The sequence below is a fragment of the Filicampus tigris genome, chromosome 4, assembly GCF_054856515.1.
Source record: "Filicampus tigris isolate MCC_2025a chromosome 4, RoL_Ftig_1.0, whole genome shotgun sequence".
Lineage (NCBI taxonomy): Eukaryota > Metazoa > Chordata > Actinopteri > Syngnathiformes > Syngnathidae > Filicampus > Filicampus tigris.
In genome coordinates, this window is record NC_141220.1 from 12,436,559 (window position 1) to 12,508,647 (window position 72,089).

Below are 72,089 nucleotides of genomic sequence, written 5' to 3' on the forward strand. Positions count from 1 at the left end.
TCTGTACAAATGTGTATAGGTTCAACTCAAAGCGTTCATCTTAAAATGAAATGGGCGGTGTAGGACCAATTAACCTTTGCAGTGTTGCAGTGTTCTCCCAATGATAATGAATCCCTGCCATGCTCTCGCGCTCATGCACTTTAAAAAACATCCCTGCTGTAGGCCTGAATCTGACAGAAGCAATACATTGGTAGAATTCATAGCATATCAGAAGCAAGGTGTTTTGCATTGCAATGATTTCCTAAAAAACAAGAAAGCAAATTAGCTACAGCAGAGGGAGGTAAAGGGAAGTAACATAAGAAATCCCAGTGCATCTTTTACTCTCCCGAGAAGCTCTGACACCGTGAGAAAGACAAGACCTCTGCTGTCATTGTCAGAAATTCTACAGCTCATTAGTCGACTAATTAGACTGAGCTGAAGGAGCTTAAAAGTGTCTCAGTCGTGAACCATCAGCATGGTGAAATATTGATCTTCTGTCAAGTTCAAATGAATGAATTGTCAATTAGCAACTTGCATACAAATGTAGATGATGTTCCTCCATGTTCATATAACGTGCTTGCATTATTAAGGAGAGTTAAGAGCATGTACGATGGAACAAGGTAAGGGCGCCAGATAACGCAGTGGGGTAGATTTTGATGCCTTTGCAGCTTTCTGCCTGGTGATTGTCTGCCTACTCTCACTGCTGAATAATGTAACAAATGGTGAGTGGTGTGGGTGGGGAAGAGGACTGGCCTCTACTTAAAATAGACTCTAGTGCAATGAAAAAAAAGTGTACTTCGGAATACCATAGGAATACCAGTACTGCAGAAAAGCTGCAGTGCAAGGATGGTTAAAGTAATGGCATGGATTTATTTCACTTTGCAATAACAGCTGCAAAACCATTTTGAATGTACATTGGGTTTTAACAGACATGTCTATAACCACTTTACCACTAGATTAGTGATCTATAATAATGGCGTACCAGCCTGGACACCTCTCATAAGGTATTTGCACTCGCATTATTGCCAAAATTATTTTGTACATGTATTTGCGGTGTGTGCACAAGCTACATCGCATGAAAAACAAGACAGACACGTTTCTATCTTCGATAAAATCTAAAATATAAATGTATGCATTGCTTTTAGCTGCTGACAAAGTCTTTGTTCATATGTTCACCTCGATGACCTACAGGTTATGCAATTTGTAACCAAAATGTAGCTACTTGCTTGTAAATGTTGGTCCAATAACCAATATCTCACCTCCGTCAGCAAGTTCCTAAAAATGATGGAACAAAAATCTGCTTAAACCCCGTCAATGTTTAGTTACCACTATGGCTTAAAATCAAATAATTTCACTTTCAAAACGTAGTGGGAGTCTACACTATCCATGCATCCATCCATCTGTTTTCAATACTGCTTGTCCTCATTAGGGTGGCAGGTAACTGAAGTCTATCTTAGCAGACTTCGGGCAGTATACCCAGGACTAGTCACCAGTATATTGCATGGCAGATACAGTATACTCAAATGACCATTCACACGCACACCTATGACAAAATTGCTGTCAACAAAAAGTGTTTAATTAACATGCATGTTTTTGGGATGTGGGAACATCAGTAGAAAACCCATGCAAGCAGGTAAGGACATGCAAACTATTTAAAAAGATGTTCCAATGGCGATTTCAACCTGACCCGCTCAAGAGCCTAAACCAAATATCCATCCATCCATTATACTGCTTATCCTCACAAGGGTCGCGGGTCGTGCTGGAGCCTTTCCCAGCTGTCTTCAGGCAGTGGGCAGGGGATAACTTGAATTGGTTGCCAGCAGGGCACACAGAGACAAACATCCACACTCACAATCACACCTAGGGGCAATTTAGAGTGATCAATTAACCTGCCATGCATGTTTTTGGAATGTGGGAGGAAACCGGAGTACCCCGAGAAAACCCACGCAGGCACGGGGAGAACATGCAAACTCCACACAGGGAGGCCGGAGCCAGGATCGAACCCACGACCTGTGAACTGTGAGGCGGATGTGCTAACCAGTCGACCGCCCTAAACCAACTATCAATAATTATTTTTTGATATATTTAAATTAAGATTTGAAAATGAAGCTGAGAGAAAATGAGTTCCATCCATCCATTTTCTGTACCATTTGTCTTAATTAGGGTGAGCCAGAGTCTTTCCCAGATGACTTTGGGTGAGAGGCAGAGTAGAGGTTCACACCACAAAGACATTAACAAACAACGCACACAATGAGGAGAGAAGACACTCAAAACAATATTGTCATTTTACTCGCTCATGGGTGACCTAAAGTATATCCCAGTATAAAGTATATATTTGTGTTTGAGCTCCTCATCATGTCAAGCACACTTTAAACAAATAGAAAAACAATATGGGAAATAGAGATGTACAGTACATGTTTTTTTTGGGGTGAATGTTGATTAAATAGTGAATTAGCATTACTATATGGAGATATGTCATTTTGTAATGGATGATTAGAATTGTTTTGAACAGTTTGTATTTTTTGTTTTCTAATTACAACAAACTATAGGCCTACCCGAGCCACACAAGTGGCAGCTTATGACAGTTTTTCTCAGTCAACTCTTATCAGATTTGAAATTTGCAGAACAGTAATTGTATTTCTCAAAACAATTCATATACCGGTATAGCAAAGCATCATGATTCTCCTATAAAAATAATATAAATTATATATAAAATTTTCTGTCTCAAAATCTTTACTACATCACTCTAAAGTAAGTATTTGTGTCATTGAAAATGTCAGTGCTATCAGAACAAGTCTTTGTGTCATTGTGCGGCTAAGAGAGTCTAATTACTTAGACGTGTTGTCAATACAACTGTGTACTCTGGAGGGATGTTCTGGGGTAAACTGTAGTTGAAGTTTTGATGCCAATTATTTTAAACTGAAAGTGACACCTTTGTTTATGTGGAAGCTTGATTACAAGAGACTGGGCAAGATTCACATTTCACTTTTAATATTTGCATCATTTGTTGACAAAGCATCACATTGTGATATACAAGACAGCACTGCATAGCACAAAGGAAAATATCTAATTTAAAAAAAAGTAGAAATGTGAACATGGGACAATCTCCTGAGGGAAGATTGGAGATTCCTACTGTAGACCTTACGTCCCTGAATTTTGGGCCACAAATTCACATGATGAGGGATTTCAGAAAACTGGTTGAGCTAATGCTTCAATACATGTCCATTCAATAGAAAAAGTCAAAATTCTCCTGGGTAAAAGTATAATGGAAATGTATAGAAATATGCTTGACATACAAATGATGAATTATTGGGCATGTAAAGACTTATACAATGAACTAAAGACAAAATGTTGTGGGGTGTGAGACAATTCAACGAGACCCATTACAATACATTCTGATCAACATGACATAGGCAACTGATGTTTTTTGTGTTAAGCTATTTCCTTGGCGGCTTTAATGATGTGCCATCTTATGACGTCACTTTGTTTTTTCAAACAAAATTTCAGATTGAAAATTACAAACTATCAATTGACTGAAACCCAAATACTAACCTCAACCATATAGGGAGTGTGCCCTCTGCTAGGGACATCCCACTCATTTCAAAGTAGAGGCTGTCTTTTGACCACAACTTTTGAACCCATGGCCTAGACCAGCTCCAAAGTCCAAAGTCCGACCCGAGGGCCAAATGCGGCCCTTGTTCAAATTCCCACTGGCCCGCAGCCACTGGCATAAAATTAATAATGCATGGCCCATCAGTTTTGTTGACCATAGTAAAAAAAAAATACACAGGTAAATAAAAAAAGCTATTTTATATTTCACCAGAAGATGGCAGCAGACCTGTGGCCGCACTCTCGTCTAGGGTGCTTTTGGAAATACGCTCCAAGAGCGCTCTGCATAAGCTTTGTGTGGACCTTTCCAGCCCATTTCTAAAATAGAGACAGTAGAGGGCATTTTCTTCCAGGACAAATGAAAATTGGCAGATTTCATATATATGGCACTGAAATACACAACACCTGTCTGCCTTGTTTGCTAAGAGACTGTGGCTGTTTTCAAGGCATTCAATATCAAGAGTCACTACCAGACGAAACATGCAATCTACGACAAGGTGACTGGTAATGAACGCCATGAAAAATTAATGAAACTGGAAGCTAAATGGTCGGCCCACAAACATTTTCTCCTCACCAAATCTGGTCCGCTTAGCAAAAAGTTTGAACACCCCTGGCCTAGACACTCAGAACATCAACTCCCCCATTTTCAGGGCCCCTGAACATGCTTGACACGTTTTCGTGGCTCTACAACACTGTTCACCCAGAATGGACGTCAAATGGCCATTTCGACCACTTCTGAGCAAACAGTTCACAGCTCTCAACTGACTGAGGGTTGAGCGATTGCAATTTTCGAAGTTCAATAAAGTGTTCAAAAGTAAAAAGCTGACATCGTTAAAACCTGACATCATAAGATGGCGCATCGTTAAATCCAAGGAAATAGTTTTAACAAAATGACAAGAAGGCGATAGAATCCATGTGGGCGCAGTCAAACGTTTAGGCCAATCCCACATTGAGCCACGCCTCGAACCTGCTACTGCCAGGGCTACTTGGGAGTCGAGTTTGCGTGAGAGCCAGCAAAGCCAAGCCAGCCACCATAACGGTTTCTCATACTATACAACGCCCTGCGATGCCAACTTCAAAATAAAAGCTTAAACAGGAAGTCAACCCAAACATTACAGACATCACAACTGCTCACAACGACCAATCACGGCTCAGATTCAGAAAACAGGTCAGCCGTGATTGGTCGTTGTGAGCAGTTGTGATGTCATTTTCAGTCGACAGAAGACAAAATGGCCGCTCCCCAGAGATGGCTAAAAACGAGTGGATTAACACTTATTCCACAAATGCAATATTTATCACAATGCCCTGTTTCAACTAGTGGGCTTTCATAGCAAATATTCTTGAAAAAAAATGTTTGTGTTGACTTCCGCATTAAACATTAATATTAATAGTTATTTTGTAAAATAAAGAAAAACTGACAAATACTTAGATATTATTCATTTCTGTCCGGTGTGGTGTGGGGGGCGTGGGGGCACCACACAGCATTTAAACTTAGTGGCTAGCGCCGGCCCTGGGCGCAGATGTAAAATGTAGCCCTAACCCTAAAAAATAAATAAATACATGAATAACAAATCCAGTACAATACTTCCAACCACTGCTGATACATGGGTTGTATTAGAATGACTCATTTGACAGACAGACAGACAGACAGACAGACAGACAGACAGACAGATAGATAGATAGATAGATAGATAGATAGATAGATAGATAGATAGATAGATAGATAGATAGATAGATAGATAGATAGATAGATAGATAGATAGATAGATAGACAGACAGACAGACAGACAGACAGAGAGATAGATAGATAGAGCCGTGCACTGCTAACTCACTTTAAACTGCTGCAGACAGGCGTGCGTAAATGCTTGTGTCAAGTGATAGATTAAAAAAAAAAAAAAAACAACATCGGGGTGCATTAAGACTTTCTGACAAGGTGCACACTGTGTATAGATGTTAGGCGACGCATAACATAAGGTGCCAACATCAGCCCGTATACCATCATTAGTAGTCGTAGTAACAGCCAGAGGAAGCGGCGACTTGGCGTGACAACTTGAAGTAAACTTGAGCAGTCAGACACTGACGAGATGTTGTCTCGACTATAATGCAGAGGGGGACCTGAACGGTGGCACGCGTATGAAAGCGTGCACTCGTCAGATTTCCCTGCATGTAGTCGGCGGCGGTGCGGGTGCGTGCGCTGTGTGAGGTAACCGCACTGTTACTATTTTTAGAAGCAACGTTGCAGTAGTGGAATCAATCAAAGTGGGTTGGCATTCACTGTCATTTGCTGCTGCTTTTAGTGCCCACAGCGCGTTTTCCGTGCACTTGGTCATCATGGGACAGGGTATCGCTTGACGTATTTTCATCTCAGCTCTTGCTTTCTCGCGTTTCTCCGTGACAAAGAACACCGGTGGATCGCAAACTTTTGCGCCATGGAATCTGCAATACTTCGTGGCAACAACACGTTGCTCGCCTTTGGTAGCTCGTGTACTTTTTTGCAGTTTCACCACATGTCAAGAGAACATTGCATTTCGGAATGAAAATGACGAGTATTCAATGACAAATCCCCAAGGCGTCCGGAACGCGGGAGGTGCACGCCGCTTTCTCACCTGTCAAGCGTAAAAACACATTTTTCTTATGGGAATTAAGCACTCGTCCCGTTGCATGCTCCTCAGGAGAAAAATGGCGGATTCTGAGAGCACTGAGGTAAGTCAGTTAGTGGCTTTTTTTCTTGTGTAAAACCTGTCCGCTACACTTAGTTGTTCGGACTCTGACGCCCACATGTGTCCTGAGGTCCTAGCTGTCCCCGGTGTGAAAGTTGCATCTCGGGCAATCAACGCATTCTCCTTGCAAGGATGTTTAATTCTGCATAAACTGGCATTCTATGCCGCTGCGATTAGTGTTTTTCAAAACATCCAACAGACAAGTGCTGTCCATCCTGCATATATTGCATCGTCTAGTCTACGCTTGTCTCCTTTTTAACATTACAGCCTTCAGGATTTGTTGGGGTCTTCGTGTATTTCAGCATGATACATCTTACACGAAGTCATCAGTGTCTGGTCTCATTTTTTGTTGTTTTTTTTACACTGAGCCGTTGGCCATAAAAAAGACACCACATAGGATCTTTATGCTATATGCTAACCCTACCAACACATATATGTACTAATGCAATCCACCAGACATTCTGCCCTTACCAAGATAATCATATAAATCACTTGGTATTGACACTATCAGAGAGGTGTTACTTTATTATTACACCAGATAGTATAGTTTGCACTGGGGATTCATACTGAGAGATGTCTCTTATATTCTTCATTATATAGCTAGATGAGAGGGGTGAGATATTATAAACTCCCATTGCGTCAAATTACATTTGATCAGTGCTTGATGATGCTTGATGTACCTCTATTCAATAGACCATATATAACGCTGTCCATGGTACTGCTGTACCTTGCAGATGGGTCACTGGATAATTTGAAACAACTTGCTTAGAACACCCTGTATCAGGAGATGAAGCAGTTGCAGCAAGACAAAAGGTCACTAAATGCAGCGCAGGTTATTGTAAACCACTACATTTTACAAAGGATTTGTATATGGCTATTTTGTGTGAAAAGGAAAGAATGGTGTTATTTTTTGATAGAAGCATGCTTGTATGATGGCTTCGGTCATAGAATATTTGATATAGTAATTGACCCGAGTCAATGTGTCCTAGCTTTTCTGTTGACCAGTGTAATTTACAGAAAAAAAAGATGGTTTGAACAAATCACTATTATAGTTCAAACAGTTAACAAATGCTTGAATTGACAAGCTCAATTCGACAAAACTGGTCGGAGCAAAACAACAAGGTGCATGCAGTTATGCTGCAAAAACATTCACAGTACCAGTCTAAAGTTTGGAAACACCTTCAAATTCAAATGGCCTCAAAGACATCCATTCGTGCCTGAGCCTATCCCAGCTGTCTTCGGGCAGTAGGCGGGGGACACCCTGAATTGGTTGCCAGCCAATCACAGGGCACACAGACAAACATTCACACTTAGAATGATACCTAGGGGCAATTTAGAATGTTCAGTCAACCTACCACGCATGTTTTTGGAATGTGGGAGGAAACCCGAGTTCCCAGAGAAAACCCACACAGGCACGTGGAGAACATGCAAACTCCACACAGGAAGGCCGGGGCCGGATTCGACCTTCGACCTCTGCACTGTGAGGCGAACATGCTAACAGGTCGACCATTGTGTCGCCGCCTCAAAGACATTAAAAGATAAAAAAAATAAAAAATTAAAAAAAACATTGAGGGCGGGACAGCATAACCGCGTTTCTACCACTAGAGCCGTGAGCACTGTTGCGTCTTTCTACCTTTAAAGCCGGGAGAGCAGATACGCCTGTCTTTTTTATAATCAATTTCTCCATCTCTTTGCCAATTTAATGCATCAGAATATACACGTGACGGTGTCGCGAGACCACGGAGGATGTCGCGGAATTTTTTCGAGCCGTAGGCTAATGGCGGATGCCATCGATTGCCGGCAACTCTGAAATAAGTGACGGCAGTCATATATAGATGACACGCTTGTGGACTTGGAACCAGTGGAACCAGTCGAACGTGATATGATATGGTTTGTTGACAATGACGAAATCGACGTCTTTGTAATACACTAGAGGATGGTAATTACCACACGATTGTTTTTTGCATAAAAATAGTGCTTCTCTTGCACTGACACTTTATTTTTACACCTTCAATTGAAACAGTAAAGATGAATAAACTTGGGCCTGTGTGCAAGCCACATGTCTAAGGTCTCAAATTCTTTTGGAATTATGTTTCTGTCTGCCAGAGGGCCTGAGATATTATTTTGTAAGTGTTGAATTTCAGGGAAAACTTCAAGTTTTCAAGGGTAATTCCAAAGGCGACCTTAGGTTTTAGGAACTGTTGAGCCAGGCGCTTTAGGCCTTAATGGGTTCATCTTGATAATGCACAGCTGTGAACTGAATCCGCATCCACATCATAAAACTGACTGAGAAAATATAAAAATGTGCAAATCTGTTATGTGGATAAAAGGTGCCTAGTTTGAAAAATCTAAATTATAAGGTATATTATGTTTTGATGAATATTTTTTGTATTCCGCCAGTCCATTGTCCCCACTGACCCCCACCGCTCACCCCCAAAAAGTCAGTGCATGCCATGGAAGAGAGATGCTAAAGGTAGAGGTTACATGATTCATAAACATTATTTAAACCTTTTCACATCCATTAACTGGCTGGCAGTATCGTGAGTGGATTGAATTGTTGATAACTGTTGAACCAATATAGCATTTAGCTGCCAACACATCTGCGTTGGTCACTAGATTGACCCCGCCAAGGGACATCATGAGAATATTTAAGATTACTTTATGAAGCAATACTATTGCATTTTATTGCCAAACAAAGTCCATTTTTTATTGCGTTAATGCGCAATACAATGGCTATTGCGAAATAACGCAAGGTTAATTTAGGAGGAAATGAAAGACTTCCATGTCCTGGTTGCACGGCGGTGCTGACAAATTTTAACGCTAAAGAGATGTCCCAGTCCCAGATAAGGACATACTTGGCATGCAAATGTATAAGGTATGTAAATGTTAAACCTTTTTCCTACGCCCAATACATAACATATCCCTGATTACACACAACAGACAGGGTGTGTTTCTGTCAGTTAAAGGTCCTGTGGCTTAATCCATGGTATTACATGTGTTGAACCACTACTAGAGGGTAGACTATGCCTGTGCAATGTTACTGCAGGGTACGCACATGGAATGTGTTGTGCAGGCAGTTAATAAATGTGTCTCCGTGGTATCGCAGAAAGAACAGTGGTCTCGCTTTTTAAAAGAACTCAACACAACACATCAGTCAGTACTGGAGCCGGTTAGGGACGATTAGAGGGACGGACGAAGACCCACTTCCGTCCTTGCTTAGTCTGTCCTTTTTAAAAGACTTCACCTCCGCCGTCTGCCCGCAAAATTGGACGTTCCATCCCTGGGACAGACTGCCAATCTCTGCTGTTTCTATCAAACTGTATGACCTTTGCCAAGCAGATGTCTCTGTCCTTCTGATATATTTCTGCACTTAGCTATAACTACATTTTTAATGGTTGATTTGTTTTGACATTGCAGGAGGAGTGCAATCATGCTACACTGCACAGGATAGGAGAAACAGATAATGGGTAGTGCAGGTTTTAAGAGGCCAGCACTCGCATATGTAGCGGCAGTACGATCAATGAATTGGCAAACATGTAATAAGCAGCTACTATTAAGGTCTTGAGTGCACATAATTCATCAGGTCAACTTTTTCAATCATTGTTGTCTGTGTGCCCATCTGTACTGTACTCTTAAAACTTGGAGTTCCTTGAAACTTAATTAACTTGATACATTTCAAATTGGCAAGCTTGATATGACTGAACATTGAAGTTGGGACAATGTGTAAAATGTAAAGAAAAAACAGAATACAATAATTTGCTAATCATATAAAACCGCTATTTAATTGTATACACCGCAAAGAAGATATTTAGTGTTTAAACTGATAAATGTTTTTGTCTTTAGCAAATAATTATTAACTTTGAATTTTATGGCAGCAACCTGTTCTGAAAAAGCTGGGACAGGGTCAAGTGTTTGGCTATTTTCTCACGCAATTGTTCACCAGGACACCAGCTTTGTTTGTGAATGACTGAGCAATTCAGGGAAGCTCATTTTATACCCAATCATTGCTCATCAAGTGTTTGATGAGCATTCCTCAACGTTCTCAGTCATTTTTTACACCTGTCTCGGCTTTTATGGAGCGTGTCGCAGCCATGAATTCTGAGTGCTGAATTATTTGCTAAAAAAAACAATAACGTTTATCAGTTTGAACATATTTCTTTGTAGAATATTCAATTAAATAGGTTGAACATGATTTGAAAATCATTGTATTCTGCTTTTTATATACATTTCACACAACATCTCAACTTCAATAGAATTGGGGGTGTATGTGAACAAACCGCATACTGTATATAGAGAGAAACCCATCCATCCGTTTTTCTTTACCACATGTCCTCAGTGGGGTCACTGTGGTGGTTTTGCTCATCAACTGCAAGGTACATAAAGGCAAACAACCATTCATACTTACATTCACATTTTTAGTAGTCTTCATTTAACCTAAGAACACTGTTTATTGTGAGATATGAGAGGGACAAATACAGTAAACATGCAAACACCACATAGATATTTTACAAAAGAGATTCAAACCGAGATTTTTTATTTTTAGCTAAATATGCAAACGTCAACTAAACAATGTTAGCAGTGAGCAATTCATTAACACTTCTTTAGCGTCTCTGGACATGTTGACCCTTTTGTGCTGAAAAAATCCACTGCTTTTGCCAATGGTAACAAATAAGGTCAGAAGATGTCAAGTTTAGAATAACTTACTTTTCCAGTATATCCATTTCATCATCACAGGTTCTCTGTTTCACTCACTCACAAATGCACAGCCTGACAGCCTTCCCAGCAGGCATTAGAAAAGCTAATCAGGGAATTATGAGCATACCTTCTGTGCAGAACAACAATTTATTGCCTTGTGCTGATAGACAGGCTAACTTCAAGCCGAAGATCAGAGTATGCTCCAGAACTGGTGGACTGTTTGGACTCGCTAAACAGCCACATGGAGCAACAAACTGGCAGCTGAGGTTGTTAAAAAAATAAATAAATCCAAGACACTGACAGTCAATCCTCACCTTAAATTGCACACTTCATTTTAATGTTAAATGTGGACATGTTTAAGGCGCATTCATAAGGTCACAAAGTATCATCTTTTTTTTAAATCAATTTAATCTACTGTTTCTCTAGCAGCCGCAGCCACAGCCGGTCCGCATCGTTGCATCACAGTTGGCCCAGCCAACCTCTTTGCCAAAGCCTGTGCCTTCCATCCAGCCCATCCCAAGACCTCTTCTCCCACCACATACACCACATGCTGCCAGCCTTCCCAGCTGCCCTGGCCGGGGCAAGATGGGAAAGCTGTGTAATCCTGAGGAGATGACCTCAAAAGACTACTACTTTGACTCTTACGCCCACTTTGGTATCCATGAGGTATGTTGGTATATCCCGCTCTACCACATTTATTGGAAGGATAATCACTGGCTTGTTAGTCATCCCCCTGCTGTAGTGTTAGCACCAGCAAAGCAATAGAGTAAAGACTTACACATTACACACTTTTGCAGGTGAAACAACATTAGTACATTGTCCACCTGGAACTTTTTATAGCAGCTAATTTTTCATTCACTGTTCTTTTGATGTGAATTTACTATACTTTTGTACAGTGAATCCCCACCATTTGCAGAGGATAGAGACTTGGCCCTGTCCACTGCCAGAGGGTGGGATGCAGGGGCACTGGTTTGTTTTGCGAACCCCCTGAGATAGCCTTGCCCGCCCATATCCCCCCAAGGATAAAAGTCGAGATCTGCCACTGGCCCTGTCACAGATTGCAATAATACAAGCATAACTGAACCGAAACCCCCTCTGCAACCGTTTATAATTGTCTACAAATGCCACAAGTTGGCAGCAAAGCACTACTTTTGTCTGAACGAATCTCCCCAACTTTTTTCAACATAGCTTGACATCAAGATGTCGTCAAATGGATACTTTTTGTTTCTTTGGCCTGAGCAGAATGACTGCGAATAGGTGACTTTTTTTAGGGTATAGCCTACGATAGGTTCCACTCACAAAATTGCACAAATGTGTATTTGCAAATGCCGAACTATCATTATTCTTTGCTTCAGTTGTTCAGTCCTCAACAGCATCTTTTTGACCTGGCTTTGTTTTCCATTTAAACCAGGAGATGTTGAAGGATGAAGTGAGGACGCTCACCTACCGCAATTCCATGTACCACAACAAGCACGTGTTCAAGGATAAAATAATTCTGGATGTTGGAAGCGGAACCGGGATCTTATCCATGTTTGCAGCCAAAGCAGGCGCAAAGCATGTGTATGGGGTACGTACACATGATTCTATATTCATTGGAGGATCATTGGCCAAGCAACAGGCTCTAAATCCATACCGCGGCCCATCTTGGTAGTGTATATGGAATGTGGCTTGTTCCATGTGTATCTGGACGTATATTTGAAGTGCTGCACCATGACAGGAATCTCCTGTCTCAGGCATGTGATAAAAGTGTTATGGCCTCTCAGGCCAGTACACATGTCATGCAGTCATGATTTAAGAGCCCTCTCTGTCGCGTGTACTGGGGGCACAAGTAATCGCTAGTCAGGTCATGTCTGAGGATACACACCACTAGCTTAGGATAACCACATGGATCCTATTTTGGGACCGCATCAGAGAGTATATACAGTGTATTGGCTTCAGGGAAGGAATGATTAACTTAGAATTGTCAGGAGAATTAAATGTAAGTTACTGGTTGACATTATGCCCTTGCGTGTGTACGGTATTTGCCTTTCTCCTTCTGCCCTGTCTCTCGCGCTCGCTCACTCTCTCCCTCTGCTGAGCATTTACATTTATGCTTCGGCTCATTTTTATGTTACTGACGCCCATCTGGCTGTGCTCAAACACACCAACAAATGGAACTATGACATGAGGGATTGAATCCACTTTTGAGCAAGAAAATCTGCCCATACCGCTCTACTCAAAAGTTAATAAGGCACCATATGAAAGATGAGCCAGCCACTGAGGTGAAAAGGCTGGGCTACAGGCCAACTCAACGCTAAACTATCATGAGTACATTTTGAAAGAAGAAGAAATTGATATTCTGGAGTACCAATGAATCACTTGCTAGAACCCATATGTCCAAGAGGCGTACACTATAACTCTAAACCCTTAAGGTCACATGTGCTTTACATTTGAATTCTGCCATCAAATGATAAATTAACAATTTACTTTTAAGATTTAGCAAATGATTAGTCCGGCTAAAGCAGAAACAAAACTTGTTTCGGGATAGCAGTAAATCCGTCAATGACAACAGCTATTAAGTGCACTGCAGAACAAATGTGTAATTTTAGTAACAGGCCAGTTTTGTGTCATTGAGAATGATTTAAGAAATTAGAAATAGAAGGACAAAGACTCTATAATTTGCTGTCTTGTCTCGTGTGCCACCGTTGGTTTAATTGAAATCTGTTATGTATTTGTGTGTGTGTAATACTCCTATACCAAACCAAACAACAACAAAAAAGTGTTGTTGTTTTTTTTACATTAGTGTCACAGTCGGAGAGGTATTAATTAAAAAAAAAATGTATTGCAGGATGTTTGCAGTATTGTACTGCGGCACTGATAAGTGTATAGATTTATATATTTTAATATTTGATATTGTCACAATTTGAGAAAGTCAAACAATTCAAACACAATATAATATAGTAATAAATAATAATGAATTCCTCTTGGACACACTTCTTAATGCAGTGTGGTTGTTCACAACTTCAAATTAGAACTAGGTAACTACTGTATAAACATAAAATATAAATGAATTTGTATACAAAACGTCTTCAAATCTTCCATACAAAGGGTGAATCAGAACATCCTCTTCAGCTGAGAGTTAATACATATATTATTAATAATACATCCGACAGTGCCAATCCCCCCCAAAAAAGCCGTTTAAAAAATTAAAACCACTGATTCACTACGCTGCTAAGAAGTTGGTATTATGGCTATGGTATTAAGACTTCAAAGTGATAAGATAAGATAAGATAAGAAGGCCTTTATTGATCCCACAGTGGAGGTTTGATCTTTTTTCTAAATAAAATACCCAAGAGAATCTCCCTATTGCGGTCTGCTTCACAGTTGAGGTTTACTTACGTAGGCTTATCAGTTTCTTTCCCTAAAACAAAAGACCTCATTCTTTCATGTATTCATACCAAAAGGCTTTTGTTGAGTCCTAGCTTGATTTCTTTTAGTACAACACATCAAGACTTCATACGTCGCTTTCCTCTTCTGATGTCTTCATGTTGACCAGATGGCTCTCCTGTCATATGACAGCTGCACTTCCCAAATTACCCCAGAAAGATGGAATACAATCTGCAGTTGATTTTTTTCCCCCAATGAACAGTTAGGAATGTATGTTGCAAGAACTCTGAATTGAAATTATGTCTCTTCTGAATGACAGACAGGCCTCTTTGATTTTTTTTTTGTCTTTTCCTATGTCCCACAGATTGAATGTTCCAGTATTGCAGAATACTCGGAAAGGATTATAAAGTCCAACCACCTTGACAGCGGTAAGAGCTTCTCCACTTTCTGATGACAATGCAGAAAGAGTTGCATGGTCATAAGGCTGCGGAGCATAGACCAGTAATTCCAACTAGGGTGCTGTAGCACCCGAGTCCCGTGAGAGTATTTGCGTTAGTATTAATTGATTGATGAATTAACTGATGTATTGCTTGATTAATCTGTCTTCGGGGAGTAGGCGGGGTACATCCTAAACTGGTTACCAGCCAATCGCAGGGCACACAGAGACAAACAAACATTCACACTTACAATCCCACCTAGGGGCAATTTAGTATGTCCAATTAGCCTACCGTGCATGTTTTTGGAATGTGGGAGGAAACCGGAGCACCCGGAGAAAACCCATGTAGGCACGGGGAGAACATGCAAACGCCACACAGGAAGGCCGGGGCAGGATTTGAACCCACAACCTCTGCACTGTGAGGCGGACATACTAACCAGTCGACCACCGTGCCGCCCAATATCTTTATTGACTTGTGGTATTAATTTTGTGTTTTCACTGTCTTTGTTGTATGATGGATTTTCACTGCATGTACAGCACTTAGCAGCAATGGTTCTTTTAAAGTGCTATATAAAAAAAAATTGAGTTGAGTCTTTTATCATGGGGGACATTGAGGTATCTAAGTTAAAATAAATACATTTCAATAATGTTATGAAAGTTTTGCAATTAAAAAAGCAATTGGAGCGAACAATATCGAACCGTGACCGTATCGTATTGAACTGAACTGTGAATGTATGTTATATATCAGTGTGTTGGAAAATCAACACATAGTGATGGCCAAGGGTAGTCATAGTTTCTCACTGCTCAGCATTTTGTCTAAATTCAATTCTATATCATATTTCCATAGGATGGAAATACGCAGTCTGTGTCTCTGTAAAGCGAACAAGCCTCCCCTTACCATTTTGAAAAAGAATTGCTTGCCAAGCTACTATTTCCAATACAGTAACTCCATCAAACAGCCTGGAAGCATTAACGCTATACTGTACTATAGCGCTATATTTAAATCAGACATATGCACATGAGATAAAAATATAATCAGATTTCCGGTATTACAAAAAAATAGAAGATGTTAGACAAAAATAGTAATCATGTTGAGAGGCCTCGGGGTTCAGATATCATTAAGACAGACCTTTGTATCAAGCCTCAAAACGTTCAACCAGAACAACCAAAGGCCATAGTCAGCTCCAATGGCAGAGCTTCACAAGATCTTTGGTGAAACTCCAGCTGGGACACACATTTCCAAAAGACCACCACACTGGTAAACATTTTATATAAGCACTCGATCTTTGTGGTTTCATTTCTCATATGTTTCCACATAAAGTCCACATAAAATCCTCTATCTCCAGTCATTACAGATGCATGCATTTCTTTCAGAATATCATTGATACAATTTTACTATGATTATAATGATGGATTCAAGATTTTTGGATGACTAGAGAAAATCTGCATTTATGAGTTTTAAAATGTATGTTTTAGTGATCACCATCATCAATGGAAAAGTGGAAGAGGTGGAGCTCCCTGTAGAGGAGGTTGACATCATTATATCCGAGTGGATGGGCTATTGTCTCTTCTATGAATCCATGCTGAACACGGTCATCTTTGCCAGGGACAAGTGGCTGGTACGCACTCTTCATTACACAAATTGAACTAAAGTCTTTTATTCCTGTGAATGTTAATTCACATACTGTATTTATATTTATAGTTGAAGAAAAAGTAATTGGACTAAGGGAAGGGAACTGTCAATCTGTTATACAACAAGAGTACTTGGAATATCTACTGGTAAGAAAGGTGAGAATGGAAATTGGTGGTGGAATCAGAAAGTGCGGGAAAGCATACAAAGAAAGAGGTTAGCTAAGAACAAGTGGAATATTGAGAGGACTCAGGAAAGGAGACGAATACACTGAGATGTGACGTAGAACAACTGTGGAGGTGGCAACAGACATAGAACAGGCATGGACAGGATTGAGTATTTGTGAACAACAGTATGGTTTCATTCCCAGGAAGAGTACTACATATGCATTATTTACCTTGAGGGTGTTGGTGAAGAAGTACTGAGAAGGTCAGAAGGAGCTGCAATTGTGTCTTTGTCGATCTAGACTCTGCGAAGTTATTGTTCTCTGTTCATCGTTTCCATAACAGTAGCTTTTTTAGAAAAGCCTTCAGGTGTTCTTCCATGATATTGACTCCACCACCCTGCATCAGCTGATTGAGATGATTGAGGGCTGCGAATATATCAGCCATGTACACTAAAATGAGAATGAACTCAAGATTTTTGAAGCAATCCGCATGGCAGTGTTGCTGCTCTTGCAGAAACAGGGTTAGTTCCACACACATGGCAAAAACACGATTCAGCACCTGTCCCCGGGATAACCACCGAATATTAGAATGGAGCAGAAGTACTTCGAATTCAGAGCCCATTTCTTTACACAGCTCACTTAAGATGTGGTGCCTCAGAGCACTTTTTCGCACGTAGTTCACACATTCCACCACAGTTTTTAATACTTCTGCCATTTTTGGAGGCAAGGTTTTTGTTGCCAACGCATGCCTTTTGCAGAATACAATGCATCATAATGATGTGTGGTGCATCGGACTTTACTAGCGCACCAAAACCAGACTTTCTTCTCAGCATGACTGGAGCTCCGTCCGTACAAACTGCAGAAACAATATCCCATGAAAGATTGTTGTCTCTGAAAAAGTCACCCACAAGCTTCTTCACATCGGCTGCCTTCGTTGTTGTTGTGAGAGGTTTACAAAATAGAAACTCTTCTTTTATCATGTCGTCTTTCACATAGCGCACAAAAACAGCAAGCTGGTTTAGATCAGAAACGTCTGTGGTTTCGTCAAGCTGAGGCTGAATTTTGCCGGGCTTGAAATCAGAACCGTGACTACTTGAGCCAAGATGTCTTTACTCATGTCTTCTATTCTGTCACTGACGGTGTCATTTGAAAGGGTAATTTGGGATAATTTACCTTCGGCCGCTGTTCTGAGTAACCGATTCGCCATCTTTAACGCAGCTGGTTTCATGAGTGTTTCACCAATGGTGTATGTCTTGCCCTGCTTTGCGATCAGGTAAGCAACTTCGTACGATGTTGTGAGGATCGGTTTGTTAACAGTTACGAATCCAAGAGCAGGCAGAGTGGCCCTTTCATCGAATCTGGCTCTCTCTTCACCTTGAATTCACCAAGTGTTGTTTTCTTGTATTCCCCGTCTCCATGCAGCCTCAAGAAGTGTTCCTTTAGTTTTGCCGCTGCGAGACTAGAGTTGCTCAACTTGGCGTTGCAAATCATGCAGATAGGACGCTCACTCCCATCACGTTCCGTGATACATGAGAATCCATGTTGTACATATTCGTCCGACCACTTTCTTATTTTGCCCGACTTAGTTAGCATGAATAAAATATTAAAGAAATCACATGACGTACTACAACGACAGTCACACGTTGACTAAATTCCGCAGACTAAAAATTCCCCAGCATGGTCATCTGCAGCCAGTGATGGTGTCATCACAAATTTACACGATAATTCAAATGTGTCCGGACCTTCGCGGCGGAGGCTCTGCCGAACCCTCGAGATCGACTCATCGAACTCCTAGGGTTCGGTCGAACCCAGGTTAAGAACCACTGATCTAGAGAAAACCTATGGCAGGGTATCCAGAGTGGAACTGTGGTAGTGCATGAGAAAGTCTGGAGTGGCAGAGAAGTAAATTAAGACAGGACACTATAGGTCTATAGGATATGTACGGATGAGGGTAGCAGATCAATGATGGGGTGTGCTGTCGGTGTGACAGGAGTTTAAGGTGGAGGTGGGACTGCATTAGGGATCAGCTCTAAGCCCCTTCCTCTTTGCAATAGCGATGGATAGGCTGCTGAAAGATGAGGTTGGACTGGAATCCCCATGATGTTTGCAGATGATATTGGGATATGCAGTTAAAGCAGCGAGCAGGTGGAGGAACATATAGAAAGGTAGTGTGTGCTGGAAAGGAGAGGAATAAAGATAAAGATAAGAAATAATATGTATTGGTGCGTGAATGAGAGTGCTGGAGGAGGAAGAGTGAGGTTAGGGGAATTTTAATACTTAAGGTCAACAGTCCAGAGCAACAGTGAGATTGGTAAGGAGGTGAAGAAACTGATCCAATCAGGTTGGACCAGCGAAGGAAAGTATCAGGGTGTTATGTGATAGAAGAGTCACGGTTGAGGTTTGCTTTGCGAGTCACCTGGATGGATATTATTAGAAATGAGCTCATCGGAGGGACAACCAAGGGGAAAAGCAGCTAGTTAGCGAGAGCAGATGGTTTCGACGTGTCCACAGGCAAGATTGTGATTATATTGGTGTAGGTGATGAGTATGAAGCTGCTGGGAAAGAGAGCAAGAGGATGACCGAAGAGAAGGTTGATGGATGTAGTGACGGAATGCATGAGGGCGGCTGGTGTTCAAAAGGAGGATGCAGAAGACTCCGATGGAAAAGGATGAAACACTGAAGATGACAATAATTTAGATTTTATATATATATATATATATATATATATATATATATATATATATATATATATATATATATATATATATATATATATATATATATATATTTATTTATTTATTTATTTATATTTATATACAAGGTTGTTCTTGCGGCTTCTGCGTCTCTCGAGTGGACAGGTGTTGCAAGGAAGTTAGTTATATATATATATATATATATATATATATATAAAATCAGTCAAACTTGAAAGAAACTGTTAACTGTCTTTAATGGCATTAATTACATGAGAAAGTGTCAGAACTTGAAAAAAAAAATAAAGGAAATTATGTCTTGTTTTCTTTCACCATATTAAGATCTCAAGTATGGTTACTAGAATACTGTACTAAATTTGAACTTTGTCCAAATAAAACTGTGGCCTGTGTTGTGTGCAGGAAAAATCCCTGAACCAAATGATGAATGACTGTGAATCATGTGACAAGTATTAAAAGTGCAGTTATAATTTACAATTTCTGTGCTTATTCTCCTATGTCTAAAAGAAACCAGGTGGATTAATGTTTCCTGATCGTGCCTCTTTGTATGTGTTGGCCATCGAGGACAGGCAGTATAAAGACTTCAAAATTCATTGTAAGTTCAATGCAAGTATGTATGTGTGTATTACAATTAGGTACAAAAGTATGTTTTACGATGTTGTCTTAAACAATCAACATGTAATTGAAGTGTAGAATGGAATTAGTGATCATATGGCAGACATTTTATGATACAGCATGCCCATTATAATGAGCTCAAAAAGTATTTGGACTAGTGACATCTTGTAAATATGGCCTTCATTTTTAATGCTTGCATGAAAAATATTTGCAGTCAATGAGTACTTAATTTCAGACCATTGACATAATCAAATTAGGAGTTTCCTCCCTGGAGATGCGTTGCCTTCACTTTTGCTTTCAGTAAGTGAAACAAATGCTGTGTTTGAGTTCAGACCAAGTCACTGACTTGGCAATTGAATAGTCCATTTATTTTCCTTTACATGAAAAAAGAACCTCCAATTCTATTTTGCAGTAATTCACATTATGACAACTAAAGTGTAGAATAGCAGAATGCTTTCCTTGGAAAAAAAAATTAACATACCGTATGTCAGGAATATTCTGTCTAAGGTTGAGGTTTTCTGAAAAATGTTGCGGTATCACTGTCAAACTTTAATCAGGAGATGCCTTCATAAATGCACATACTGTGCAGAGGGTTCACAAATAGGTGAAACTACTTTGCATTGCAAAAACAACAGGGAAACGCAAGATTCTAAATTGGACAGATGAAACTTGAAACTTTTGAAACTTCAAAATGATGGGAAGAGAAATGTGGAAAAGGAAAGGAGCAGCTCATTATCCAAAGCATACCACATCACGAACACCCAACTTTATTGGTTGTTTTTGCAGGAAACAACCCCAAAATGGGTAGTTTTGTTCAAAACAACCCCCATTGTTTTTGTACAAAACAATGCAAGCAAGTGGGTCAAATTGACCCAATGTGTGTATCGGTCGATTTTTGACCCAAAATTGGGTTATTTTTAACCCAACTGTTTTTAGAGTGAGCTTCAAAGTGCAGATTAATAATGACCCCAAAGATATTGTGAAAGCAATTGGCAATGTAGAATTTTTTTTTCAAGAACTGAATACAAAACCTTACCGTGGTGGAGGGGTTTGCGTGCCTCAATGATCCTAGGAGCGAAGTTGTCTGGGGCTTCATGCCCCTGGCAGGCTCACCCATGGCAAACAGGTCCTAGGTGAGGGACAAGACCAAGCACCGCTCACAGACCCTTTATGATGAATGACAATATTGGACCTCGTTTTCCCTTACCCAGACGCAGGTCAGGCCTGGAGGTGGGGCTCGTTGGCGAGCGCCTGGTGGCTGGGCCTGCACCCATGGGGCCCGGCAGGGCACAGCCCGAAAAGGCAACGTGGGTCCCCCTTCCCATGGGCTCACCACTTGTGGGAGGGGCCAAAGGGCTCGGATGCCCTGTGAGCTGGGCAGCGGTAAAAAGCAGGGGCCTTGGCGGTCCGATTCCCGGCCACAGAAACTAGCTCTTGGGACATGGAATCTCACCTCTCTGGCAGGGAAGGAGCCCGAGCTGGTGTGTGAGGCTGAGAGGTTCCGACTAGATATAGTCGGGCTCACCTCCACACACAGCTTGGGCTCAGATACCAGTCCTCTCGAGATGGGTTGGATACTCTTCCACTCTGGAGTTTCTCAGGGAGAGAGGTACTGAGCAAGTGTGGCCATACTTATTGCCCCCCGGTTGGCGCCTGTACATTGGGGTTCACCCCAGTGGACGAGAGGGTAGCCTCCCTCTGCCTTAGGGTGGGGGGACGGGTCCTGACTATGGTCTGTGCCTATGCACCAAATGGCAGTGCAGAGTACCCACCCTTTTTGGAGTCCTTGGAGGGTGTGCTTTAGAGCGCCCCCCCCCCTGGGGACTCCATCGTTCTGCTGGGGGACTTCAATGCTCATGTGGGAAATGACAGTGAGACCTGGAAGGCTGATTGGGAGGAACAGCCCCCCCCGATCTGAACCCGAGTGGTCTTCTGTTATTGGACTTCTGTGCTCGCCACGGATTGTCCATAATGAACACCATGTTCAAGCATAAGGGTGTCCATATGTGCACTTGTCACCAGGACACCCTAGGCCACAGTTCGATGATCGACTTTGTAGTCGTATCATCGGATTTGCGGTCGCATGTTTTGGACACTCAGGTAAAGAGAGGGGCGGAGCTGTCAACTGAGCACCACTGTGTGTTGGCTACGATGGTGGGGGAAGATGCCGGTCCGATCCGATATTGTGAGGGTTTGCTGGGAACGTCTGTCAGAATCCCCTGTCAGAAGGAGTTTCAACTCCCACCTCCGGCAGAACTTTGCCCACGTCCCGGGGAGGCGGGGGACATTGAATCTGAGTGGACCATGTTTCGTGCCTCCATTGCTGAGGTGGCCGATCGGAGCTGTGGCAGCAAGGTGGTCGATGCTTGTCGTGGCGGCAATCCACGAACCCACTGGTGGACACCAGCGGTAGGGGATGCTGTCCAGCTGAAGAAGGAGTCCTATCGGGCCTTTTTGGCCTGCGTTACTCCGGAGGTAGCTGACAGGTACCGGCTAACCAAGCGGAATACAGCTTTGGCGGTTGCTGAGGCAAAAACTCGGGTGTGGGAGGAGTTTGGTGAGGCCATGGAAAATGACTTCCGGACGGCTTCGAGGAAATTCTGGTCTACCATCCGGCATCTGAGGAGAGGAAAACAGTGCACCATTAACACTGTGTATAGTGGAGATGGGGTGCTGCTGACCTCGACTCGGGACATCATGGGGCGGTGGGGAGAATACTTTGAAGACCTCCTCAATTCCACCGACACGCCTTCCATTGAGGAAGCAGAGCCTGGAGACTCTGAGGTGGGCTCTCCTATCTCTGGGGTTGAAGTAACCGAGGTAGTTAAAAAGCTCCTCGGTGGCAAAGAACGGAGGTGGATGAGATCCGCCCAGAGTTCCTAAAGGCTCTGGATGTTGTAGGGCTGTCATGGTTGACACGCCTCTACAACATCGCGTGGACATTGGGGACAGTGCCTCTGGATTGGCAGACCGGGGTGGTGGTCCCCCTTTATAAGAAAGGGGACCGGAGGGTGTGTTCCAATTACAGAGGAATCACACTCCTCAGCCTCCCTGGTAAGGTCTACTCAGGGGTGCTGGAGAGGAGGGTCCGTCGGGAGGTCGAATCTCGGATTCAGGAGGAGCAATGTGGTTTTCGTCCCGGCCTAGGAACAGTTGACCAGCTCTACACCTTCAGCAGGGTCCTCGAGGGTGCGTTCGCCCAACCAGCCTACATGTGTTTTGTGGACTTGGAGAAGGCGTTTGACTGGGTTTTAAAAATGGACAGAGAGGGGGCTTGACTTTTTGCAGACGATGTGGTGCTGTTGGCTTCTTCAAGCCGCGATCTCCAACTCTCACTGGAGCGGTTCGCAGCCGAGTGTGAAGCGGTTGGGATGGAAATCAGCGCCTTCAAATCTGAAACCATGGTCCTCAATCAGAAAAGGTTGGCGTGCCCTCTCCAGGTCGGGGATGAGAATCTGCCCAAGTGGAGGAGTTCAAGTATCTTGGGCTCTTGTTCGCGAGTGAGGGTATGATGGAAGGGGAGATCGACAGGCGGGTCGGTGCAGCGTCTGCTATGATGCTGACTCTACATCGGTCTTTTGTGGTGAAGAAGGAGCTGAGGCGAAAGGCGAAGCTCTCTATTTACTGGTTGATCTACGTTCCTACCCTCACCTATGGTCATGAGCTGTGGGTCATGACCGAAAGAACAACATCTTGGATACAAGCGGCTGAAATGGGTTTCCTTTGCAGGGTGTCCGGGCTCTCCCTTAGGGTGAGAAGTTCGACCATCCGGGAGGGAATAAGAGTCGTGGCATATGCCACCGGCAGCAGACCCCGAGGACGACCCAGGACACGCTGGAGAGACTATGTCTCCCGGTTTGCCTGGGAACGCCTTGCGATCCCTCCAGAAGAGATGGAAGATGTGGCTGGGGACAGGGAAGTCCGGGCTTCCCTGCTGAAGCTGCTGCCTCCGCAACCTGACCTCGGTTAAGCGGCAGATAATGGATGAATGGATGGATGGGTGAATACAAAAGGGAAGGTAGCAAGTTCCACAAAAAAAAAAAAGCAAGGCGTGAAGGTGACGCATCTTAGCAAAGAAACCCCAGGCTTCAAGCACTCATTGCAATGGATATGTAAACATATTTTCTCTTAAATAAAAGGTGTGCACTTACTTCAATCACATCTTCAAGTGAAAGTCAACCCAAACATATTTTTTTCAAGAATATGTTTTGTGCAGGCCCACTAGTTAAAACAAGGCATTCTGATAAATATTGCGTTTGTGGAATAAGAGTTAATACACCCGTTTTTAGCCATCTTCGCGGGCGGCCATTTTGTCACTTCTGTCGACTGAAAATGACATCACAGTTGCTCCAGGCTCAGGTAACGACCAATCACAACTCGCCTGTCTTCTGTAGCTGAGCCATGATTGGTCATTATCTGAGCCATGAGCATTTAAGATGTCATTTTCAGTTGACAGAAGTGACAAAATGGCCGCCCCCGAGTCGGCTAAAAAAAGGTGGATTTTGCTGCTTAACTCATATTACACAAACGCAATATTAACCAGAATGTCGTGTTTCAACTAGTGGGCCTCAATAGAACAGATTCTTGAAAAAAATAGGTTTGGGTTAACTTTTCTTTAAATGTCTATCTATCCATTGTCCAAATCATTGTCCTCATTAGGGTTGCGGCCTACGCCTGACCTTAGGCGAGAGGCAGGTTACACCCAGGGATAGTTGCCAGTCAATTGCAGGGCATACATAGACTAACAACCATTCTGACTCAAAGACGGAGTAGCTGGAGAAAGCCGACGCAAACAAGGCGAGAACATGCAAACTCGAGAGGGGCACAAACCCGGAATGTCTCGTTTGACGAGCATGTGTGCTAACATGTCTTGCTTGTTTTATTTCAATTCAATTGCGGTGGTGTATAGAAGCAAAATGGTAAAAACTCTGTCACTGTCCAAATACTTAACTGTATGTGTATATACTTGAGTCACAATGTACATATTGTTATCGCTAGCATACTGTCAAGTAAGAGTTGCCCCATCACAATTGCAAAAGTTATGCAGCTATTTCAGTCATACGAATGATTTTTTTTCAACTGGTGCTCATGATTACCCTGGCTAATGGAGAATATTTGTCAACAAGCCTCTCCATCCTGAATCATCTCACTCCAAAAGCACAAGGAGGGCTGTGGGTGATGTTTCCTTCTGGATACAAAGCAAAAGACGAGTGCCAAAGCCATTGTTATACTCATCCATATATCATTCAAGTGAAACGCTGACCATAAATAATTTCAAGTTTTCATAACGGCCTTCTGCAATACATTTGGTGTGCCACTAAACTACAACAGCTGTAAAACCTCAAGCTCCGTGGAGGAACCTTTATTCAACTGCCAGTCACAATTCATGAAGTATGCCAGGTGATGACATTTGTTGAACTTGCTTCAATCATCTCAGAAAAATAAGTTGAGTAGTGTCAGCAATGTGTCAGACGGTATGTCTCCCATCTTCCCCTGCATCTCAATAATCATTAACAAACAAGTAACGGTGCTTCTATTGATTACAGACTGTCTAATATTGAATAAAAAAGTGATGCAAAATTAATGTGAGGGACAAAACAGCAGTCAGAGAGCACTTCCAACTGCAAAAATGTAAATCTGAGCAAGATAACATCTTAAAGCAAGGGTACGTGGTTGTTTTTGATCAGGTAACAAGCAAGCATGTTGACTTTTAATATTTTTATATTTTTAATATTACACTTTATGTAACAGCTAAGATGCGTGCTAATTATATTCCATGCAATTTGCAGCATGCGGCTAGTTGCGTGGAAGTGTCACTGCATTAAGCCAGCCTGCAGCTTTGCTAGGACGTCAGAATATTTTTACTCTTCAGATACTATTTATTTATTTAATGCAGTGGAGTTGTGTAAATGTGAATTTCACACATGGGCGAACTGAAACGAGCGATGCACAAACTGCACTCGTCTCCTCCTTCTGCGGGCAGATGGCCTCATTTGACCTTTGCACTGAGGTAGAAGTGGCCTTGTGCTCAGTCAAGATGCTATGCTCATTAATGCTAGTCTGAGCAAAGCATCGTCTTATTATAAGGACCATCATTAAACTTAATGTAGAAAATAGTAGGATATGTGACCCGCAAACGTTCACCTTACCCCCAAAACGTTTGCTCGTTAGTTTAGCTAACAAATAGAGTGGTTTGTTCCAATAAATACTGTACAGCAAACCCCTATCCTGCATCTTTGCGAAGAATGTGAAGTCAGCGTTTAAAGAGCTTCATGTTGACAGAGTATCTGACTAAATGTATGTGTCAAATTATAGCAAATTGCTTCCAAACATTGTGAAATCTAACTCAAGCAAATTCTGAGAGTCAGTGACGAGCAACCCGGCCTGTTGTGGTTTTATAGCTGCACAGTATAGCTCAACAATGTTTATATCCCTTGGCTTTTCAACACACAATCAAACAATCGCCAAGTAGCAATTTGCATGAGTTGTATATATTTTAATGTTTAACATACTAGAGTAATTATACTGTTTTCCAAGGGTGGGAGAATGTGTATGGCTTCGACATGACTTGTATCCGCAATGTGGCAATGAAGGAGCCTCTGGTTGACATAGTGGACCCCAAACAGGTTGTGACCAACGCTTGCCTTGTCAAGGTATGTAAAATTCAGTTTTGCTCCCAATAAAATGGCTTCTGGCTCCCACTTCTAGTGAATTATTAATTCATTCATCCATTTTTTATTCAGCTATTTAGGGTCACGCAGGAGCACACCTTTAATGATCTCATTTAACTTAAAGATAAAGTATGACTGCTTTCAGAAAAGGACAAATAAAATCTAGGTAAAGTAATTAAACATCACAAAAGAAATCACGCATGAAAAAAATATTTTCTATTTTGTATATCGTCGCTGTCCTGTGAAAATCACTCATCTCCAATTTTGGAAACTTTTTTAATGGTCACTTTAATGTGATTTCTGTAACGCAGAAACATGATTCAGGTAAAAATAAGAAAATGAAAAAAAATGGAGATAAGTGTTTTTCACATGACAGCGAGGATATTCAACAAAGTAGTCATTTTCCCGACGTAAGATCCTGGCGAGCGACAAACCCGCAAGTGTGACGTCATTTCAAGACAACAACGGCAGAGCGCAACATGGAAAGTGATTTGGAGAAAGGGCCGATTGTTGCCATGATGTATGTTGGACCATACAATTGCGAGCGCGATGCTCATTGCTCAGGCAAACGACAGGACATGGAGTGCAGATGAGACTCAGACTTGGAAAAATGGTAAGCTATAGGGTCGGTTATTAGCCTAGTGTTTGTATGAAAATTGATGCTGTGCCGTGCTGTACATTACGCAAACTGAGAGGCATACGTCATAGTGTGTTGGTGTCTACGTTGTCAAATTAGCTTTATTTCTTGTCATATTTTGACAGTACTAGTATGCATAAATAAGGTGTATTTAATGAATCATAAAATGTAAGTAAAATTACATTCTGACTGACTTGTGATTGGCAGTTTTCTAAGAGCATGGCATGTTCATTTATTAACAAAGTCAACACGATTAAGACCATGTCAAGTTGCTTCTCAGAAGCCAGTTGACATGGGCGTATACGTTGAGCATGAGATGAACTTGTGCCCTCGCCAGGGAATTTACTTAGATCTGCAAGTACAAATTTGCCCTGGTAAAAGTGTGCCAGCTCATGTGGATGGAGCGTTCGCTCCAGTGGTGCTGCTTCTTTTTCCCCATTCGTGTCACAGGTTCAAATACCACTCTCTACCTTTATATTTTTATTTCTTACTATGTCTATAATTTCTTGTAAGCAGTTGGGAGTTTTTATTGCAGAAATGAACAGGTATGCAGACAGGAAAAACAAACTTATTGGACTGGCATTGCCCGAACGGCCACAGCTGGAATCGGGAGATGGTTAATGTGGAAGCCAGTTACCCATTAGCACTAATGTATTCAAGTTTTTAAGTCCAGTGGCATGAAATTCATTCGGTTTGCGAGAACGAAACTGGTCCGTTTACATGCCCTATTCTTATCTTTGGGCCAATCAAACATCTGTTGGCCTGAATGTGAACAGTGCATTGCCACACAGCGGCGAGGCATTTCGCCCAAAAAATGTGATAACAACGGCAAAGAGCAGTTAATGGGACAATCAACAATCCAGTACAATGGTTGACTGGTGACTTGCCCTCTTTAAATAGCGTCACCGGAGATTGCCAAACATATTCATTTTCATTGTTTAAGAGCATTGCTATGGGTTTAATTATGAATCTGGGTTGGTTGACTTTAAAAAAACTGTACAAAAGTATGCTTAAAATAGTTTTACCCATTAGTATTACTCAAAAGATGGTTGGCCAAGTTTACTTCTCACTTGATCTTTAAATGATATGAAAACTATTATAAAAGATTTTTGTGTGTCTTTAATTCCTGCAAGCATATCAGCTTTGTGTTCAGCTAATCAGGCACAGACTTCACACTTCACACTGACCAGAGATGGGCATTCCATCCCATGGACGGAACGGTCCGTTTTGTGGATGGACGGAGGGTGGATGAGAAGTCTTTTAAAAAGGACAGACTAAGCAAGGATGGAAGTGGGTTTTCGTCCGTTCCTGTAATTGTCCCTAACCGGGTCAAGTACCAACTGCCGTGTTGTTTGGGTTCTTTTCAAGAAAGACCACTGTCCTCTTCTTCAAGACCACAGAGCCATCTTTACCTGCCTGCACAGTGCACAACTCTTTCCATGCTCCCTGCAACAATCCTATAAGATTGCACGGTCTGCCCTAGCATTTTTGTTTTGTTTACTAACTGTTAATATTTTCATACCTATCCCTTTACATCGGACGTGTGTCCTATCTGGGACTGCAACATCTCTTGAGCATAAAATCTCTGCCAGCGCCACCACAACCTGGAAGTGGAAGTCTTTCGTTTCCTTCTAAAATAACCTCGCGTTATTTTGCGCTGATTATTTTATTGCAAATGACAGAATATAAGGTAGCGCTTTAAAAGGACGAGGATGGACGGTGTCTAAGGAAGATTATTTTTATGAATAAGGACGTAGGTATGAGGACAGAAGAATAGGTTACCCAGGTCGTGGACGGAGGAATTGAGAACGGACCAGCAAAAAAGGGTAAAGTGTCCATCTCTGGTCATTACTTCAGTACAGTGTACATACTCTTTGTGACATTTGTGTAATTCAATGTGTGGTGAGATTTTTCTCATGAATAAAATTGAAAAACACTGATTAGATAATAAAATGAGATTAAAGCTAGCCATAACAATTCTGGCTTCACGGAAAGTGCAGTTTTTCCAAATATTCCAATTAGGATAGAAAGAAGTACTCATGTACCCTGACCATTCTTGCATTGAAACGGAGCAAAAATACCTGAAAGTTTGAAGTTCAGTTGGGCCAGTAGAACGTCAAGAAATTCTTCAAATCCTTGTGGGCGACTGCAACAGACAACTCTGAGTAAGATGAATGTTATCAGATCAAATGCAGGGATAATAACTGTAAAACACAAATGACACTGTGTGTCGTGTATGAAACGTTGAACTTCAAGTCACAGTTAATGTTACATTACAATTTCATTCTATTTTGTGATGTGATTGTTCCATCAGTGCTCTCTTTTTGTTTGCTAGTTGGCAGGCATTCTTTTCTTTTCCGAGCCACAATCACTGTGAAAATAACAAAAGGAAGCTAACAGAAATTCAGTCTGCCTTGTAGGAGAAAACAATGGTTCCAACAATAACACCCCACATGAGTACTTGTTGATGTCTGTGATCTTGTACCAACAGATCACCACATTATTATACTGCAGTTTGTAACAAGGATCAGAAGTGAAATCCTTTCATACGCTAAGACTGTGCGTGTGGAGGGCCCAATCGCAGAGACTGTAGACAATTGTCAGACAGAATGATGAGTTTATTGAACCAAAGGTAGCGGAGGTTGCTGTGGCCCAGGGTGAATGGTTCTGGGGAATTTAAGGATGGAATGGAATCCCAAGTGCGGCAGAATGCAGGGCTGGCAGGCAAGGAGCAAGACATGAAATAATCTGGGAATACAAATAACAAGACTGGGTCAAAATCTGCAAATACATGGGAAATACTCAAGATGGCTGGATGCACAAACTCCTATTCCAGTGTGTTGATCTGGCGATGAGATAGAATTCGGGACCATCTGTCTGCCACAGATGGACATTGTTTGCACCGACACCACTAGTCTTTCCTATCCTATACATGTACAATGACACACCCACACACACACGCAAACACACACGCAAACACACGGTGAAAGGATTCAGATTGAGATTCACAGTGAAAAGAGTCAGGAGACCTCACAAAGTGAGAGAAAAATCGAAAATGATTGTGAAGAGTTGTGTTCTAAACTTTGAAATGTGACTGGTGCATGTGCTGCTACTTATTAAAGACATCAGGAATATTTGTCAGTCAATAAAATTCATTACAAAACACATCATCTCACATCGAAACCATGACAGCCTCGCAGTTAATATATCTTCATAATGAAAGGGCAACAATCAGGAATTTCACACTTGTTGACTTGATGCTGGCGTTAAAGTTTTGGATGAACTGCAGCCCCCTCTGGAACTCTATCAGCATTGCAAATAAACAGAATTCAAATCAACACAATGGATTTGGACTACGCACGATCTTACACTGTTCAACTTGAAAGTTCAATGGTTATCAGATTGCTGACCCCACATGATCACAACGACCCTTATTTCTAGGAATGGGCGACCTCGTGTGGCGCTGATTATTTCAAGGTATCAAGTCATCGCAAAAGCTGCCAATGCAAAAGCTTCCGATGCCAGTTATCGATACATATGGCACCCTCGTGTGGCCATTCTACTATCAAAGTCAATTACATGCTAACTCATGGTAAGATGATTTTCTCCATTACGGTATTTCATTCATATGCGTAAAGCAGCACTGTGGAACTTTCAGTTTTGGTTGATTATGTCAGCGCCATATGGACAAAAGCGGTAGTGTTTTGACTGAAGTCAACCACATTTCCCATGAGCGCCAGCGCATAGTGTCGTGAAATCCAGAGCTCTCGCTCGCCTGCAGTTGGACTGAATTGCATTTCTGTTTCCAGTGGCTATGTGAAGGATAAATGGGGATGAAGTAATGAATCTAATTGTGTCTAAATAGCAGAAACGGGTATTCCGTCCGACGGACGGACGCCCATTTTGTGCATAGAGGGATGGAGGACCAGACTTCTTTTAAAGGGGATGGACTAAGCAAGGACGAAAGTGGGTTTTCGTCCGGCCCTCTATTCGTCCCTGACTGGGTCAAGTATCGACTTATGTGTTATGTTGGGCTCCTTTAAAAAGCAAGACCACGGTTCTCTTCTGCGATACCACAGAGCCGCCTTAATTGACTGCCTGCGCAACACTTTTCACATGATTTTTTTGCGCTTTTTGTTTGTTCACTAGCTCATCTTGTTTTCATAATAATAATAATAATAATAATAATAATAATAATAGTAATAATACTGTAAATGTAATATAGTAATGTACATGAGTGTATTTATATTTTAATATAGTAATATATTTAATAATCATGAGTTCAAGGTTAGGTTCAGCAACAGGTGGAATTCAATTCTGAAATGTCATAGCTAAATATAATAACGTATGGTAAAATCTTTATTGCACAAGTTTAACCTGTCAAATTTAAATACAAAAAAATCAAAATGTTAAATCATCATAAAAAATAATATTGCACAAAAGCCATCTCATTAAAATTTGCTGCTAAACAGTGTTATCTATCATTGGTTTAATAGAAATTGTATGCATCAAAAGTACTAGTGGTATCAGTTACTTGGTGTCTGTGAAAACTCAAGAGTTGAGCACTACTCGTACTGGTATCCGACTGAAAATGTATCGAAGATTGCTACTTATTTCCAATGATTACTGGGCTTATGGCAAGCATGGTCTGAAAATAAAAGTGTACGAAAGAGTCCTCAACGTATACATTAATGTACACATTAAGGCTACACCTATTAGGGACCAAATTAACAATTTAGACCTTTTCAGTTCAGTCAATGACGGCGCAGTGGTTCTGCTACCAGACAGTGGCAGTGCTAATGTGAATTCCCTTTGACCTTGAACAGGATAAGCTGTGTAGAGAATGGATCGATGGACAGTTCAATTAAATGTTATTTATTGACATAAAAATCTTAATGATCTAGTGGTACAAGAACTAATCAATATATTTGAACAAATGTGCAGCTAACCACAGTCTTTTGCCAGAATAAGACCAGGTGACCACGTACAGGCCTATAACAATTGGATGGCTGTTCACAGGGTTTTATGATGAATTGCCTGTGAGTTTACTATGTAAGTGAGAGATCCATCTCTTTCCGCCAACAGGAGGTGGACATCTACACAGTGAAGACCGAAGACCTCTCTTTCATATCAGCATTCTGCCTGCAGATCCAGAGAAATGACTACATTCATGCATTGGTCACTTATTTCAACATTGAATTCACCAAATGTCACAAAAAGACTGGTTTCTCCACTGGTAAGATGCCACAGATATTCTCTTTACTTAATGAAGTTGAGTGTTGGAGTGACATTGTTGATTTCTTTTTCTTTTTAATGTTGGTTAATTCTGCAGTGCACACATTTAACCAGAGGTGGGCATTTTTTACAAGTTTGCCAGTCCATCATCGGTCAGCAGCCTGGGTACCTGTCCGTTATCCATCAATCCGTAATTTTTTCGATTCAAACTTCAATCGTCTGTCGGTCAATCTGTCATGTTATTTTAACTGCGCTTCCGTCAGTAAACTTCAAAAGTCCGCCAGTCCGTCAATTTGACAAAAAAAACATAGTGGCCCAATAGACGAAAAATCCATCCATTATCTGAACCTTTCATTAAAATGGTAAATGGAGTGCACTATGTACATCATAATGTGTCTGCTCAAACATCTTAGCACTCACATACTGCACGTTTGACACTTCACACAGCCAACATGTATTTGCCAATCTATTGAATTGTTAACTGTTAACTGTCGCTTTGACACTTAAAAGTTTTACTTTAAAGTTTTGCTTACCTTAACCAGAATCATGTGTCACATTGTTGCTAAAGTTATAATCCTGGTGGATTAAAATGCTTCCTAGTCTTTGTACAAACCGAAGTAAAGTAGAATCTTTTTTTTCCTTTTGAATTCGTCTTCTATTTTTTTTTTCTTTTTCTTCTTCCAAGTCTTCTGTCTTTTTAGCGGTTGTCAAACAACTTTTGGTGAATTACTGCCACCTTCTGAAATCCAGTGTGGGCCTGCAATATACTGCTTCACAACCTCCTAACCCTACTTTTTCCCAAAATAAAAATAGAAATGTATAACTTAACCCACAAGAACTTCTCTATAAATCTGTCTCTGTGTCCAAAGCTACTTTGTTACCTCTGAGTTCATAATTAGCTCTTACTTTACAGCCAGCCTAACACGTGATTCTCTCTTTGGTGCATTCCGCCACCTGCTGTACATATTCAACAGAACAGGCGTCCGTCAGTGACGGACACACGGACAGGTCCGTCGGTCAGACCGAGTGCCCACCTCTGCATGTAACCATTTCCCAAACAAAAACAAAGGTAATGCTGCGGTTTAAATGTAATAAATGTGGGGGGTTGTGGAAGTCTCATCTGCAGTTGTCTAGCTCAACTACAATTTAATTGTGAGACTCCAGACATTTTAGATTATGTACTTTGTCTCCTTTCTCAGACTCACTGGATTTGATCTAATCTTTAGAAGAACAGTCACACTATTACACTGGCCAGCAACTCGCAGAATATACACTTTGACATGATATCCATTATGAGGTGCATTTTTAATGATTTTTTTTTCAATTTATTCTAACCAGTTTTGATTGACCGTGTCAAAGAAAGTTTCATTAAACTATGTGTATGTTGTTTAAAGTGTAATTTGAACAGCAGTATATTAAATTGAGATGTATTTCAAATATTAGTTCACCCATCCCTATCCATCTTAATAGACCGTGCAACTCATCAGCAAACCACAACCTCATCAATAAACTTTTTAACATTTGTCTTCAAATTAGACTTGTCACCACGTGATAAAGACTTGCCTTGGTATGGTATGAGACTGACCCTCTAGAGCAAGCGTGTCCAGCTCCGGTCCTCAAGGGCCGCTTGCCTGCCCGTTTTCCAATTCTCCTTGCGGCAACACACCTGATTTAAATGATCAGATCATCAGAAAGCTCTGAAGAAGCTTGATAACAATCCTGATCTCTTGAAACAGCTGCGTTGCAGCTGGGCTGGATGGAAAACAGGCAGGACACCGGCCCTTGAGGACCGAGTTTGGACACCCCTGCTCTAGAGGGCGTAGGACGAATTGCATCTGTTAGGATCAACAGATCGTGGTCATTTTATGATTACTCAAATAATATACAAATCCAACTGATCACCAATATACTTCCTTTGTAGTTGCAAGTTTACAAATCCCAACCTTGAAGGATCCCTCACTAGGCATATGCTGAGAGGTATCTAAACTTGGACAAAAAGTAATTTACTTCCCAAGGAGGTGATGGAAATCACACACTTTTGCCTGACCAAGGAGAAGCAAAGAGGAAAAAAATGCAAGCTCAATTCCTGATTCCCTAATTGACAGAGCATTGAGATCAGATCAAAGAAGGATCCATATGGCAGGTCCTTTTATACATTACACACATGGAACTGTTTGCACAGACAAGAAAAGATGTATGTTGCCGCAGCACAGTGCAGCAGGCTGAACATTCAGATTCAACGGCACCTCATATTTTGAATGTCAGCCAAGCTTTTGTCAATGGCGGTCAGGGCACTAGAGAATGTTCTGAATTGTTTTGGCACTGAGACACACACACACACACAGTTAAATGTTGAAAAACACATCAAACGAATATGAAAAATAAGCAAGAGGTTTCCTTCATTTCAAGCTGACGTCCTGTGCTCACTAAGTATTATTATGTGCCACTTTGGACCATTTCTTTACACCAAGACAAGCACAGCCTGCTAATCTGAGGTATGTGAGGGACTGACAAATTGCCCTTGATGGTCGTTTAGATTTTGGAAGACATCAGGACCTTGACAGGTACCACTAATTATTTTTTGCCAAGTAGGAAGCATGTGTTGTTCCTTCATAAGTATGCAGACATTATCCTTAATCAGTTAATCAATCATAGTTAGGGCCAGATGCCTTGAATTTCATTCAGCCATCATCCATTTTCTATCCTCATTAGAGACGCGGGGGATCTTCAGCCTACCAGATCTGATTTGGGGCAAAAGGTGGCGTACGCCCTCGACTAGTCGCCAGTCAAATGCAGTTAGAATGGACAAACAACCGTTCTCACTCACATTTACACATGTGGACAAATTTGAATCTTTAAGAAACATATTTTGGTATTGTGAAAGAAAACGGGACTAACGGGGCTAAGCAAACCTACACATCCACATGGAGATCAGGAAAACGCCTCACAAGAGATGTTCCAGAGGAGATTTGACCGACTGACTGACGTGCGGACCACGATGTCGATGCGACCGAGATCCATTCTTGCATGGTTGTATGCAAGTATGTAAGTTTGGTGTGAGAAAAAAATCTTGTAGAAAGACAACTACATGTATGTGTGTCTGTGTGTGTCCTAGCTCCCAATGCTGCATACACCCACTGGAAGCAGACCGTGTTCTACCTGGAGGACTACTTAACTGTGCGACGAGGAGAGGAAATCACTGGCAGCATTGCAATGAAGCCAAATGACAAAAATATTGTAAGAGTTACACAAAGATTCTCTCTCAGTACTGGATGTAAAGAGATCATGCCAGACATTATTGCCTAAGGATTTGTTTCTCTTGTTTTTTTTAACAATAAAAAAAATCCTCTAAATCTGGAATGTAGTTTTCCACTATACACAATTACGAGTGACATGTTTTCTGAAGCTGAGCCGTGATTGGTCCTTACCTGAGCCCTGAGCAGTTGTGATGTCATTTTCAGTCAGCAGAAGTGACAAAATGGCCGCCCCTTAAGATGGCTAAAATGGGCTGGATTTTGTTGCTTAACTCATACTACACAACGACAATATTTATCGGAATGCCTTGTTTCAACTAGTGGGCTTGCAGAGAACATCTTCTTGAAAAAAAAAATGTTTGGAATGACTTCCCCTTTAAATCAGAACCTCAATTGCCATCTCTGATTCTTGGAATCGTAATTTCATTTCTAAGAACTTGACTGTTATGTGAGTGAATTTAAAATGTGATCCGACCACAACTTTACATTTTTCCCTCCAGTATTCCAGTATGTCTTTTTTCTCTTTGCCTGCAGCGGGACTTGGACTTCACCTTTGAGCTGGATTTCAAAGGACAACTGTGTGAGGCAGCTATAGTCCACGACTACAAGATGCGCTAAGTTTTGCAAGGCACCTGCAAGGAGCAGAGGAAGCCAAAAGCCAATTTCTGGACAAGAAGGTGCAATGAGGATGGAAGGATGGGGCAGAATACAGAGGTGGCCACACTAACAATTTGCTAAGGATGTTGTCAGTCAGGAAGCCATGGGCACAGACTGTTAAACAACTTTGAATGTAATAGTGGGCGGGGGGGATTTGCTTTTTGTTCAGTTGTATTCTTGCTGTACATGTCGGTGAAATGGAGTGATGTAGCTGTGTCATTTGTTTTACACCTTAACCTGGACCTCATTGGGTAGGGGTATATGTCAAATGACTTTATCGTCCATTTTGCTCGTGAGACATTTCGATTTGGGTTCTACCCGGTGCTGGCTGTCAGATACCATTTAGTTTGTAGTTGTGTCAGTTAAGGCTCAGTAATGGTCAAAAAAATTCCTCTGAACACGACAGCCAAGGACAAACCTGCTGCAGAGACTTTACATGCAGCAGGGCTGCTCTGTATGTGAGTGTTATGTGAAAGGTAATGTGTTAAATAGTTGGTGTACAGTGCTAATAAAAAAATGTTCCCGTGATGGACAGTGTCAACAGTGAAACTGTTGCTGAACTCCATACTAATGTTCCCATGTCGTCAGTTTGAACAGGCAGTGTTTGGTATTGTTAGTCTTGCTAATCCAATAACAAGTGTATAATATAATGTGATCCAGTACAAGAGCTTTATAAAAATATCTACTTAACAAAATCAGTATGATGCTGTGTATTTCTGCACCACTGGAAACTACAACTAAAATAATAAACATAAAAATCAAAACTCAGCATTATGATCTTTGTAAAGGCCTTTCTTTTATATCGCTCTTGTATTGGATTTCCTATCTAAGTGACTGGTGAGTCTTTTTCCCCCTTAATGCCTTGACCAAGTTCCCAAGTGTTCCTGATTCTATTTCTCAATGCTGCATTTACATGAATTAATTTATTATGGTACACTTTAGTTAGCCATATTTTTACCTTTTAGAGTTATACTGTGTTTTTCCCCCCAAAAATGTGAACCTGGCATTCATAACACAATCCAATAAATTGTACACATTAGACACACAGCAATAGGCTGTACACTTATGCTCGGTAGTTAATTAGCGAGATGAACAACAGTTTCTTGCGTAGTGTGGCTCAGATGTTCTCAGCTGAGGACCTTTTCTTTTTGAAAGCCTCAAGAGGCTCGATGAGTACAAAACACATAATTTGATGAAAAGCATGTGAATAATAATACTGCTAAGATTGATCAATTAGCTGTTCTCTGAACGTGAACAGCTCTTTTATTCTTGTGTATTTTACAGACGGCTGGCTGCTACAAATAGGTACATAGTAAACGTTAAAAAGTAATCCCTTAAGGCATAGAATCATTTTCTGGTAACAATGTTCTTTATTAACTGGGAACGCTTTGGCGAGTCCAATCCCCCCCCAAAAAACCCAAAACTGTTTCATTAAACTCAATACAGCGATACAATAAACTAGCATGTTTTAAGCATCTTCTATTTATTTATGTAGTATTCGACTTATTTAAATTCAATTCAAATATGATGTTTCATATGTTTGTGTTTGAAGTCTTAAAAATGTAATAAACTGCAATTTGGAAAATCATTCACTGGTTGATGCTGTGAAAAAGTGAAAACTACCACCCTTTATGAACAACACCCAATTCTTTATTTTTGTTTCATGAATTTTTTACATAAAAGTGAAGTGCAAGACAATGGCGGTAGTGAACCACTATTAGTGAGTCAATTAGAATAACAATACAACAGCATTTGAAGTCCAAATTCACATATAAACATACTTGGTTTTAGATTAAAGAATGAGGGGAATAATGTGTATAAAATACTTGGCAAGTAGATCAGGTGCATCCAATGTAAATGCATGTTTTCTTTACAATCAAACAAATGTGATTATCTCCCAAAAAGTCAATCATTGCAACTAGCCAACAAAATGCTTTACAGAACAGACACTAAACGATGAAATATGAGCTGGAAGCCACAAAAAATGGAGGCATAAAATACAAAACACAACAGATAAGCAGCAAAAACCTGACGTTCACACAATATTCAGATGAACCCAGTGAACAACAAATGTAACTACGCAGTGGTCAACAGTCCCGAGTCACCAATAACTTAAAAACACACAAGTGACCTCAAGACAACTCAACACTAATTCACATTTTACAGATATTTATGTTATGTTATACTACAAAAGATAAGGGAATTGTGTGAAAAATCACTCTGGATTAATACATACATAGATAATAAAAATCCTGCCTGTTATGTGATAGAAAAAATGTCAGTGTTTAAAAGGTTTTCATTTAACTACGTGTGCCTTTCTTTGATATAATAATATGCCTGGAAACTAATTTGGTGTGTCCCAAGGAGACATAGTTTTGTTGACATTTCGAATAATATTGGCAAGTGTGCAAACGTGTCTTATGTGTTAGCAGCAGGATTTTTTCTTCTCCAACGAGCTGCTGACCAACTGGACAGTCTTCTCTTTTTCTCTGTCCTCTTGCTCTTTCAGGGTTCTGAGGGACACAATGGAATGTCAACCAAGAAGTACATAAGGATGTGATCGAAGCACAACCACTTTATTTATGCAGTTAGCACCATATTTGTTGAAAGCATGATTTGCCTTTATAAATCTAAGGGAGTAGTTACAATCTCGTATTGTTTTATTAAATGTATGTTGACTGGTTGTGGCATTATGTAACAAACGGAGTAGTGTTTTTTGTAGTGTTTTTTTTTTTACTAAATGTAATTGCCAAATGTAAATGATGATGACTACAGATGATGATACGGGTGAAGCTTCACAATGGTTGGCTGTGTAAATTATGTAATGCTGAAGGAAAGAAAGTCATTTACCCAAGATATTGTTGCAACTAATTACAAAATGACACTAAAAACAGAATTTTTCAAAAAAGGTCACAATCCCCTCTCAAAAAAAAAAAAAAAAAAAAAAAAATCAATGACAATATGATGCTTTAAAGAATATATCGGGAGCCACAAGAAGAAACCATCAAAGGATGATGATTTTTTTTGTTTTATTTTATTTTTTGCAATGAAGGTAAAGGACTCTTACTTACCTAGCCAGGTGGAGCATGGCCTCCATCACATTATATCCTGAGGATGCGCTGCACTCAAAGAAAGTCATCTGACAGTCCTTAAGAAGACACAAATCATGCATTTTCCCAATGGTTCTAACAAATACAACACAATTACACCTGGTAACAGAAGTGCCTCAACAGAGGAGAATTGTACTATTTCGCTAATGGAAAAATAAGACATACCTTAGCTAGCCTCATGCCCACTGCTTTATGCACTTGTCTCGCAATTTCTAAGTCAGTTTTGTTTCCCAACAGCATTAAAGTTATATCTTCACCTGAGCCCTCCTATGAACAAGGGAGGGGGAATGTAGACAGATAATTAAGAGAGTAATATATATATATATTTGTGTGTGTAAACATTAAGTTTTACCTTCACACTTGTCAGCCACTGTCTGACAGCTGTGAAGCTCTGCTCAACTGTTATGTCATACATCACAACCACGCCGTCAGCTTTGCGGAAAAATTGCTTGGTGATGCTTCGATACCTGAAAAGGGAAGAGACAGTACATTTAAAAAGTAGAGTGTTTTGGAAGGAAGAAAGAAAGAAAGAAAGCCCAAGTAAATAGGTTTTTGGTTGAAAATAGATCTTTCTTTTGATTAAAAAAAAAGTAGTTTCAAAATCAAAACATCGGTCAACCATAAAACATGAAAAGAAGGAAATTCAACTATGTGACAAAATTGGCTGAATCACCTTTCCTGTCCTGCTGTATCCCAGACCTGCAGCGCCACCTGGCTGTTGTCCACTATTATTGTCTTCACACTGTAGTCTATACCTGCAAATAGAGTATCCACATTATATTTGCTGAATTTGAAACTTCATAATATAAAAGACCAGGTAATACCAAGTCAATAACAAACCTAGTCTGTATAGAACCAAACGATTCAATCCCATGTATATAAATACATGACCTAAACACAACAGCTCTGACCATTCTTTTTATAACCATTGATCCTTGCATTTTCTACGGTTGAGGGTGTAGTGGAGACTATTCCAGTGATAGGCAAAGTACACCCTAGTCACCTGTCAATCGCAGGGCACATATAGAAAACAACCATTCACACTCACATTCACACCTGTGGACAATTTGAAGCAGTGATTCAAAAGTGATACTGATACCATCAATGGTACAGCGGCTCCCTCCAGTGGTACAAAAATAAATCACCGACTTAACACTTACTAACTGTGCATAACATTACAGTGACTTACAACAATATTAAACGTTTTAGAAGTAAAACCTCAGCCTTGTTTTCAATGAACACTACTACAGTAAGGCAAGGCATTTTTATTTATATAGCATATTTCATACACAAGACAACTTAATGTGCTTCACACAAGCAAAGACAACACCTACAAGCATTTACATACACAACTGTTCACAACATCCAAAAGCAAAGCAGAGAAAACAAAAGTAGCTAACTAAAATTACTAGAATGTACGTTGACAACATTTAAACAAAAACCTTTAAAAATATTTCAAAGTAAAGAAATAAGAGTGGGTGTCTAAAATATATAAAAGACAAAAAATATTTAAAATTGTTTAGAGGTCCTTAATCAAAGGTATGAGAAAAAGCAAAGTTTTGAACCTGGATTTATAAGGATTTACACTTGGGGCTGACTGACTTCACTTCTGTTGGCAGTTTATTCCATCTGTGTGCAGCATAACAGCCACACAGCGGTATTTTTTGGTGATACTTGGTATAAAAAGTTCGACATTCATTTAACCAAGAAGCATGTTTTGCAATATGGGAAGAAATCAACGTGCCAGGAGAGAACGCACGCAAGCACACAGAGAGAACATGCAAACTCGACAGAGGAAGGCCAGAGGTCCGATTTCGAACCATAAAACCTCAGAATCGTGAGGTGGATGAGTTCATCGCATTTCATTACCTAAAAGCCATTATTTTAATTGTTTTTTAATTTGCTTCTTACTCAGCATCCTTTGTTTTTGTTTGGATGTACACATTTAAACAAGAAGAAGATATTCAATCAAACGTATTTGATTTCTGCATGTTAGATTATGTCCTACACAGCTTCACAATTTTAACTTTTATGGACTGACATCGCATTGGGACTCATACCAACAGTGGCGGAAGTGTCGGGGTTGAAACAGTCATCACAAAAGCGTCGAAGGAAGGAGCTCTTTCCGACATTGGAGTTCCCCACCAGAACAATTTTGAAAAGACGGTCAGGCAGTGACAGACTGCTTTCCTCCTACGCATACAGAAGCAATGCTGATGAAAAGAAGGAGTGGGGTTGTTGACTCCTCACTAAAAAAAAAAAAAAGAAAGGGAGGAAATAGTACAAAGATTTGATGCTTACATTTATGCTGGTCTCCTTGCCAACAGGTTGACCTCTTGGAGACATGGGAGTTTGATTTATTTCTACAGCTCCCTGTGACAGTTGCCGCGGCGCAGGGCAAATATCGCTCATCACCAAGTCTATATTCTCTTCATTGTCTGACACTTCCTCGCCTTCGATAAACGGCTGTAGAGGGATTTGGGTCTGACCGCCATTTTGGAGCAAATGTGGGAGGTGGTCCTCCTCGATGGAGATGATCCTCTGTAAGTAACCTCTGGTCATCTCTGGACCACACAGGTTGCTTGACACATTGGCTGGATTCTGCCTTACATCCTCTTCCTCCTCCTCACTGCAGATATGTTTTAAAGACAAGCACATCTTATATTCACGTATATTCTATATTTAATTCTTGACAAAATATTCTATTCAAAATGACATGTATAGTGGAACCTCCTAAGTCAAACAACCCAAATTTTGGGGAACACAAACAATAAACATAACATAACATAACTTAACATAACAAAGCATTTGGCTTCTCAGTACAAAATTACCTATCCAATTAAAAATCAATGACTGTAGGTATGAAATTCATTTTACCAAGCAGCCATAAAAGCTCACGATGTGACAGTCCAGCATCCTGAAAGCCTGAGTAGGTTTACTTGAATTTTACTATATTTCGTTTGAATGCAAATTAGTTAACTTGTCTTTATACCATTTATAATGAAAAAAGTGCCTTGACAGTTAATAAAGGTTCATGATTGCAACATTTTCAGGAAGGAACAATAATTTTCCTTTTTTTTTTTTTTTTATTTACAGCAACGCCAAGTTAATCAAGTGTTAGGGAAAATATCTGCGTTTGACTTTGGAGGTTCCTCTGCACATGCTGCTGATGATGCTTTTACCTTTTGGGAAAGTAAGTGTGTCCCCCAGCATTATTTAGGAACCTTGGCTGTAATCCTGTATTGTTACAATTTTTTGGTTTCTGTAATGCCAAAAATATGAGTAATCACATTCATTATTTTTCTCCTTATCTTTTGAACTTTGAGAGGCATGCGCTAACGGACTTGACTATAATCGATAATGTCTTCTTTCATCTAAATCACAAACCTGAATGAAAATGTCTTTTTCATCTCGTAAATGTTTGTTCACTTCCCTGAAAGAAAGATATTAAAATAATATTTTCAATAATACTGCACAATTGTAATTCATGATAAAAAGAAGCCTACACATCCAGGGCCAACCCACCAAAATAGAGCCAACATTTGTCGGAGAAAAACACAATACATCAGCGGTATAAAATATTGAGAAGAAAAGTTTTTGACTCAGCAACAGTGAATTTGACAGAGGAAAATAAAACTCATATATAAATAGATCTAAATATTGTAACATATCGTCACTGTCCTATGAAAAACACCGGTATGTCCTTTTTTTAAATTTTTCCGTGAATGTGATTTCTGCGTGACAGACATCGCATCAACGTGAAAATTCAAAAAAATATTCCAAAATTGGAATAAATGTAAATGTTTTTCACAGGACAGTGACAATATTATCTTGTATGCAGTTGAAATTCAAAGCAAATAAGGTTGTTCACCCAAACTAAGTTATCAAAAACATTGAGTGTCTTTTGGCTTTTTGAGGTGAAATTAACACCGTTGCAAATATTCAAACCTCATCAGGTCCAGTTGTTTGAGAAGACTTGCTCGTTCACGCTGGAGTCCCTCAGTCAGTCTGTATATTTCCCTATTCCAAAACATCATCACAGGCTTTATTGTCGTTATTAATTCACTGTGTCATATTGGCTGTTTCGTGCAAGTGCAAAAAGCAGGGTGCTAAACACAAGCGATAAAACTGTGGCCGTCAAAGGGCTGGCTGAGGTCTTGTTACTTACATCTCCTTCTCCTCATTGAGTCGTCTGGACTGCTCGTGGAGCACACTCAAATGCTCCTGTGCCAAGTGCAGCTCTTGACTAGTGTGATCCAATTCCTTCGCTAGTTCATCATTTGTCTTCTTCAGCTTCATGTTCTCCACCTTGGTCACATGTTGCTCACTGTGAAGCTCCTGACACTGATCTTCCAACTGTAAATGGGCCAGCGGGGGCAAAACAATCACATAATAGTTGGATGTGCCAGGATTTTATGAGTATCATTCAGGAATTTGCCACCCACTGCATCACTGACCACAAGAATATATTGTCAATATAGTTGTATAATGTTAGTACATAGAAAATCTCTCATGTCTCGGTCCTCGAGCTAGTTCTCCTTCCTAAAATACACAACATTGAAGAGCAGAGCCAAATCACTGACGGTTTCATGACAATAAGAAGATGCAAGCACCTCAACCAACATCATCATCCTTCTGAATACCTCTTAGCAAGTATGACTGTTTTCCACACAAAGCAACTTAATGGCAATTAGAGTTGGAAACAGAACAAATGAATTATTGTATACATTTTCATCAAGGGGCTTATAGTATCAGCTACGGTACTCTGGTCACTTTAGTTAAGAATGCATATTTGTATTGCCTAACAGGGAAACAACTCTGACATGACAATTTAATAACTATCCAGGGAATTATATTGGGGGTTTTCAAATGACAGACATTAGTTAGTCTTGGAACATGTGAAAAATGGTGCAAAAGTAACTGTGCACTCTTCTACTCCTCACTCACCCTCCTCTGCTTCCGAAAGAGCTGCTCTAACTCTTTTTCCTTGGTGGTCAGCTGTCTTTCAAGGTCTTGACTGCGAGACACAAACCTCTTACAGTCCTTCAGAGATGAGAGAGGAAATTACAAGCACAAAGGTCAATGATGACGGATGAATGAAATATAGTAATAATATTTTATTTTATTTTACCTGCAGCACAATCTGTTCTCTTTCATTCTTTATTTGCTGCTCCATTTCCTCGTAAAGGCGATGAATCTCATCATCATGTGTAGCTGCTTTTCTATAGGACACACATAGTGAGTATTGCCCTGCATCACAAATAAAGTTACGGTATTTTCCGGACTATAAGACGCTACTTTTTTCGTAGGTTTTGAACCATTCGGCTTATATAAAGGTGTGGCTATTCTGTGGATTTTTCTTCCACCGCTAGGGGCGCTCTAACCGGAATTACAATACAATACAATTGCCATTAACAGGATGTGACAGCAGTTGGATGAGTTCAACAGGTGAGGGCGCTATGCACTAGGTTACTGACAAACTGGAGTGGCAGCGGGCAGTGAAATGAAGATAAGTACAGTTTATTTTCTCTTGGTTCTGTTCCATTTTAATCAGCAAAGTTCCTGCCGTGTTAAAAGGCACTGTTAGGAAAGAATCTGTTCAGGTACATACATGTAGATTTACAGTTCAAAATTGTTCTGTAAATGCAGCTTATATAAAGGTGTGGCTTATAGTCCAGAAAATATGGCAGTTAAAATGATTTTCATGTTCATGTTTCATGTTAAAGCTGCTTTATGCCAATTTTATTTTGTTTTTACAACTGTTGCTTTCGTGAGTCCTAAAGAATATGTCATGGTTTTCACTGGATTTAGCTGTACAGCTGAGGAAAAATTCTAGCAAAGGACATTTTTTTTTATTGAAGTAGCTCAGCAAAATGCTGTTTCTTGTGTAATAATAGAATCCACAGAAATAAGAGATCCCCTGACCGTTGCAGAGCGCTCTCCATCTCCCTTTTTTCCTGGTTGGCCACAATTATCTGGGATGTTACCCTTGCCAGGAAGTCCTCAAAATTGGATAAAAGGTGTGGCTCATCTCGCCGTAGCTGGGCCCACAAGCCGTGTACTTCTGCAGGACTATTGACACACAGGGTTACATGTAAACGCGCATTATTGAGGTAAACCTTCTCTATAATACACGTTTACATGTAAACCATTGCTAGGGGAGAAATTTACATTACTCATGTATGACATGCAGAAAAATAAGCGTTAATAAGATGCAATAACTTACACTGAAGCAACTCGGACAACTTACAGTGGCCTAGTAAATTCAGAGCTAAACTTTCAAAGGCTACACTAATCTTAGACTTGAAAAACTGGAAAAAATCACATATAGATTAAGATTAAGAAATATTCCTTGGGAATCATTCAAAGTCCAAATCATATGCAATTGTGACTGGAAATTGGTTAATAGACAAAGACAGGGCATGAATAAGTGAAACAATAAAACAATCCTCTGAAGCATAAAGTTCAGTGACACATTTCTGCAAGACAGTCTTTTTCTTTCTCGTTATCGTAGTAAATGTCAGATGTCTAATCAGGATCAATAAAGGTTAGTGCCGCCCAAAAGGATGTGATCTGAAATGTCATGTCACATATCACTGACTTCAGGTCTAGAGCTGGTGGGCATCACCTGCTTTATGAATTTGTGTTTTTGAGTTGCCTGTGAAAACTCGGTTGAATATAGTGTGGTGCCAATTTGGGTCACAGTACAGAATAACATAGTCAACGTCAAAACAGACAGCTAAAGTAATTACCACTGACAAGAACAACACTAAAGTTCTCATATTGAAAAGAGACACTATCTCCAAATAGATTTCAAGTAGGATTTAGTTTTAGTATTATTTTACCAAAGTAGTTGCAGGAAATCTCGAAAGGTAATGCACTGTAGTTGCTCGGAAACAGGCTAACAAAGTACTACTGGAAACTAGTCCTGCTCGGAATGCAAAATTGTGCTTAGTTGATAGTGTAATTCACTTCCTAAATTTTATGAAGAACACGTTGGAAAAGGTCATTTGCATGTTACAGCTTTCATAAAGAATGGAAATATTGAAATCGTTATGCGCACTGCGGTCTCAACTTCGGGACCTCTCGCAGACATCCAAAATGCAAAATCTAAAAAGTACTGACACTGTGAATAATAAATAATTCAAAACCTGAAAGTAAACTTGGTTCACAGAACAAAAGGGATTTTAATTAGTGCCCCGCACTGCACATTTTTCTTATGAAAAACCATGTGTGTATGTAGTAGCACATTGGAAAATGAAATAAAGGTACATTAATGATGATTTTCCACAAAAGAGACACTATTTGAGTTGGTTTAAGTGGAATGGGAAGAGTGCTCAATTGATGAACTACAACCCATAGGACCATTTTATCATGAATGGAGTAGAAAAGCCTTTGGCAAACATAAAGAGTCATGGACAGAACCGATTATAATTTTTTATCAACACAACAATCAGGATAAAGGGGCAGAAATGAGCCCCAAGAAAACTGTTCAACTACCTGAAACTGTCAAAATCAGTGACTCACACAATACTCACTCTTCAAAGACATTGTTGGCTCCGAGGCTCTCCATCAGCATGGAAAAATGCTTCTCCTCTTCATCCTCCAAGGTTGCCGAGCTCTCTTCCCATCGGCTGTGGTAGAGGACCTCTGGAGGCTTTGTACAATGGGGTTTATCTCCCATGCTGTCCTTTAAAGAAATATTCCTGCCGTACAAAAAATCACCTAGAAAACAGTTGTGGAACAAAACATAAGACATGTACAGTATAAATCAGCGTTGTCGCCAGCAGGAACGTACAAGTGAACATACTAAAGCCAGTGGAGAACTCATCGAGGGTAAGAAACCCATTGCTGTCAGAATCAAGGGTGTCAAACACTTTCTCCAACTCGTCCGCACTGAGAGGGAGCTCACCAAGCAGCCTCTGTTATACATGACATAAACAGCTGTTATTGGCACGGCCACAACCTCAAGGACAATACAACTGTGTAGCGACAACAACTGTTACTTAAGAGACATAAGAACAGCCTCTGTGCAGCAATAATAAACAACAAGAACAATATTAGATATATATGCCTTACAAGGCACCCAATGGCACTTATAGTAAACCAGTAAATGCTTATTTTATCAATTTTAAACACGGCAATCATTATAATGTGTGATTTAACTATACAGAAGTTATAGTACATGCACATGTATGGGGCAACCTCACACTATAAAGCATCTGGGACATTCCCAGTAGAGCTCCAGTAGGGTCCTCAATGATTGACCAGAGCAGCTGATCAGAAAGAGGGCAAATGTACCCATTTCACTTTTAAGATCCAAACGTTTCCTTTTGGAAAATACATACTCTAATAATTGCCGCAGTTCATCACATTGAAATAGACAAATCGCATTCATCTGAACAAGAGGAAATTATAAGGCATGGAATAGATAAAATAGGTCACATTTAGATCAAATGGAAGAAAAACACTTGATGTGGATATGTCATTATCATAAATAATTACAGTAATTATTGGTAAGCGGAAGGTTGAAGGAGTTACAAAAAAACTAGAATACAAAGAGCAATAAAAAGCAAACAGTGTTGAGTCTCAGAATTCACCTCACTACAGGAATTAGGCGAGGTGGGGGAAAAAAACGTGAAGAAAAAAAAGTGCTGCGAAGTTGACACTATTTGACATGGGAGGGACTCTTAACTAAAGGTCAAATCCAGAAGTCATGCCAACCACTCATGACAGTGACAGAAACTGCTGCAACATTTATTGAAGAATAAAAAAAAGCCACACCTTAGTAGACAGTGTGGTCTTAGGATATATTTACACTGCTGCAACTGTTGACAGAGGCCAACCTTTTAATCCAGGGTGGGGACAAAGTAAGGCTAATGAAAAGTGTGTTATCTAGGAAGAACACAATCATTACGTCACAGAATTGGTCTCCTGAAAGCAGCAGCATAACAAATACTGTACACCACGATATTGCCAGTGGTTCGAAAATGGATGGATGGATGGATTATAACTAACAGCACCAAGTGGTGCTCTAAAGCCTCATTAGAACAGGCTGTGATATCAAAGCTCCAATATGAGTGTTTGTGTTCATGAGTGCTTCGTCAATGGATTGGCAACATCTGAGGTAAAGTAAATCTGCACAATAATGTGAGTGGAGAGCTTGGATCACAAAGCATCCATGTTGCTCTCACTACTCTGTCTTTGCCACCTTCCCCTTGAACTCTTTGTTTGGCAGCTTTCAATAAAGCACACATGGTCTCTTCATCTCTAATTCAGAATCACTGATGAGAGTACAGATTGTCCTTGTATTGCACATTCAGATTAAATAAAAAATGCCCCCGTCCAAAAAATAAAAAATAAAAAATAAAAAGATAAATGTGACAGAACTTTGATACTTTATTTAGATGTGGCAAAAGTCTGATTCAAAAATATGCATTGAAAAGTTATAAAGTTTTCAAATGTAACACTGCTACCACAAAACAATTAATTTGATCACCTCACCTGCATGTCACGTTGGGTGATGAAGCCCTTTTTCTCGATGTCACAGACCTGGAAGAACTCGTGTGTTTTCTCCAGGACAGTGTTTTGGCCAACATGCCCACTCTCCTGCTTCGGCCACTCACTCGCCCATTTGAGGGACTCTTCATTGCTTCCGTGCTCTTTGCTGCTTCCGTGCCCTCGCTGCGCCATCCTGGACCCAGCAGCGGTGTTAGTGAAGGCAGAGGAGATGGTTAACGCCGCCATGGTAGATGCGCTAGAAGTAGGTTGCTATGACGTGTGCACCTCAGTCGTACTTCACATGAGGCAGGTGTGCAGGAGACAGATCTCAGAAGAAGTCGTGCTTACAGGCTAAACAGCATCAGACGCTTTCAGCAATGTAACGCACCATCTCTTAGCAACCGCCTCATTAATTTGACACTGAAAGCTAGAAATGAGATGGAAAGAGACTATTTAGTTGATGTATCCAACTTACCTGCAAAATACCATGCTATTTACTATTTCTGAATAACTGTAGGTTCAACAAATAGGTTCAATAAAATGAAGTTGCTTGCTGGCTTTGACAATATGTTTAGGGTCATTTTCATCTAATCAGTCTCGATGCATTTGGATGAATAAGAGCAGAGTCAAGATCTATTTAGCTTATCACAAGTCAGCTTGTTACTGCTGTTGGAAGTCACATCATTTATGAAGATCAGCATATTCTAAATAGAGAAGAGGAGCGCTAAAAGTATAGGTCTGAGAGTAGGGACATTGAATGTTGGAACTATGACAGGAAAAGGTAGAGAATTGGTGGACATGATGCAGAGGAGGAAGGTAGACATACTGTGTGTCCAGGAGACCCGGTGGAAAGGTAGCAAGGCTAGAAGTTTAGGAGCAGGGTTCAAGTTTTTCTATCATGGTGTAGATGGGAAGAGAAATGGAGTAGGAGTTATCTTGAAGGAGGAGTTTGTTAGGAATGTCCTGGAGGTAAAAAGAGTGCCAGATAGAGTGATGAGTCTGGAGCTAGAAATTGAAGTTGTGATGTTCAATGTTGTTAGTGGATATGCTCCCCAGGTAGGATGTGAGCTGGAGGGGAAGGAGAAATTCCGGCTGGACTTTGGTGAAGTGATGCAGAGCATACCTAGAAGTGAGAGGGTTGTCATTGGTGTGGACTTCAATGGACATGTTGGTGCAGGAAACAGAGGGGATGAGGAAGTGATGGGCATGTTTGGTATCCAGGAGAGGAACGCAGAAGGACAGATGGTAGTTGACTTTGCAAAAAGGATCGAAATGGCTATCGTGAATAATTTCTACCAGAAGAGGCAGGAACATAGGGTGACCTATACGAGTGGTGGTAGGAGAACACAGGTAGACTACATCTTGTGTAGACGGTGTAACCTGAAGGAGATCAGTGACTGCAAAGTAGTGGTAGGCGAGAGTGTAGCCAAACAGCATAGGATGGTGGTGTGTAGGGTGACTCTGGTAGTGAGGAAGATGAAGAGGGCAAATTCAGAGGAGAAGACAAAATGGTGGAAGCTGAAAAAGAGGACTGAGGAGAGTAGACAGGAATACAGGGAGATGCAGCGTGAGGTGAAGGTAGAGGTAGCAAAGGCCAAACAAGGAGCTTATGATGACTTGTATGCTAGGTTGGACAGTAAGGAGGGGGGGACTGATCTATACCGGTTGGCAAGACAGAGAGACAGAGATGGGAAGGACATGCAGCATGTTAGGGTGATTAAGGATAGGGACGGAAGTCTATTGACAGGTGCCAGTAGTGTGATGGGAAGATGGAAAGAGTACTTTGAAGAGTTGATGAACGTGGAAAATGAGAGAGAACAAAGACTAGAAGAGGTGACTGCTGTGGACCAGGAATTACCAAAGATTAGTCAGGATGAAGTGAGGAGGGCACTGAAGAGGATGAAGAGTGGAAAGGCAGTTGGTCCTGATGATATACCTGTAGAGGTTTGGAAGTGTCTAGGAGAGGTGGCAGTAGAGTTTCTGACTGGGTTATTAAACATGATCTTAGATAGTGGGAAGATGCCTGAGGAGTGGAGGAGAAGTGTGCTGGTTCCCATTTTTAAGAACAAAGGGGACGTACAGAGTTGTGGCAACTACAGAGGAATAAAGCTGATGAGCCATACAATGAAGTTATGGGAAAGAGTAGTGGAAGCTAGATTAAGGGCAGAAGTGAGCATTTGTGAGCAGCAGTGTGGTTTCATGCCAAAAAAGATTACTACAGATGCACTATTTGCTTTGAGGATGTTGATAGACAAGTACAGAGAAGGCTAAACGGAGCTGCATTGTGTTTTTGTAGATCTGGAGAAAGGGTGCCCAGAGAGGAATTGTGGTATTGTATGAGGAAGTCTGGAGTGGCAGAGAGGTATGTGAAAGCGGTGCAGGACATGTATGAGGACTGTAAGACAGTGGTGAGGTGTGCTGCAGGTGTGACAGAGGAGTTCAAGGTGGAGGTGGGACTCTATCAGTGATCAGCTCTGAGCCCCTTCTTGTTTGCTATGGTGATGGACAGGCTGATAGACGAGGTCAGACAGGAATCTCCATGGACTATGATGTTTGAAGATGACATTGTGATCTGCAGTGAGAGCAGGGAACAGGTAGAGGAGAAGCTAGAGAGGTGGAGGTTTGTCCTGGAAAGGAGAGGAATGATGGTTAGCCACAGTAAGACAGAATACATGTGTGTGAATGAGAGGGACCCAAGTGGAAGAGTGAATTTACAGAGAGAAGAAATCAAGGTGGAGGATTTTAAGTACTTAGGGTCAACAGTCCAGAGCAATAGAGAGTGTGGAAAAGAGGTGAAGAAACGTGTACAGGCAGGTTGGAACGGGTGGAGAAAAGTGTCAGGTGCGATGTGTGATAGAAGAGTTTCAGCTAAAATGAAAGGAAAGGTGTACAAAACTGTGGTGAGACCAGCAATGTTGTTTGGTCTTGAGACAGTGTCACCGAGGAAAAGACCCAACTTTCTTGGTTGTTTTACAGAAAACAACCCAGAAAAAGTAGCTGTTTTGTACAAAAAAATGCAAGAAAGTGAGTCAAATTGACCCAATTTTTTTGTCCCAAAATTGTGTTATTTTTTAACCCAACTGTTTTTAGAGTGTAAATATGATTTTTAATCTTCAAACTTATGAACATTACTGTTTTTATGCAAAAATTGTCTAATTTATTTTGAACATGGAGGACAATGGATGTTAGCAGAACACTTTTTTGGCGAGTAAAAAAAATTAGGAGTCAACAATACTAAAAAACAATCAAGGTACACCATCATGAATGGCGTATTCAGTTAATTGTATTCCATTTTTAATTTACATTTTACACAACAACCCAACTTCATCGGAATTGAGGTTTGTGATAATACAAAGTATATCTAAAAAATATATATATACAATAATTATTTGCTAGGAAATACTGAGATACAGTATTTCAAAATTTTGACGAATCACCCAAATTGTTTATCTTTGCATGTTACCAAGAAAACAAAAGTAGCCTATTGTATTTTCTATGTCTCATTTTTTTCTAATTTATAAAGAAAATGCATTTAGTGTTGTGTATGTAGCTGTGTAAATAAATACATACATACATACATACATACATACATACATACATACATACATACATAAATAAACTGATGTTTAAATTGTAGAAGATTGCCATTTTCTGAGACTAATTTTCTTTGACAAGTAAACCCCAAACTGTGAGAAACTAGTGGTAAGACGGTCATGCTTAAAAAAAAAAAAAATCAAAGTGCACTAGTTTGGAAGACTGCATGCCTGCATGGTCAACTGCATCAGTCAGTTTATAATCGCATCACAAGATGGAAGCACATGCATCAACGCCAACAACTGATAGACCTCGACAAACTAAAATGCAAGAGCTTAGTGAAAAATGTGACTTTTACATTGTTATGGATGCTGTCAGAGCAGTATTACCTTAACAATGGATTGATTAGATATTAGGAATATTAGAAATGGCACCAGTATGATGCAAAACACTACTGCAAATTACAACCACAAAACAAACATTCATACACCGGCATTTCAAATATTGTTAGCATTTTATTAACGTGACATTTTTGTGGGTTGTATTCGGTACTACTCTCACTCGGTTGCCATTTATTCACAACAAGTGTCAGTCTGATCCACAAGAACAAGCCACTCAAAAATAAACATTCTGCAACTTCTTCTAAGCACAAGCGCGTTACAAAAGAAAGAAAGAAAAGCCACCACACAGCACACGCAACTGATCCATCTTGAGTCTAAAAGAGGAAACAAGAAGAGGAAATGAACATTTTCTTCTTCACTAGACCACATTGTCTCCTCTCTAACAGGGTGCCCTATTGGCTGAAAGAAAGGTTGATTTGTTAAGAAGTCTCTCAGGGAGTTGACACATGACGAGAGGCTACCGAAACACAAACACTTGAGGTGACAAAATCCTCCAGTTTTTATTGAATTAGATTAACACTTTGAGGATTATTTAACTATCAAGTGAAATTCTTGCCACAATTTTTAAGAAATGTGATAAGGGGGAGACCAAATCTAATTCAGCATACTAACAGCATGAGCAATGTAACATCATGGAGTATTTGAACAATACTAAATTGACACATGCTTGGCATAACTTTGTAGACACACTTTTATATAGCATAGGAAGAACTTAAACTATTAACTATTATGACCTAGGTCTAAATTTGAAGGCTTATCGTAGAACAGCTGTCAGATAAGGTTGGTAAGTCAAATGTGTTCAGAACACAGGCAGTGTGCTCCAAGCACCAAGAATACAATACAATACAATTTTATTTATATAGCGCATTCCATAACGGCTAGAGTTGTAACAAAGCAAATAAATAAATAAAAAAACAATAAAAGGCTGTGATACATCAACAACCTGGTCATTTTATTAGAATAGTGTATAATAATGAGTACTAAATTGCTGGATGTGATTATTGTCCCAAAATAGTCACGGCATTTTACAAGATCGTTGGTGACACCATTAGTTTGTAGCCGAAAGGGACCACAATCAAGGGTATATTTATCGCAGCAGTATTAATAATGGCCATTGGCATCCATTGTTTGAGTGTTATAATTATTTGTTGATTACATTTCAAGTAGCTTGCCAATAAATATACTTTGTAGCACATGTTTTATAGAATCAACAATCCTAATAAAACGATCAGCAGGCTTCCATATTAGTGACTTAAACGGGAGGTAAACAGAGGATCAGACGCATTAGATCTTTTTTTCATTGAGAAGGGGTGATCTCAACACGTCATCACATGACTAATTAAAAAGTGGAGAAAAGCTTGAGCAAAACCACGTTTACTTTCACAATTTCACCATTGGTTAAAACTCACTTCCTTGTCATACAAAACTTCCTGGGACAGCTGCAGGTCTCTTGACATTGCATGCAGTAGTGTGTACATTTATGTTAACGCTAGCTAAAATATACATATAGGCCTACGTTAGTATTCACCTTATGCCAGGTTAATTTACCTCCAATTCGGTGTGTTTAAGATCATAAAAGACTCAGAAGACGTACATACCAGAACAATGGAAACAGTCAGTTCTCAATGAATTAATTCCTTGACTTGGATGGTATAAATCTGCTGCGTTTGACGGAGATAAGTAGAGGGGGTAAAGTGTGACAACTGCACGAGTGGTGGAATTTGACTGACTGCACGCCGGATGGGCAAACCAAAGGGGCGGGGCTGTTATCAAGAGTTACTATAGCAACGTTAACACCCAAATTCTTGGTCCACAAAAATAATACTGTAATACAATAAAATACATTTTTAATAAGGAGTACACGTTGGTAGTTTAATCTACAAAAATGTGAGTACTGTTGTTATTAACTGCGTATGCAAAAAAAAAAAAATCTCTAAAAAGAAGGGACTATTAATACTACCTCGCACTGAGACTTTCATTTGGAACACCAGCAAAATGCTGCTAATTCGAATATGAGGGTTCTCTCAACATTTAAACCTTTACAAATGCAATACTGATCTTCAGATTTTTTTTTCGCACAGTCAGAAAGGCTTATTGCATCATTTTAATTCACGTTTTTATGTGCCTTTTCAGTTTTGACCCTGCAACTGGGGCACTGAGGCAGTACCCTAATACATCCAGCAGATGGCTGTGTTTATCTTTATTAAGTCTACCTCAAAGTTTGGAAGTACAGTATAGCGTCTGTATGGCGGCCATCCTATATGGACTACATACTCTCCACGTACTTGCTTAAAGACGGAGAGGCTTCCGGTACACGCGAACGATTGCCAAAGGCGAAGCCCAAAACAGAATAGCGACCAATGAGCAGTGACCGTGATTTTTGGTCTTATCATTAATCAAAGTGGTATCGAGAGACTCACTTGAGAGAGACTCTCGGCCAGCATTATTTACACTGCAGCCCAGTGCCGTATGCATGGCCGGTGTGCTTGGTGTGGCTTTGTTGACATACGCCAACAGGCTATCCTATAGAGTAAGCGGGTAGCCATTATAATGATTTAGTTTTAGCCTACTGTACTTTAATCAAGTGATATTTGTTAAATACTAAGCTGTACCTGGCTGTACTCAGGGTAAAACCTCTAAATACAATACAATACAATACAATTTTGTTTACATAGTTTATTTCAATTGTCCCTGATAGTGTAGTGGTACACACGCCTGAGTTGTGTGCGGGCAGCGTGGGATCGATTCCCGCTCAGTGACAGTGTCTATGTTTGCCCTGCGACTGGCTGGCGACCAGTTCGGGGTGTAGTCTGCCTTCGCCCATTGACGGCTGGGATAGGCTCCAGCAACTTCCCCTGTATAGTTTATTTCACAACAGCCACATGCTGTAACAAAGCACATTACATACCTACAAAATAGCACTAATACAACAGGTGAAAGCAATAAATTAACACAAAATAGTAAATCTACAATAGACACTGGAAAACAGCAGAAAACTGTCAGTCTCATACCGGATCAAAAGCCAAAGAACAGAAATGTGTCTTCAAACGGAGGTTTTAAAAATGGACAGAGAGGGGTCTTGCCTAACATTCGATGGAAGGTCATTCCAAAGGGAAGGACCAGCAACAGAAAAGGCTTGATCCCTATGAGGCCCCGCTTAGTCCTCGGCACCTTGAGCAGCGCCTGGTACCTGATCAAACAAAATCGAAATGTCCTTTTCCATATCACAACATTTGTCGTTGTGAAAATAAATTTTGCTTTCCATTAATAACTAATATGTCTGTACCATAAATTAAACTACTTTGATCCTACTAAAGGTGAACAATGCAGGAATGCAAATCAATGTACTGTAATCCCTCGCCACTATGTGGTTCGAGTTTCGTGGCCTCAGTACATTGCAGGGTTTTTTTAAAGAGGTATTCATCAAAAAATAAAAATGAAAAAAATACAGCCATATTTGCAGTCATGTTGTGGAAATACACCTTGTTTCAAAGAGAGGCGTTGACTTAGAGACTTTGTACATAACCATAGGCACTCATACAAGGTATGTGATTGGTACCCGGCGCGAGATCGACCAATGAGAGCATGAGTCGATTCATCCCGTCAGCTGATTGGCTGTGCATCATCACACCCTCACCTAGCAACTTGCTTTGTAGTATGTCGCCAGTCTCATCCACGCTAATAAACAAACAGCACTTTTGAACAAAGTTCCGTTCAGAAACTCATAATGTTATTGAAATGTGCCGTTAAGTTAGTCAGAGTCCAGTCGGATAAGCGGATTGTAAACATTTGTGTTCAGAATTTGTGAGTGGAGCGCGCTCAGCCACCTGACAAGCACAACGCGCTCAGCACGACACGGATGACAAAACATCGGCAAATAAAATTCTAAAGTGTTTGTTAACGTTTGTGTTAAAACAGGTTACCATTTCCGACACTGCTTCTTCTTTGTGGTCTTAAAAGATGAGGGAAGAGAGAAGAAGATAACAACAAAGAAGAAGAGGAAGAAGGCAACGAAGGAGAAGCAGCAGCAACAAGAGCAGAACTAATGACACTTATGCTTTGCACAACAAATATTGACAAGGGTTTAAAAGTACATTAATCCACCAGGATTGTACCTTTGGCTAAAATGCATCGCAGGATTCTAGTTAGGATAAGCCAATTTTCGGATAAAAATGTATATTTTAGTTATTATTAGCCAATGTTCCGTTGAAATCATCTGCTGCCGGGCTTGTAGCTCATGTTCCTCTCACAGACTGCAGTTTAGTATTTATTCTTAATTTGCATTTTTAAAGTTAAATTGTGTAGCAACAAGTATTTAGAAGGTTCGGAACTATTTTGGGGGGTCAATGGCATAATAGAGGTGTACATTTCCGCAAAGTAAAAATACAAATTAAAACTAACAAAAAAGTCAACCTCTACTTCATGGTTTTTCAACTTCGCGGGGGGCTCTTGTGCCCATTAACTGCGATAAAAAATGAATACAAAATAAAAATGAGTTAAGCAGCAAAATCCATCTGTTTTTAGCCATCTCCGGGGGCGGCCATGTTGTCACTTCTGTTGACTGAAAATAACATCACGGTTGCTCAGGACTCTGGCAACGACCAGTCACAGCTCGCCTGCATTCATATAATGTGTGTGTGTGTGTGTGTATATATATATAAGATAAGATAAGAATGCCTTTATTGATCCCACATATATATATATATATATATATATATATATATATATATATTCATTTATTTTTCGTCACATATATGTGTGCGTGTGTCTGCGCGTGTGTCAGTAGATGTATGAATTGCTGAATATGATGGTCAGTTGTAATGCCAATAATGAACAGAGGAGTGCAGTCTCATACTTATTTTAAACACACTTGTTGAAGATATTTTGGTTGAAATTTTGAAAACAAGGAAAATATTGTCTTTAGACAAAACACATGTAACACAGAATTACTTGCAAGAAAAAAGGAAAGCTGTATGTGCAAGCTGCAGTGTAACCTGTCTCATGCACTGCAATACAAATATGAACTCCATTGTACAGCTGGGAAAAAGCTATTGATTGTCACTTTCCCTGTCTGAGCTGAAGCTAAATAAATGATTCATCATTGTTAAAAGAATATATACTGTAGGCCACAATTGGCTTTACATGAGGAGAATTAATCTTCGATTGGATGGAAACCAGTCCAGGTTGGACCCTGCCTTCTGCACAATCAGACTTTGGTATAGGCTCCAGCTCACCTGTGACTAATGGATGAATGGATGAGTTCAATTCATGAGAACCTTCAACAGCAATACAGATTTAAGACCATGCATGTTAAAAAAAAAAAAAAAAAAGCTCTTGATTTGTTGAAGTTGCCATTACTGAGTTTTAACCATTTGTTTTTGAATGTCGAAGTGTAAAAGAAACAAATTGGCTCCCATTGAGGGACTGTGGGTGTTTCATGTTAGCACTAGCAGTTAGTTCTTTCAACAGAATCATTCATGAAGCCCAGTAGAAACTTAAGACTGACAATAAAATCTGTCAGAGTCACACTTGTACAGGGGAAACAGGGCAGCGAAGCAAGAAAGACGGCTCAGTGGGAAATAAGCAGAGGAGCAAGTCTCACCACATTGCTCTGGTTTAAGGCCTTGGAAGGACTGACATCACACTTGGAGACATTTATTCTGTTTTGCAATCTCAGAGATGGCAGGGTGTGTGGTTAGGGGTTTTAGAGTCATCTGCGCCACTGATTTAGAGGTCTTTGCTAGCCTGGCGCATCACGCGATGCGGCTCTAATCAAGTTTATGCCTGTGGATCTTTATGGGGACACTTTGCTTTGGAGTCTTCCCATTCAAAGCCACGTGTGCGTGTATCACTGTGTGCCTTTGTAATTATGAGTTTAAGTTTTCATTGTCTCTAGATGGAAAATGAAACTTTATTTAACATGTTTGCTTCTGTCCAGTCTTAGGTCATGTCCACACCAGCACAGCTACGTTTGTTTTTCAGTTTGTTTTGGCCTTTTGTCCACGTCTTTGGTGGCTAAACCAAAGCTTTAAGACCACTCCACCCAGGGTGAATGATGTATTTTGTGTTTGTAAAACATCTGCAATTGTTCTCTTTAAAAACGTCACCATTGTGCACCATTATCTTATCATCATGGCACGATGCGACAGATTCGTCATCATGAAGCAAACTCAAGGACTCTGGGTCGTGCCACTTCAGAGATGTTAGGGATGCTTAATGATGGCATAACAAAGTGTGTCTTTTCTGCACCTTTGCTGGCATTTGACTCTGGGACTTTTTGTTCTATGTAAGGTGTTATTTGTTATTTCAGTGGGCTGAACACTTATTACTACTACTATAGTAAACAAAGAGAGCAAATATGTTTTTAACTAATGGCGTTAGTAAATTAATTTTTTAACTAATATGAAATGGTTAGAATATCATAGTTAAAAATATTTGTCATTTCCTGGTATGACATAAGCAACAAAATATTCAGTGGGTTTTAAAGCTGACATGAGATCTTTGATCTCTTCATATTTACAGTCCTATACCAGCTTACATCCATCATACTTTCTGGCCACAGAACAGATGTTAGTCTCGCTCTGTGAGCCATTTCCTCTCCATTTAGGATAGCTGTCTGACTAAAATCTAAGAATATATAGAAATTAAACATTGGTCTTTTGTACAAACTTGGTAGATGTGTGGATCCCACCTAGCCATTGTGCAGTGAATACATTGGAAAAAGTCCAGGCATGCCTTCTAAATTCATTACATGCTGTTTTGTTCTGATAAGCTACAAACCTAAAACAAAGAATTACTTGACCAGCAAAAGAAGAAAGTTATTAGTGTAAGGTAGGTCAGTGTGACATAGTCTGCCCAAGTGCAGGCACCTCACCTTCCATCCATTATCGATGCCGCTTATCCTCACAAGGGTCGTGGGGCATGCTGGAGCCTATCCCAGCTGTCTTCGGGCAGTGGGCGGGGGACACCCTGAATTGGTTGCCAGCCAATCGCAGGACACACAGAGACAAACATCCGCACTCACAATCACACCTAGGGTCAATTTAGAGAGTCCAATCAACTTACCATGCATGTTTTTGGAATGTGGGAGGAAACCGGAGTACCCGGAGAAAACCCACGCAGGCACGGGGAGAACATGCAAACTCCACACAGGGAGGCCGGAGCCGGGATCGAACCCACGACCTCTGAACTGTGAAGCAGACGTGCTAACCAGTCGACCACCGTGCCGCCTGGCACCTCACCTTTTTTCCCTTAGATAAATGACATTGGTCATCAGTATTATATAAATCAGTATTGGCAGCTGTTCCGATATTGGATATACAGTAATTCATGAGACATCCTAACCAATATTCAACCAAGTGTCAATGTCTAAGCAACGCAACCATCTGGGTGTCCGATTGAGTGAGTCATAGATTTCTCCATCCTTTAGGCAGTCCCCTCGCCACAAGTATTTTACATGACTTTGATGAAAGATCTGACCAATTTGAATAGTTTTCAAAGGAAGTGGTATAGTTCTGAAGTCATGCAGTAGCCTGGCTCCTGATGGTTTCCAAGTCTGATTCACAGATTTCATGCAACGCAAGCATGGTGGCAGTATTACAGCATAAGGAAAGCTATTATTTTGCTCCTCAAACTGGATGGTTGCTGATGCACCATTAGCCATGGGTTAGTCGTGTGCTTGACATCACGGAAAGTATATGTAGGGGAGAGTGCGGTAAGTAGTGCCAATTTTTACTTAAAGTGCCTTTTACACAAGGGGATCACAGCAAAGCCTCCAACTAAAATATGTACATACAGTTTACAATGTTGTGCATCCCTGGGAGCAATCACTTTGGATCTTAAATAAACCTTTTGAGAAATATACCTTTAGGAAAAATAAATGGTTTTGTAGCACAACTTGCCCCGAGTGCGGGGTAAATTGTGTCATTAGTCAGAAATGACTGGAGTAAATTGTGCCGTTGATAACTGAAGTAAATACAGTATAATTTTAATCTCATAAACGACAATGCTAATTCTTTACAATGGTACTTGTTAAATGTTTAAAGTTTAACATCATCAAAGGCAAATTTGATTCAACAAGGCATCGTGCCGCATGAACACATGATCAGAACAAAACAGATATTCCAAAATGAGTACCTAACCGCATCTGCATCTGGATATCTTCAAAGATTCGGCCTGCTACTGGACATTCCACTTTCTAACGCGACATACGATCTTCCCCGGTTGCACTTCTTTCACTGCTCTTTCCAACTCCTCAAGAGGAGTTGAAACCCTGTCTGTGTTCCTTTTTTATCTGCGTGGCATGATGGATTTTGGTCTAAAATTAAGAATGGCGCATAGTTTTAGTGATCAAATGTAAGAATACAATGTACAATAATGATAAAATACAATCAAGTAATATATAGTAATAGTAAATAATCATAAGTTGGGGGAAGTTATGCCATTGGCACAACTTGGCCCAGGTCCTTTGGCACAAATTACCCCAAGCCCACCATTTTAAAAGAAATACATTCAGCTGTTTTGAGCTAGCATCATGCTCACTATAGACCACATGTGTCAAACTCAAGGCCCGGGGGCCAGATCCGGCCCGCGACATCATCTTATGTGGCCCGTTAATGCAAATCATGTGTGTTGACTTGACATAGTTCTTTCAAATTGTCTTCCCTTTTAACACTACATATGAGATATTGCAAACTTTTGTTAACAATCCCTCCTTTAAAATAAATTGAAAAGAGTTGAACAAACTATTTATTGGCTTCTGATTTGCAAATCTGCAGGTGTGCATGTGATAATATAAGGCGATCAGACATTTCTATGGGTTCAAAGTCGTAACGGCCCTCCGTGGGACGCCATAACTATTATGTGGCCCGCGACAAAAATGAGTTTGACACCCCTGCTCTCGACTCATGATGTAGCTTACTAAAACCACTCAAACACCTGTGAACTGTTTTCAAAGTTTTCTATAATTTTTCAAACACAACAATCAAAAAACTTTCATTATAAAAACTTTACTTTGGAGGGCAAAAAAATGTTTTTTGAACTTAAATGGCTTGATAGGTTCTTACCTATCAAGCCATGTGTATCCCTTCTTTACAGGATGAGCAAAATTGATGCCTCTTCAAAAATATGTGGTCACATGACCAACTTCTTCTATGCTTTTCTAAATAACAGGAGTGGCACTACTTGCCCCTTGGCACACAATACCCCACTCTCCCCTGCTTGTGATTGTTCCATCATAGCGCATCCTTATTTCTTCCATGAATGTACTATATTTCATTACTGGAGCACTCCTTAATCTGGATGAGATACTTCACCTGTTTATGCAATCTACAGTATATTATTGTACGTGTATGCATAAGGATTTTCATTCCTATTTAAAAACTGGATTCATGCCAGTAGACGTGATTACAGCTCCACTTGCCATAAATGCTGAACCTCACAGGAATATGAGAACATGTGTTTCCCATTGGCCCATGGTTTCTTCTTATGGACACCCAGACCACATTGACTTTCCCATTGTCAAATTGAGCTCATGTAGTCTTCTGTCTGTATCCTGACGTCCCTCTTGAACGTATAACCTGAAAGAGATGAGGTAGTGATGATGCTAAGGGGTAATCACCCAATGTCAATTGACATTGGAATATACGTAAGAAAAAAACCCAACAGCATGTCCCTCAATAGTGAATAGTGCATGTTGAAAACCAATAAGATGTATTTTGTTCCCGGTGTTGAAAATATTTTAGGTATTTTGCAAATACAATTGAAAACTTCTGTCCCACACACTTCAATATTTAAGTTAGAATAGAAAACTGAAAACTAACAACACAAACCTGTCACGTTTATTTGAAGAAAATAAAAAACTTAGGTATGTAGACAATTTAGAAATTTAAGTTTTCTATTAAATTTGTGTTGCCAAACTATTATTTCAACACATTCTTTCTGTCCCTGAAGTGATATCGACAACATTGATTCTAGCCTGATGTACTTGAGAAACATATGTACATATGTTACAGCTTTAATTTATGCTTTTTCAATTACTTTCATCTTTTATGTTACGTTCCCCTTTAACAGCACCCATGGGTTGAATTTGGAATTCAAAGGATGCAAAAAAAAAAGTTAAAAAAAAAAGCAACTATGTGGTTTGCACAGCTTCAAGATAAATACAGCTTGAAGAAATGCAGTGCAGGTGCTTTTCTCATCAAAGTGGTGGTTCCCCCTTGACTTTTGGTTTAAAATTGTCACCCAAAGACTCTTACTGAGTTATTATTGAACCAATACATTTTATTAAATAAAATGACAACAATTATCTTTTTTTTTTGCTTTTGACATGTTATGACACATAATTTAATAATTCTGCTGTTAATGTTTTCAAGCTTTATCTGGTCGATACACCAAAGAGCAATAATATTTTAATATACTGAAAATATTGTGTCAATAGTGAGCAAATACTGACTTTGTTTGATTTTATCTTTAGGTTAAACTCTCGCTCTCCTATGATGAAGTAAATGATGTGCCATTATAGCAACCATGATTGACCTCTTTGCCCATCTTGAGATGGTTTTGAGTTCCATTAGTCCAGTCAGCAGTATGTCAGATGTGCAGGGACATGTGATGTTCCAATAAGCTAGTGAGTATCAAGCTGAATTTTCTTTCAGTGACTTGTAAATCATCATCATCATTAGTTCATTCGTATTCATTAGTTGTTCCTTCTCATAGTGCCCAAGTCTGGTCCTCGTGATCCCCTATCCAGCGCGTTTTAAAAGTAACCCTGTTCCAACACACCTGATTCAAATAATCAGCTCATCAGCAAGCTTTGCTGCAAGCCTGATAACGATCCTGATCATTTGAACAAGGTGTAATAGAAAAGGGTTACATTTAAAACAAGCTGGACTCACAAGCTGGGTTTACAAGGACCCGACTTGGGATTCCCTGCTCTACTGTATATGATTTCGAATCAGACAACTGTCCGACTGTATTCTCGGAATTTCTTTGCATTTCCCATCGGCAAAACAACATCACATTGTGTTTTCCCATGTGAGAAATGTCAGATGGTAACTGGTTTTGTTCTCACCACAGTTGTGCCCAGCAGAGTTAGAATATGGTGAGAAGTGTGTATCTTTTTTAAAGGATCAAGGATCTTGGGATTAGAGGTAGAACTTCATTCCCTGCCAAGTGTATTTGTGATACTTTCCATCCCAGACCTCTGGTCCCAGACCTCTGGCAAAAAGTGCTTTCACATTGTGAGAGTGTGTAAAATGACCAGTAGCACACACATAGCTTAGCAATTTCGGAGAGGGATTTGGCCGCAGGGGGCGAGATAGCAATGACTTCTAATGGTGGGAATGGGTTACTCTGGATTTTTAACGCATTGTGTTATTGTGTGCCTTTCCACAAAAACACCAAAAAGAATGTATGGGAATACTAAGCTATCCAATAAAGGAGGAAGAAAAATGGAATGATGATACCACACTGTGCTGAAATGACAGTGCTTTCGGACTGGGTGGCACTGATGCAAATGTCTGCTCTGACCAGAATACAGACACCACAGTAGCACCAGCCAAGAGTTGGGCCAGTCCTGAAGATGACCTTAGTATGAGTCATACTGTGGGGAAAGTCAAAAAGTGGATGCTTTTTTTTAATCATCTCTCAGTTTCAGATGATTTTCCCTGGTTTGTCAGAAGTAACCCATTACAAGGGAGGGGATCTTATTAGGGGTCACCAAGAGCATTACTTTTGTGTAACCAGCATGGGATTGATTCCCACTCATTGACTCTAGGCTTGAATGTGAATAGATTTGAAGATAGCAATCACAGTAAAAGAAAAACGAAACGGTTGTGATGAACGTACTTTTTTTTCAAGTTTTTATGTTCTATTTCCATTTGCTTTTCCTTTGGATCGTTTATGATTATCTTATTTTTTCACTACACTGACAATTGCGGGAGACATTTGGTTACAATTTTTTTTTTTTTTTTTTTTTTACATCTTTAGTCAGTAGTCTAATGGTTTACTTATGTATAAGTTTTAGAATTACGAATTACATTTAACTTTTGGGAAAGTTGGAAAATCACCAGTATACCTTTAATATATTTTTCCTATCAATTCCAAGCTGAACCAAGGAGCTTGCAGTTTCCGTGATCGTGGTGCTCCATTAATTTGATTTGTCTGTCTGTCTCTCTGCTTTCTACTCATAGTACGCCAAAACAAATGCCTGTCATACTTAGCAGCAATTACAGATTACAAATTAAATCATAATAAAATATAGTCCATCTTATCTCCAAAGAGGAAAACTCTCACTGCAAGCACCACTCAGTCACTACTGTATGTGTATCATACGAATGATGAATATTATATTCTCGACAATAAGATGGATTTCTTTCCAAACAATACACCAAAGACAAGCTTCAATATGTGAAGTGGAACCTATCATAACAATCTCAAAAGAAAAGTCACTTCACTGTAATTGTAGTCTGCTTTGAAATAAACCGAGCTATAGTGCCTTTCTTGAAGCCAGATTCTGGAGCTGTTACAGATGTTCCTATGAATAGATATAGTGTTCATGCGTGTGTATATATTCTGGTAGCTGTTATGGATTGTTTGAGCAGATTCCCATGTCCACACACATTTACAGAAGCTCTCCGCCTCTTATGGGAATATCAATATGCAGTGGTGTTGTGTGGCTGATTGTAAACTCAAGTGACCGTCTGGGTTTTCGTACTCAAAGTGTCCTTGCGCACAATTAGAGAGCAGTTTTCAAAATGGTGGAAGGGAACAGTGTCAATGATGTGATAGCAAGTAACTTGACTTCAGTAGGAAATTATACAAAAGAAATAGCTCTGCAATCTGTCCTGGGTGTGCTCCACCTCTCGCCCTAAATCAGATGGAGTGCTAGGACTGCTGTCTAAGTTATGGCAATACCTTACGAGACCATACGGCATTTTCTTATAGCAAAACAGACCAGGACACAAGTAAAAAATGTCTCGTGTGCAACATATAACACGTCATAGGAATTACGTGGAGCGGTCAAAAATTTCCAATATGGCTGTGTATCATTATGTTGATACTTAATTGGCTTAAACCTTTTTTCGGAGATAAGATGCCTTTAAGGTGTACATTAAATGTTTATATTCAATGCATAATAGAATGAAAGAAATTGAATTTTGAGTCCTGTGTTCCTTAAATATCCAGCCCCCAATGATCCATCAAGTATAAAATAACGTCCAAACTCGACTATGTTTCACCAGTTCAAAAACAATGTTAAGTCCTGGCACAACACGTTGTACTGCGCTCCACAAATTTGGCATAAGTCTGTACCAAACGATTTGCTGAAAATTCTACATCAGAGTCACCAACCTTTTTGAAACTGAGAGCTACTTCTTGGATACTGTATAATACGATGGCCTACCAGTTTGACGCACACATCTCAAAGAAAAAAAAATCTACTCAAATTACCTTATTTTTTTTTTATTATTAAAAAGAAACCAAACTTTGTGAAAACTATTCTAATGTTTAATTCATCCATTCATTCATTCTCCATAACCGCTTATCCTCACATTACAACAATAGGTAAATAACATGCAATCCTTTGTGTAATATTTTAAGAAAAAGCCCACCGCCTACTCATGTGGTCCCTGGTGGCTACCTGGTGCCCATGGGCACCATGTTAAAAACTCTGGTTCTAAGTTATACCCCCAAAACATAATGTATAGAAATATGCAGAGATTGGCACTTTATCCGATTTTGCCGGTCTGTCCTCCGTCCGCAAACTGGGCACCTTTCCGTCATCATCCCGCCATCCTTATTCATGAAAATAATAGTCTTCTGTCCTCGTGCTTTTAAAGCGCTTCTGTCCTTGCATTTCAACAGTCCAAGGTTTTGTACACGCGAAACACATTTTTGAAAGCATAAAACATGCTTTTGTACACAGTATTTCACATTACATACAGGCGAAACACATTTTTGTATGCGGTATTAGACATTACGCTGATGTAATTGTGGCATCAATCTAACGCCATATGTAGCCAAGGAACTGGGAAGTATCTTGTAACTTATTATTGATACCTGTTAGCTGCTAAAACCATCAGTCAGTAGTAGTACCTCCCAAGACGATACAGTTAGTCAATAGTTCACATTGTACTTGTTGCCACAATAACAACACGACTAATGCTATTTTCAACAATTTTACCCTATAGTTACTTTGGCAAGTCACCTCTCAGAAATCAGCTGCCAGCTGATTCCACTGTCATATTTTTCCATTTAAGGTTTTGCATGCAGGGCTTTTTAGTTCTGATCAGAAAATTGCAATGGTGAGATAGTTTCATTGTGGAAGATAATTTGAAATTACATTCTAAAAACACTTTTCAGCTCACGACTGAAAGTATTTGCGTACCTTTGAATTACTTAATATATATATTTAAGTACATTTCGTTCCAATAGGTTGGATGCTCTTGATGTGGATGCTCTTGGTGTTAGCTTCTGCTGATGTTTTGTTCACAGAACTGCTGTGCTGGCCCCTCTACACTTAATCCTTTTGGAGAGATGTAGTACAGGGAACACTTTGGAACTGGCTTCAGACCAGCTCTGGTTTGGCAGAGGGCAACGCCAAGTGTGTGAGGAGATAAACTGAAATGGAATTACTATCCAACTGCTGCCCAGAAGTCTGTTATGACTTAAATCTGAAGAAATCATCTGTTTCAGTGGAATCTGGCAGTGCCTGAGGATCCACCTTGATCCTGTCCAAGTCCAGATGGGCAGCTGTCTCTGGTTTAAGTATGAAGTTGATCAACTTGCTGGGCTGCCATAAGTGCACCTCTCGGGACTATTGCATCATAATATGGTTACGGCACAATTTATTTATATGCGACCTGACTCAAATGACTCAAAATTAAACAAGCAACATTTGGCATAGAAATGGAACTGCTCAAAAAAAAAAAAAAAAAAACGGTTTCAGCATGATTTGGATTTCGCTAACTCGGTTTATCAAAAGTGATCTGAAAGATGACATTCAATAAATCATGTACCAGCAATTAAATACTTGACAGTCTTCATTCATTTGAAAATATTTTAAATGACCTCCTCCCTGCTTTGAAAGAAGAAAAGCTCTTATTTCTCAGTCACACAGGGAAACAAAAGACTTCAAAACCTCTGGCATTAAAGAAAGTACAAAAGACACTAAATCATGCTGATGGGGATTTTGGAAAATGGAATAGTGAGAATAAATACTGTTTAACTGAAGTCCTAGCTACGACCTGACACCATAATGATAATAGCCATACGGGATGTGATCGTTTTACTTGTGTTACTGTGCGGTAACACAGTGGCTAGTGGTTAGCATGTCTGCCTCACATTTGAGAGGTCCATTGTTCAAACCACTACAATGTTTTTTTCCCCATGTTCTAAAAACACGCAGGCTTGGTTAATTGAAGACTCCAAACCATGGATGGGCAACTGGGCCCCATGCGGCCCATGCCCACACTCGGAATAGCCTTCGATTAATTTTAGAAAGTTACTGAATCTGATCAGTTTTAAGTTGTAATAACAGTGTTCACCACTAGATGGTAGACATTGCGTCTGTGTATACAACACTGTTTTATTTTTATTTGTTTCTTTATTTGGCTGCATGTCAGGAGTGCGGCACCTGCGTGTGACGTGGTACCGGTAAGTCCGTTCTCAACGCCGTTTGTCTGACTCTGACCAGGCGGGCAAGAACTCATAGACGGACAAATGCATTGATCTATGCCCACCTCTGGTGGTGGCGATCACACATGGGCATGAACAATTGGGGTGGAAGTTCATCTCCAAGTACCATGGGCGTAGATGGTACTGGGGACGGAGGGGACATTGCCCTCCCTCTCTCCCCCCTCAACTTTCACTCTAAAGGCGACACAGATCTCCGGTGAAACAGAGGACTTGTGTATGTCCAGGCGGGTATGTCCTGTTTCAACTACTGATGCATTTAATTTAATAATTAAATAATAATTTATTTAATTAAATAAATGTGATTAATTTAAACAAGAATGTCATAATGTGTACCTTCAAGTCAGTATTTCCTTTATCTGAAGGAAAACCTCCAATGTGGCAAGGCTGACAAATCTGAAAAGTCCAACATATTCTTTATTTATTTTTTTTACTCACGTTATCATTTTCCTGTATGTTGGTAAGGCTGGAAAGCGCTGAGAGCACGCAACTCCTTCGTTGTGGTCTGAGAGCTCTAAATTCCGACTCACAGTGGAACTTGAACACAGTCATTCAGTTGCTGTGAGTCACTCTCACACTCTAAAAAAATATGTCTGCTTAATGTAAAAAAAAAAAAAAAAGTATCATTTTCTCCACAAACATTTGCAGCCTACTTTATTTCTACTTAGCTAGATAGGTCTTGTGGGATGTACTCACCACTAGCTGAACTGAAATACAGAACTTTAAAAATATCCATCACATCTGGGTTTTTTTTTTGTTTTGTTTTTTATGCTGAGCCAACACATCATTTTTTTACAGTGGGAGAGAAGTGCCTGCCATTGTGTGCTGAAACAAAAAGCAAAAATGAATAAAAAAAAAACAATAACAGCGTTTTTTTTTTTTTTAACAAATGATGAAAGTAGGCTTTCATATCCAATGGCTATTTCGAGGACATTTGTGGCAATTAGTCTAATCTTTTCATAATGTTGAATAGCTGTGCCCACAAAAAAAGAGAGAGAGAGAACCTACACAGGTGAAATGGCATTTGATCTTACTATACATAGGCTAAATGTAAAACAAAAGCGGAGACCCCTGCTCTAAAAGTAAGTGGTTGCTCATATGTGGATTGTCTGAGTCTCATTAAGCGTGGTCCTAAACCTGATCCTTTTGTAAAATTCTCAGGATAACATTTGGCCTTAATTTAGGCAATTTATTTAAAATGTAAAGAAGTTTGTGACTATTACCGCTTCTCAACAACTTGATGTGTTATCCATTTGTAGATGGTTACCTCACACTACATACCCCCTGATCAAGTAGCTGAAGAAAACAAAATCGTTTTTGTAGCTGTGAGAGGAAAGCACAGCAGGTGTTTTGGGTTCCATCTCACCATATGTTTCAAGTTTTTGCTGTTTTGGTTTTGAAATGCACAGACTGTTGTCAAAAGAAGATAAGACGAATCGGGTTTAGCATGAAACCATCAATCAGACGTCCTCTCTCTCAGTGTGTGATGAAATATGCATGAATGTGCAGCCCACATGGCCCATAAATTCTGGATTGTACCTGGATTAGAAAATTCTATGCGTTCTGAATACAATCTCTGGTTCTACGTTGCAGAGGTCAAGAAGATGATGCAGTAGAATGAAATGATAGCATACGAAAAACTAAAAGGCATTCTACAATGCTTGCATCAGTATTAAAAGGAACATTCCCAGTTTGTTCTACTCCACACAAATTAGCACACAGTGATTTGTTCCAGGCTCCCTGTTGCCTCTGGATGCCTTTTTTTCATAATGTGATGTCCATATGGGATGCTGTTCCCAAAGAACAATAACATATAAAACACATCAAGCAGAATAATTATTTCCTTAAAGCTGCTGATAGGCTAGACAATCTAAGGCTGGATTTACACTACAGGGTTTAAATGACAATGACAAATCCCTTTATTTTATTTTTTTGCTTTCAAGTGGCATACTTTACGTTATGGCCATACAAATCATCATCTTCAGATCAGAATCAGGGCTTGCGCAGCTGTTGATATTTGCCAGTGCTGCTGCAGCATAAACAGCCAGATAAGATACACTACATACTAAAAACAGTTGGGTTAAAAATAACACAATTTGGGGTCAAAAATGGACCGATCCACTACTTCTACCAATTTTCTGGGTTGTTCTCTGCAAAACAACCCAAAAATGAGTAGTTTTGTACAAAACATCCCCAAAAAGGGGCTACATTATACAAATCAACACAAGAAGGTGGGTCAAATTAACCCAGTTAGTGGATCAGTCCGTTTTTGACCCCAAATTGTGTTATTTGTAACCCAACTGTTTTCAGAGTGTATAATGTGAAATTTGATGCTCAATGTATATGCCCATGTCAACTGGCTTCTGTGAAACCACTTGACATAGGTCTATTAGGCCTATATCAGGTCTATACTTATTTTATTGTTTTTTCTTTTTACTTTTTGTTTATATTCACAATTTCTTGCACTTGATCAAGAGTGGCAAATCTTTAATAGAGTTTCACATCTATTGAAGATTTAGAAATATGTGCAGTTGAAAAATGTCGATGTACCTTGTGACGAATCTGCATATAGGAACCGGGAGCCACTTAATCTGGAAGCCAGTTGAACTAAAACACCGACCGGGACGTCATAAAAATGGAGCAGGCTTGGCCAATGGGAACTGAAATTTCACAGCCAACACTACCACAGACCCTTGTATACTCACCCCCGTGAACAAACACGTGAGACCTGCGGCCCATGTTTCCATCGGTCATCAGCGAAACGTGAGTCTGTCACTGACAGACTGACAAGGTCCGTCGGTGCTGACCCGCTTTGTGTAGATTCTGGTGACGGACAAAAACCCATTTCCGTCACTGCTTAGGCCGTCAGCTTTTGGAAGTTTTCCATCATACGTCGTTCGCCAGCAAAATGGGTGTCCATCAGTGACGGACTGACAGATCTTCTGTCAGTATTGACGGAATGGCCATCTCTGGTAACTGGTCTACATTTCAGAGGTGTGGCCAAAGCAGGTGTTGCATAAACACAACTTTGCTGTTCTTTTAAAATGTGAGCGACCCCACACATGATGAGGGAAAAATATATAGTGTGTGGTGTAGCTTCTCAAAATGACCAACACAGCACACCACACACAAGATGATATGTCTTCCCTGAGCCATATGTCTGACATAGTAACAAGTCTGTAAAAGGCAGAATGGTGGCATCCAGTCTGCCGGAAAATACAAAGTAGTATTAAAAGAAGGCATATAAGAACATAGACTAACTGCGTGCTTCTCCGGTCTCAAAATTGTCATTGAAAGCTCTTCTTGTCATTTTCATTGTGGTGAATGACTTACGAGATGTGTTACACAAACGCTCAATCTCCTATAATTGTGTCTGGCGACAGCACAAGATTCAGGCCGCTTCTTAATTAGTTACTCTACCGTTTCTTCTTCACAATCACAGAGGCTACAGCTTGGCCGAAGTCACTGTTGA

At 40.2% G+C, this 72,089-nt stretch overlaps 2 protein-coding genes across 10 annotated transcripts; one reads left to right on the forward strand and one right to left on the reverse strand.

Annotated features, from left to right (window-relative positions):
- Positions 1–5,701: 5,701 nt before the first annotated feature.
- On the forward strand, positions 5,702–39,234 carry prmt8a (protein arginine methyltransferase 8a). 5 transcript variants are annotated; one of them, XM_086028408.1, is made up of 11 exons: positions 5,806–6,291; positions 11,171–11,269; positions 11,433–11,669; positions 12,415–12,570; positions 14,734–14,797; positions 16,282–16,424; positions 19,817–19,904; positions 26,462–26,577; positions 32,318–32,468; positions 35,583–35,704; positions 36,256–39,234. In XM_086028408.1, exons 3-11 carry the CDS (start codon positions 11,589–11,591, stop codon positions 36,337–36,339), a joined length of 1,005 nt encoding a protein of 334 aa, XP_085884534.1. In that variant the 5' UTR covers positions 5,806–6,291; positions 11,171–11,269; positions 11,433–11,588; the 3' UTR covers positions 36,340–39,234. The 5 variants fall into 5 exon arrangements, with proteins under 5 accessions (XP_085884533.1, XP_085884535.1, XP_085884532.1 ...); XM_086028407.1 differs by lacking the exons at positions 5,806–6,291; positions 11,171–11,269 and adding an exon at positions 5,702–5,791 and having other exon boundaries at positions 11,430–11,669; XM_086028409.1 differs by lacking the exons at positions 5,806–6,291; positions 11,171–11,269 and adding an exon at positions 5,769–5,791.
- cracr2aa (calcium release activated channel regulator 2Aa) lies at positions 38,013–54,668 on the reverse strand. Of its 5 annotated transcripts, none has more exons than XM_086028401.1 (19): positions 54,523–54,668; positions 49,286–49,416; positions 48,993–49,182; positions 47,299–47,410; positions 47,027–47,213; positions 45,414–45,560; positions 44,620–44,710; positions 44,436–44,531; positions 43,657–43,844; positions 43,437–43,508; positions 42,876–42,921; positions 42,671–42,750; positions 41,790–42,117; positions 41,549–41,681; positions 40,162–40,243; positions 39,841–39,955; positions 39,654–39,755; positions 39,450–39,526; positions 38,013–38,891 (listed from the first exon to the last, which is right to left on the reverse strand). In XM_086028401.1, exons 3-19 carry the CDS (start codon positions 49,179–49,181, stop codon positions 38,804–38,806), a joined length of 2,133 nt encoding a protein of 710 aa, XP_085884527.1. In that variant the 5' UTR covers position 49,182; positions 49,286–49,416; positions 54,523–54,668; the 3' UTR covers positions 38,013–38,803. The 5 variants fall into 5 exon arrangements, with proteins under 5 accessions (XP_085884527.1, XP_085884526.1, XP_085884528.1 ...); XM_086028400.1 differs by having other exon boundaries at positions 49,275–49,416; XM_086028402.1 differs by lacking the exon at positions 49,286–49,416.
- Between the last annotated feature and the right edge of the window lie 17,421 nt (positions 54,669–72,089).

Coding starts and splice junctions, on each gene's coding strand:
- prmt8a (XM_086028405.1), top strand. CDS start 6,223: ATGGGAATTAAGCACTCGTCCCGTTGCATGCTCCTCAGGAGAAAAATG. Junction 11,670..12,414: donor CCCACTTTGGTATCCATGAG/GTATGTTGGTAT, acceptor CATTTAAACCAG/GAGATGTTGAAGGATGAAGT. Junction 16,425..19,816: donor TTGCCAGGGACAAGTGGCTG/GTACGCACTCTT, acceptor TATGTCTAAAAG/AAACCAGGTGGATTAATGTT.
- cracr2aa (XM_086028399.1), bottom strand. CDS start 49,235: ATGGCGGCGTTAACCATCTCCTCTGCCTTCACTAACACCGCTGCTGGG. Junction 47,214..47,298: donor TGAGTTCTCCACTGGCTTTA/GTATGTTCACTT, acceptor ACTGTTTTCTAG/GTGATTTTTTGTACGGCAGG. Junction 42,751..42,875: donor AAAAAGACATTTTCATTCAG/GTTTGTGATTTA, acceptor TTGGCATTACAG/AAACCAAAAAATTGTAACAA.